Source organism: Pleurodeles waltl, chromosome 2_2, assembly GCF_031143425.1.
Source record: "Pleurodeles waltl isolate 20211129_DDA chromosome 2_2, aPleWal1.hap1.20221129, whole genome shotgun sequence".
NCBI lineage: Eukaryota > Metazoa > Chordata > Amphibia > Caudata > Salamandridae > Pleurodeles > Pleurodeles waltl.
The window spans coordinates 846674711-846746799 of record NC_090439.1 but is presented as its reverse complement, the minus strand read 5'-3'; the positions used below and the strand labels follow the sequence as shown (position 1 = coordinate 846746799).

At 46.1% G+C, this 72089-nt stretch overlaps 1 long non-coding RNA gene across 1 annotated transcript; it reads right to left on the bottom strand.

Moving 5' to 3' along the window:
* Positions 1-31410: 31410 nt before the first annotated feature.
* On the bottom strand, positions 31411-60932 carry LOC138274219 (uncharacterized). Its single transcript, XR_011200368.1, has 3 exons — positions 60897-60932; positions 60274-60334; positions 31411-32051 (listed from the first exon to the last, which is right to left on the bottom strand). It is a non-coding gene; the product is annotated as an uncharacterized lncRNA (long non-coding RNA).
* Between the last annotated feature and the right edge of the window lie 11157 nt (positions 60933-72089).

Below are 72089 nucleotides of genomic sequence, written 5' to 3'. Positions count from 1 at the left end.
AACCCCACTCAAATTGCATAATCAACGAGATTGATACTTTAATTGAAGAGGTGGAACTGATCTTAAACCAAAAAAAAAAGGAATCCGCAGAAAGGGCTGAGGACGGGCACCCTTTTTCTGTTCTTAACCACCGGACCCCTTAACAACAATAGTGGTGCACAACCCAATGTTCGCAGCCAGGTGCCGGCTCCCCAAGGAGCCCCTATGAATGCTAGCCACCCTATATCTCCTGCAATTTATTCTACATCTGAAGCTCCACAAACAGACACGATCATTCATGAAATTCCTTGTTCCAACCGCTTTTCATTATTGGAGACACAGGATCTGGACTATGTCCAAACAAGCCCTACCTTACCATCCCTCCATGCCAGACAAATTCCATCTACATTTACGAGTGCTCCCCTCCAAGAGGATTTAACTCCCCTGGTGATTAGCCTGACGAATGAAGTGGGAGAGCTGAAAACCTTAATGATAGAAATCCTTAACTCTCTCAGAACTATGGCTTTGAGGAAAGACTTTTCTTATCCTCATGAAATCAAGGTAGAGCTCCCCTGAATATCGATCATTTCCAACTTCCAGACCTCTGCCAAGCCCTAAAGACCTCCTGGGCACCAAAAAGCCAGCGCATTATCGTGGAACTCCCGCAACCACTCTTGAAAGTATCACACGCTCTAGAGGGGATTCCTATCCCTGCGTGGAATTGGAATGTGACACAACATCAGCGCATGGCGATCATTTTCATCCTAATAGTGGCCACTACATTTATATGTGCAATGTCCCCCCCTTTACCTCCAAAACATCAGGAAGATAATTCTTCACTTATTAACAAGGCCTCGCACTGGTTACGCCATGTCAGACGTTGTGGCTCAATTATTCATTCGGATATACTATCAGCCGACCGTTTAAGCAGTAAATCTGGCGATTGGGATGTTATAAAACTTAATCTCACCAGTTCTTATCTGGTAAAGGGTTTGTTGCATATGGAAGCATGCAACCAAGCACGGAAGGGAACCGCCATTTTTCTCAGTGACCACTGGCTTGCCACAGGTATTGCGAGGCCGAAAGCGTTGCCCACTTTGGCCCCTATGACGCTGAGCAAGGCCTTGGGGCATCCTGCCTCCAATGTGGAAATTTCTGGCCTAACTTTGATGAAGGACTTGGGTCCTCCCCCCAAAACAAATAATGTATGTGGTCTTGACTCTATGGGGACCACCTCTGACATTGATTGACTACATCCAATGGTGTCTCATAATACCAACGTGTCAGAGTCACCAGATCCTCGGGGTCTGTGCATGTTCCCAACACTTCCACCCCAAGACAGCTCCAATACTCTGATTAGAATTGTCACAGAGTCCAAGTGGGGAAAAGGGGATTAGGAAGGGAACAGCTGGGAAGGAGACCTGTAGGAAGCAAAAAGGTTAAAACACACAATATCAAAATTACATCATATGAATATCAATACTAGGCTATGACTAAGCATTGTCATTCTGAAAACATGGACAACCTAAGCATAGACTTCAAATGATTAGGCTTCAAGATGACTGGATACCTGTGAGGGAATCAAAAAAGGTTAAATGCAATTTTCAAATTCAAGAATTATCATTTACATGAGGATCAGAAAAGAATCTGAATGATTTCTAAACCATCATATGAATCGTGTTTGAGAAACATATTAGGAACACACAACATTACATCTAGAAACCTGGTTCTTTGTTCTCTCAAATTGCTGGAACATGACTTGCGCACATTGCAGATCTTTACATAGGTAGTAAAAATACCATAGGTTGATTGTGCACCATGAATAACACAAATTAGACTTGAGAAATAAATCACGCGACTTGCCAACTCAAAAGCCACCAAGTAAATGCCTTAAAATGGTAGCGCATAATAAACACCGTGATTTTAAGAAGAGGAAATTAATCGCACGTCTTGCCGATTCGAGTACCACCATGTAACTGTCAAGGAATGGTAGCGCACAATGAACATCATGAATCAAGCACGAGAAAATGAATCGCACGTCTTGCCGATTCGAATGCCACCATGTAACTGTCAAAGAATGGTAGCGCACAATGAATATCAAGGGTTAAAGTACAAGAGAACGAATCGCGCTTCTTGACGATTCGAATGCCACCATGTAACTGCCAAGGAATGGTAGCGCACAATGAATAACATGAATTAAGCACGAGGAAAGAATCCTGCGTCTTGCCGATTCGAATGCCACCATGTAATTGTCAAGGAATGGTAGCGTACAATGAATAACATGAATTAAGCACGAGGAAAGAATTGCGCATCTTGCCGATTCGAATGCTACCTTTGTAAATGCCATAAAGTGGTAGCGCACAATGAATATCAAGAGTTAACACACAAGAAAACGAATTGCGCGTCTTGCCGATTCGAATGTCAGCATGCAAATGCCACAAAACTACCAAGCGCACATTCACACGCACAAGAGTATTCTAGATTATCATGCAAAGATTAGGCCCAAGAACTCAAGAGTTTTCGATAACTGGGTCGGGGGCCCAGCCCGACTTCCGTCTTACCGCCCTGATCTAGGATCACCGATGAAAGTGAAAAAAGGGCAAGGCCTGGAGGATCAAAGTAGGCCGCCGGAACAGGAGCTCAGGAAGTTGCTGCTGCTCTGCACTGGCCCTCTGAATAGTGAGCACTGGAGCTGGGCTGGCTCCCTTTTTAGCCCAGCCCACCAACCACACCCAGGCATGCTGCAGGGAAAGCTTCTAGAAGGCCCTGGAAAGGGATCACACCCTGACACTGTCTGAAAGCCTGCAGCAGTACATTACATGAGAACAGTATTTATGTGCATGCTGAACATAAGTCCTCAGGATTAAACTCTGCAATGCAAAAGGTTAAACAACATCATATCCGCACAATGCATAAATTATGTTAGCTTGAAATTATTTGGTTTTTGCATTCTAGTTGCCCGTAGAGCTCGCACTGCCCTGATGTTGACACAACGACAGCCTCTTTCCAGTTGCTCCACCATCCTTTGCTAATTTTTCAACCTTAGAAGTTGTTCCTCCATGGAAGTTGAAACTTGTTCCCAATGATATTGCAATAACTACAAACTTTGCTGAGCATTCCAATATACCCGACTTTGCTGCTATTTCCTATGAACACAATTGTTTTACTGACTTCTGAACAGCAAAGTTTTTGCCTTGGAATGTGGCTGGCCTCTGTAGTAAATTAGCCGACACCGACTGGGGGGCATTGGATGATAATTTTAACATCTGCATGTTCCAGGAAATGTGGGCTATTCACAGCTCGTATAGACAGGGGTTTTGTTCCTTTGAGAAAAAAGCTAAACCGTCCCCTGCTGGTAGAGCAGCAGGGGGCCTCACCACTTGGGTAAGAATGACGGAGGTGGATGGAATAAAATAATTATATGTAAACTCCCCCGACATCTTGGCTATAGTTATACAGCCAAAACCTGGCCCTCCGGACCTATGCATAAATATTTACAATAGATCGGATCCTTCTTACCAGCTGTCCCCCACTATTGCACTTTTGAATTCCATTGTATTGGATTACTAATTATTGCACCACATTATCATAGCCGGGGACTTCAATGTGCCAATCGAGCCTAATCTTGTTTTTTCTGAGGCTACGCAGATTGAAGATTCCATATGGAATATTCCTTCCTACTCTTCCCAGATAAATCCCCCTAAAACTAGCAATAGGGCGCTACAGATAATAGATCTTATGATACGGTATTGTCTTTGCCCTGGTAATGGGCGTTTTCCTGCAGATAACCCTGCTAGACCAACTTTCTTTAGGGGGACATACAGTAGCACCTTGGATTTCGTCCTCTTTGACTTGAGGGCTTGGCACCATATAAAAGATGTGAGAGTGGGAAATCAGTACACTAGTGACCATGCTCCTCTTCTAGTAGCATATCATAGACAGTTCTTCTTAGGTGCTGCGCCTACCCCTGACTTTGCATCCACTAAAGTTCTGAAGGTCTCCAGCAGCAAGCGCGTGGTGAGATGGGAATCCTTCCAGAACTCAAACTACGGGGCCAATTATGTGCTTTAGTCTCTAGCAACCAGCTCTTTGTCGACCAATCTTTACTTACTCTGACTGAGGTCATGATCTTGCATTTGGACCTTTTTTCTACCCTGAAAACTCTATTTTTTTAAATCTGTCAGGGAAATAGTTCATTCATCATCTCATCCTAATAATAAGTGGTTCGACAAGAGATGTAGAAAGGCTAAGAACTTCTTAATAGAAGCATAAAGAACTAAAGACAGAGATGAAATAGCTAATGCCAGACAAAATAACGCTTCCATATGTAAGTCTTGCAAAAATTACTGGGAAGAGGCCTTATGGAGAGAATTGGCCCAGGCCGCCAGACTCTCAGGCTCTAAACACTTCTGGTATCTGGCGGCCCAAAAGGACCGAGACCAGGCATCAAAGCCAGAGTGTTATATTCTCTCTGAAGTCTGGCTTATCCACTTCAGGGATTTGTCTGGCTCTCCATCTGATTGCGAACTTGCGACCCATAGGGAAATACCATATTTAGATTTGTCCTCTGCTACCCTGACACCCTTTTTGTTAAAGGAATCAGAGCTTGCCATTATAGCCCAAAAACCAGGGAAGGCACCAGGGCCAGATGGCATTCCCTCCGACATGTATAAATCAGATCTGAACAAATGGGGCCTGTATGTGAACAGGGTCTCAAATGCCGTTTTGGCAAGCAGATCTTATCCCAGGTCATGGAAGGAAGCAACCATCGTGCCCATACATTAAAAAAGGGTAGAGGGGAATTCCAGGGAATTATAGACCTATCAGCCTCCTAGACAACTTGCAAAAAAATGTTTGCCATCAGTTACTAAGCAGGCTAAAAAAAATGGATAGAAGATAACCAAGTGCTTAGCCATCTTCAGGTGGGGTTTAGAGACAAAGTAAGCACAATAGATCAGGCATTTTGCTTTCTTTCCATTAAATGGAAAACAGTTGACGTGGACTCAGGCCGGCTTTTTGTGGCATTTGTAGATTTGAAATCTGCCTTTGACCTTGTTCCGCGCCAAAAGCTATGGGAAGTTATGAGCAAAGTGGAGGTCCCTGGTCCCATGATAAACATAATCAGAGATCTTTATACGGGCAATCACGCCAGAATCCGTTGTGGCCCGAAAGGTGAATTAACATCGGAGATTCACACACATCGTGGTGTGAGGCAGGGATGCATGTTGGCACCCACACTCTTCCTCTTATTTATAAGTGCTTGTATTCCTTATCTCGTGGAATGTTCCAATGACACTCATAGACTGGGAGGGCAAAAGATCCCATGGCTGTTATTTTCAGATGACACCTTGTTAATATCACAAACGGCCATTGGCCTCTCCAATCTGCTCATGATGTTTGTGGCATTTTGTAAAGACCATGGCCTAGAAATTAATTCAACCAAAAATAAGTATATGATATTTGGGGACTCAAGGTATAAAATGAGGAGACATATTTGTTTGGAGGGTGTTACACTGGAAAGAGTGGGTACTTTTGACTACCTAGGGTTAAAATTGGAAGATTCCCACAAATGGCATGCCCATCTGCAGAAATCATCGATATGCCTGAAACAAAGGGCAGGTGGCATCGTGAGATTTGCAGCTAGGTCCCCCAATTTTGCCATCACCCCCGCCATAGAAATATACAAATCTCAAGCAAGGGGCTTATATGGAGCTTAATTATGGGGCCATTGCAATTTGGAGGCCTTAGAAAAAGTGGAAAGCTCCTTCTTAAAGATGTTGCTAAGGGTTCCCACTAGCACTCCGACCCTGCCAATCCGAATGGATTTAAATCTCTTCTCTATTATCCATATTGCCACCCAAAGGCCACTTCTGTATTGGATTCGGATCTGGTTATCAGATTCCCTTATTCCTTACAGAATTGGGTTGAGCAACTTGGCGAGCACCAACTCTACTATCAAAATCAAGTGGTGTAGCAATGTGGAGCGGACTTTTTCCACCCCCGGGGTGGGGAACTATTGGACAGACCCTCTTTCCATCCCGAAAAATGTCACTCAGATCTTGAAGGATGCTTACTGGCTAAATGTCCAAACATCGCACCTAGATGAAGCGTCCCCCTCTACCATGAGCGGCACTTTCTTCCATTGTAAATGCCATTATGAATTTGAGCACTACATGGACACAATACTTTCTCCACTCGCACGTGCTTTGTATATTAGATTTAGAATAGGATCCCTCCCGTTGTGTACGTTAACCTATAAATGTTCCAATTCAGTTAAAAAGTCCAAGTTATGCCCAATGGATTGCGGGAAAGAAGAATCCACCATGCATGTTCTTTTCCAATGCCTCGCATATTCTACCCAGAGAGCTCGCTGGATTATCCCTCTATACAAAGCTATGGGCTTTAGGAACTGTTTACCAGCTTTGAGGATACTTAAATCGGACCCATCTGTGCCACTGGCATGTCCTTTGGCGAACTTCTTCGAATCCATTTGTCATTTTCAACTCGGAATTTTAAATGGCAAATTTCAGTTTTAGATATTGTGAGTGGGCAATGCAATTTTATAATTTGTCTGATATAATGTGTGATTAATAATATATTTCAGACAATGTATCATTGTATAGTAATTATCGCAAGTTCCTGAAGATATTTGTATATTTATTTAAATTAACTTGCACCCTGTTTTGTTTAAAAAAATGTTATTGTATTGTAATGCTTTATTTCTGACGGATACACCTACCTGTGGATTCCTCACCGAAAGAATTCTCCCCTCGCGCCAGCCTCGACGAAAATTTCTTCTAGCTCTGCACATCGACGATGATGTCACAATCGCCCGACTCCACGCGACGCCGTGTGAAGTCATCCAGGCAATAAGAAGCCCTCGTCGACGTGCAGACGTCAGTTCCCTTTTTTTCCGTGCCTCCGAGTAACGGTTTTTTCTTCAAGGCTCACAGGGAGCTACAGTTTCGAACGGCTGTTACAATGTCGCAGCCAAGGAAATCCAGCTTTAAACCATGTAACCAGTGCGGGGGTCGGATGTCTGTTACCGATCCCCATGAGAATTGCCTCTGGTGCCTTAGCTCCGACCATGAGGTCGAGTCATGCGGCTCTTGCCAGCGCATGAACCCTAAGGCACTCAAAGAGAGGGAGGCAAAATTGTTCTTGGCCCGGTCCAAGAAAAAGAAGGAGAGGCGTCAACGGAGGGAGTCCTCTTTAAGATCTTCGAGATCTCATCATCACCATGGTGACTCTCAGCGGCGTCAGGGTTCTCGGTGCCGATCGAGCAAGGGACGGTCCAGATCGAGATCGGCTTCTCCGTCAGCTCGGCGCCGTCTGACGTGGGAGATTAGCCCGACCATTACCCCTCCACCTCCTACGGCACCGACGTCACCCGGGTCGGTCTTCGAGGTCGAGCCTCCCCTGAGGCCAGAGGGTTCTCCTAGCCAGGAGTTACCTGGCCCCTCTTCGGCGTCTATGCCGGCACCGGTGCAGCAACAATACCCGGCTTTCCCAACTCCGGGAACGGATCCTGCGGCGTTCTTGAATGCCATGTTTAACATTTTTACTTCCATGACGCTGAGTGGAAGTCAAGCAGGTCCGTCTGGCCCTTTGGCTTTAATTTGGGCGTTCCGGTATCTAACAAATCTACGCCTTTCACTCCATTTTTGCCTGCTGCACCTGAAGCTGCGCCGATGCCCTTGACGTCACTGAGGAGACCTGCTACACCTGCTACGGCGCAGTTGGATTCGCCTCAGATCCAATCCACAGTCAAGGTTCCTGTGGAGCCGGAGGGTCCGGCATCGGATGGATCCGAGGTTCGGCGCCAACGGAGATCTTCGGCGTCGGCCGATGCCTTATCGACGCCGGGTCTGGAGTCAAGGCTTCGATCCAGACGTCTGGCTCTGCGACTGTTGGAGGAGGAAGAATATTCAAGGCAGCACCTGGAAGAGGGTGAGGTTTTGGAGCCTTCTGGTGACTTCCAGGGTCTTGATACAGCGAGTGGCATAGATACCTCCCCGGAGTGGGATCTAGCTTCCCCTGGAGAGTTCACCGAGGAAGCAGCATCTTTCCACGCTGTTATTCGGAAGGCTGCGGACTTTTTAGACCTTCCCCTTCCAGCTGCGGAAGTTAAGAGAAATCTATTGACGGAGGTTTTGCACCCAACTTCTGTATCTGCAGAACCTCTCTTACCCTTTAATGAGGCACTACTGGATCCTATTAAGGACATCTGGAGGAAACCTGTGTCTACCGCTGCTGTCAATAGGGCGGTGGCTCGTCGCTATCGGGCGGCACCAGGTGATCCTGTGTTTCTCTCCAAACACCCAACTCCGGAGAGTTTAGTGGTTCAGGCCTCTTGTTCATCCAGATCCTCTCCTGGCTCGTTTCCCGGAACACCTGTGGACAGGGAATCGAAGAAGATGGACCATACTGCTAAAAAGGCCTTTTCTTCTTGTAGCATGGCCTTAAAGTCTTCCAACGCGACCTGCATATTGGGACGTTACATACATGCCATTATGGAGGAAGCGAAAGACCACCCGAACTTGTCCCAGGAAATGTTGCAACTGCTGGCGGACGCCCAGGGGGCAGCCACTCAGGTGATCCAGTCGGGATTGGACACTTCAGACTCAGTGGCTAGAGCTATGGGCACGACCATAGTTTCTAGGCGGCAATCTTGGCTACGTTCATCTGGCTTCTCGTCTGACGTGCAGGCGACTCTTCTCGATCTACCCTTTGATGGCGAGAAGCTCTTTGGAACAAAGGCGGATTCTGCTCTGGAACGTTTTAAGGAGAGCAGAGCTACTGCAAGATCACTGGGGCTTCAGTCATCTGCCTCATCCTCCTTTAGAGGTTACAGGAGGTTTAGGGGATTTGGACGTGGCTCCTCCTTTCGTGGCAGATTTCAAGGACCACAACAAACTGCATCCACCCTGCCATACAGATCTTTCAGGGGCAGGGGCAGAGTCCGAACAAGAGGAGCCACCCAGCAGCACTCTGCCTCTTCCTCGGGAGGGGTGCAGCAAGGAAAGCAGCTGTAGTCCTCCTCCACTCCCTGTCCACTTGTCTCTGGTAGGGGGGAGACTTGCCCATTTTCTTCCGATGTGGGAGGTTATAACATCGGACTCCTGGGTCATCGACATTGTGAAGAAGGGGTACGCTCTTCCCTTTCGGGAATTCCCTCCTCCCTTCCCTCCCCGCCCATCCTTCTTTTCGGAAGAACATCTTCTCCTATTACAACAGGAAGTATTCTCCCTTTTGGCAAAAGGCACAATAGAGTTGGTTCCCGAGCAGGAGAGGGGTCAGGGCTGTTATTCAAGATACTTCCTGATCCCCAAAAAGGATGGTCGGTTGAGACCGATTTTGGACTTGAGGGTTTTGAATTGGTTCCTCAAACAGGAAAAGTTCAAAATGCTGACCCTTTCACAGGTTCTTTTGGCGTTGAACGAAGGAGACTGGATGGTGTCGGTCGATTTGCAGGACGCATATTTTCATATTCCGATCCTCAAATCGCACAGGAAGTATCTCCGGTTTGTAGTGGGATCGCAACATTATCAGTTTGCGGTCCTTCCGTTTGGTCTTACTTCAGCACCTCGAGTCTTCACAAAGGTGATGGCTGTGGTAGCAGCAGAGCTCAGAAGAAAGGGGATAGCGGTGTTTCCCTATCTGGACGATTGGTTGATCAAAGCCAAGACTCCGGAGCTCGTGCGGCGACATCTCCAATCGACAACTCAGTTGTTGTTCGATCTGGGTTTTTCAGTCAATGTACCCAAATCTCACCTGGAGCCCTCTCAACGCCTCCTGTTCATAGGGGCAGTATTGGATACGACATTGAATCAAGCCTTTCCTCCGCCCCAGCGGGTCCAGGACATTCAGGCGTTGGTTCCAATGTTTCGAAATGGAGCAGTAGTTCCAGTCCTCAAGGTCCTTCGTCTGCTCGCTTCTTGCATTCTGTTGGTCACTCATGCACGCTCGCACATGAGGGCTCTTCAGTGGTGCGTCCGCAGGCAGTGGTTTCAGCACAAAGGGGATCTCAGGGAGTCGATAAAGATCTCCAGAAACGCTGCAGTGGATCTTCAATGGTGGGCAGCGGTCGACAACCTGTTACAAGGAAGGCCGTTCTTGCTGCCGCCACCAGTGGCCACAGTAGTAAAGGATGCTTCCACTCTAGGGTGGGGAGCTCATCTGGGGGACCTGGCGGTCAAAGGCCTTTGGTCTCCGGTAGAACAGAGATTTCACATCAATCTGTTGGAATTGCGGGCAGTACGTCTGGCTCTCAAGGCCTTCCTCCCTTCCATTTGCGGTCAGTCAGTCCAGATTCTAACGGACAACACTACCACGATGTGGTATATAAACAAACAGGGAGGTGTGGGGTCGTATCTTCTCTGCAGAGAAGCTCTTCGACTCCGGTCCTGGCTTCAGGACCGCAGGATTTGCTTGGTAGCACATCATTTGGCTGGAGTCCTCAACGTGCGTGCGGCTGTTCTCAGTCGATGCAGCTCGGTCGACCACGAGTGGCGACTTCATCCAGATTTGGTTCTGTATATCTTCCTGATGTGGGAATATCCACAAATAGATCTGTTTGCAACTCAAGAGAATGCGCAGTGCCCGCTGTTTTGCAGCCTCCAGTATCCGGTGCAAGGAGCTTTGGGGGATGCGTTTCAGATGTCCTGGCAGGGTCAGTTGCTTTACGAGTTTCCCCCCATACCCTTGATTCCTCGAGTTCTGAGGAAGATCCGCCAAGACCGAGCCCAAGTCATCTTAATAGATCCAGATTGGTCAAGAAGGGTGTGGTATTCAGACCTTCTCCAACTCTCTTGGTGCCTGCCGCTCCGTCTCCCTTGCGGGGTGGACCTCCTCTCGCAGTCGCAGGGGCAGATTCTACACCCCCACCTCCAGAGCCTGCACCTTCATGCCTGGAGATTGAACGGGGCAATCGGAGTTCCTTTTCTCTCCCACCAGAAGTGGTGGATGTTAATTTATCGGCCAGGCGACACTCCACCAAATCAATCTATGCTAGTCGTTGGGCTAAATTTGCATGCTGGTGTGGAGAGAACAGAATCGATCCCTTAAAAGCTGGTTTATCTGACATTTTGTCATTTGCTCTTTGTCTGGCACAGAAGGGTTGTGCGTTTGCCACAGTCAAAGGTTATTTATCTGCGCTATCCGCTTTTCTGTGCCTTCCTGATCAGCCATCCTTCTTTAAATCTCCTATTGTTTTAAGGTTTCTAAAGGGACTCACTAACAAATTTCCACCAATACCATTCGTTATGCCTCAGTGGGACCTTAATTTAGTTTTAGCGTTTCTAATGGGGTCCCCTTTTGAACCAATGCATTCTTGCTCTTTACGGTTGCTAGTTTTCAAGACTGTTTTCCTGGTGGCCATAACATCTGCCCAGTAGGGTTAGTGAGCTTCAGGCTCTTAGTGTAGAACCCCCATATCTTTCTTTCTTTAAGGACAAAGTGGTGTTAAGGACCAAGGCGGCTTTCCTACCGAAGGTTGTTACTCCCTTTCACCTGGGGCAGTCGATTACTCTCTCTTCCTTTTACCCTCCACCTCACCCATCCAAGGAGGAAGAGAGGCTCCACCGGCTGGATCCACAGAGAGCGCTGAGCTTCTACGTCGCCAGGACGAGAGAGTTCAGACAAGATGATCAGCTCTTCATTGGATACGTGGGGTAGAGCGGTCCACAAGAGAACGCTATCCAGGTGGGTCATTCTATGTATTAAGATTTGTTATTCTTTGGTGAAGAAAGAACCACCTGTAGGGCTTTGTGCCCATTCCACCAGGGCTAAAGCAGCTTCATCGGCTTTGGCTAGAGGTGTTCCTGTGGCTGACATCTGCAGGGTAGCGACCTGGGCGTCCATCCATACTTTTGTCAAACATTACTGTTTGGATTCTGAGGTTAGGAGGGATGGCCATTTTGCTCGCTCGGTGCTGCAGGATTTCTTGGTTTGACCATTCGGGCACCCACCTCCGGAGGTGGTACTGCTTTGGGACTCTATTCTTTTGGTGAGGAATCCACAGTAGGTGTATCCATCAGAAGAATAAGTTACTTACCTTCGGTAACGCTTTTTCTGGTGGATAGAGTAACTACCTGTGGATTCCTCACGGTCCCACCCACCTCCCCGTTGCCTGACTGGTCAAATCGAGAAATCCTTGGGTGAGCATCCTTGGTCTTGTATATATGTATATAACTGATTCATGTATAAAGTGGTGATATCTGTATTTACATTTCCTTTGCAAATTAAGATAGTTCAGAGAAGGCATGTTTGGACTTGACATATATATATATATATTTCTCTCTTGTATTGAGCATTCATTACTGTTATTTATGATATGTTATTATAATAAATGTTCTATTTTCATTCATTCAAGATGAATATATACTCTTTAGGGTCAACCTGTTCGCCTCTATGGCACGTAAAAAATGGTGATAACGGACATCAGCACGTCGACGAGGGCTTCTTATTGCCTGGATGACATCATACGGCGTTGCGTGGAGTCGGGCAATTGTGACGTCATCGTAAACGTGCAGAGCTAGAAGAAATTTCCGTCGAGGCTGGCGCGAGGGGAGAATTCTTTCCGTGAGGAATCCACAGGTAGTTACTGTATCCACCAGAAAAAGCGTTACCGAAGGTAACTAACTTATTCTTTAAAGCTAATGATTTTGGGGGTCATTACAACATTGGCGGTAAAAGGCGCTTACCGCCGTGCAGAAGATCGCCAATAAACCGCCACGGCAGCGGAATTCCACCACAGCTATTATGACCCACAAAACGGAATCCTCTGAAATTCAGACACCCACACAAGTCCGCCACACCAAAGGTCAGTGATAAACTGGCGAAAAAAAACCTCCACCATCACGCCAACAGAAACAGGCCCATGCTATCACGACCCACGGATGCACGCGGCGGTCTTTCAACCGCGGTATTCCATTGGCGGTACACACCGCTGCGCTCAAAATACACACACATCTCCAAAACACTGCCACATTGGACAATTAAAATTTACACACCTCTGATACACATACAAACAACACTCCCACACACCCAACACAATATAAAACACTCACCCACAAACCCCTACGACCAAAAACTGAAGACGAAGGCGACAGACAGAGATTACAGCAATAGACAACCCCACCACACAGAGGCACACAACACCATCACCCATACAGCATCCACGCTCAAAACACCCCACACCACCACACATTACCACACTCATCAATACATACACCACGCCACACATCACCTACACCACCCCATGTCACGCCAAAGACACCCCAGGTTTTCGAAGGAGGAGCTCAGGGTCATGGTGGAGGAAATCCTACGGGTAGAGCCACAGCTATTTGGAGCACAGGTGCAGCACACCTCCATAGCCAGGAAGATGGAGCTATGGCGAAGAATCGTCGACAGGGTCAACGCTGTGGGACAGCAGCCAATAAATCGGGAAGACATCAGGAAGAGGTGGAACGACCTATGAGGGAAGGTGCGTTCAGTGGTCTCCAGGCACAACATTGCGATTTAGCGGACTGGCGGCAGACCCCCACCTCCTCCGCCACAACTAACAAAATGGGAGGAGCAGGTCTTGACCATCATGCATCCAGAGGGCCTCGGAGGAGTCGGTGGAGGAATGGACACTGGTAAGTCAAATCTTAACTATCATATCCCCCACCCTACCTGCATGCTATCACACCCCCTCCCCTATCACTCCAACTCCTCACTAATGTACTAATAACACAAACCACACATCCCAACACCAAGCCCTGCATGACACAACTAAGCATGGACACCCAGCACTAAAGCATGCTTACTGCACATACCCATTACAACCCCCAACCATCATCATACAAGCCCCCACACAGGAATGCTTGCACTGGGGTACACCACACCCACCCATTGCACACCATGACACACACACATGCAATAATCTTGCTCTTATGTCCCTGCAGGACCACTACGTAACGTCACCACAAAGGAGGGTCCAGACATCTCCACTCCACCCACAGAAGAGGCCCACAGTGACGACAGCAGCTCTGGCCAACTGGATCCAGATGACCAGCCCGGACCATCGTGGGCCTCGTGACAGTCGGTTCCCCTTGCACAGGCACAGCCCAACACTGACCTTCCACCCTCTGGTAACACCAGCACAGCACCCACCCAGCGGGCCCATACCTCCGTACCCAGGACACGTCAATCAGCGGTGTGTCCACCACTACAGGGAACCCAGGGTAACCCACCACCCCAACAATAACAGGGACCTGGGGGCAGTGGTAGTGGGCACACGGTCCAGGGGACAGAGGCACAGGAACACAGGGGACCTGGGAGAGCTGCTGTGCGACAGGGGGTGGACAGGCCAAGGGAACCCACCCTCCACAAGGCCCTCTCCTCCATCATGGGAGCATACTACCACTCCCAGGAGACGATGGCTACGGTACTGGCCAAGTTTCAGGAGATACAGCGCCTGCAGGACGAACAGTATTTGGGGTTCAGGGAGGAGCTCAGAACCATCAGCTCCGCCCTGGGCACCATCGTAGGGGTGCTGAAGGACATACAAAAGACCATGAGGGACACCGTGGCACTCCAAGGGGCCCCTGATACCAGCATGGACGATGAACTGCCCACCAACTCCGCCGGCGCTAGTGGACAGGACGCCCCGCCACAGGACCACCACACCAGCACCCCACCCCCTGCAGACGGACAACCACCCCGCAAGTGGTCCCTGAGATCCAGGAACAGGACAGAGCAAGATGGCAAGACCCCCACCAGGAAATGAGACCACCCTGATTGTCCTCCCACTGTCTCACTTTGTTACCCTGTCCAGATTGGAACTGCCCCAGCTCCACTTCCTATGCCCATATGGCCAGTGCACCTGTGTGACTAATAGACTGGACTCTGCCATGGACATTCCTCCCCCATCACCCATCACCATTTTGCCACCCCCTCCAATAATTAGCACTTCAATAAACACCCTTGAACCACAAAACAATCTGGAGTCAGTCTGTGATTTTGAAAATGTGCATTAGCAATGACAGTGACAAAATGCGTTTTCAAATGTAATGCCAACATACCTATGTCACACATCACAAGTCCATGAAGGATGCAAGCAGATGACACGCTGGTAACCACACCTGTGAAACCGTAATGGAAATGTACAACTCATTTACCAAATACTGCTTCTAATTGACAGACAGGATAGAGGTAGAAGTGTGAAAGTGAATGTAATAGTAAAAACATTGTTCTCACCTGTGTGTCACTGGAAATATTGCTGTATGACTGACTCCCTGTTGTCTGTCTTCTTCCTCAGCTTCCTCCTCATCACTGTCCACAGGCTCCGCAGCTGCCACAACACCGTCATCTGGACCATCCTCCTGCAGAAAAGGCACCTGGCGTCGCAAAGCAAGATTGTGAAGCATCGAGCAGGCGATGATGATCTGGCACACCTTCCTTGGTGAGTAGAATAGGGAACCACCTCTCATATGGAGGCACCTGAACCTGGCCTTCAGGAGGCCGAAGGTGCGTTCGATCACCCTCCTAGTCTGCCTATGGGCCTCATTGTAGCATTCCTCTGCCGTGGTCCTGGGATTCCTCACTGGGGTCAATAGCCATGACAGGTTGGGGTAACCAGAGTCCCCTAATAGCCACACCCAGTGCCTCTGGAGTTGACCCATCACATACGGGATGCTGCTATTCCGCAGGATGTAGGCGTCATGCACAGAGCCAGGGAACATAGCATTTACCTGGGAGATGTACTGGTCTGCCAAACATACCATCTGTACATTCATCGAATGATAACTCTTCCGGTTCCTGTACACCTGTTCACTCCTGCGTGGGGGGACCAGAGCTACATGGGTGCCATCAATAGCACCTATGATGTTGGGGATATGTCCCAGGGCATAGAAGTCACCTTTGACTGTAGCCAAATCCTCCACCCGAGGTTAAACGATGTAGCTCCTTACGTGTTTCAGCAGGGCAAACAACACTCTGGACAACACGTTGGATAACATAGGCTGGGACATCCCTGATGCCATGGCCACAGTTGTTTGGAATGATCCACTTGCAAGGAAATGGAGCACTGATAGCACCTGCACTTCACGGGGTATTCCTATGGGATGGCGGATTGGTGAGATCAGGTCTGGCTCGAACTGGGTACACAGTTCCTGGATTGTGGCACGGTCAAACCTGTAGGTGATGATCAAATGTCGCTCCTCCACTGTTAACAGGTCCACCAGCGGCCGGTACACCGGAGGATTCCGCCATCTCCTCAAATGTCCCAGCTGACGGTGCCTAGGAAGGACAACAGCGACCACAAAGTCAACAAATTCCCAGGTATGTACCCACAGCTACACAGAACACGACACCAAATACAAAACTCTTCCTGTATGTGTGTTGAGTGTAGGCCTAGGTATGCGTGACGCAGTAGTAAATGAAGCCATGTGGGCCCCTGAAATGGTGGCTGCCTGACCTCTAAAGTGGGACAATGGGATGTGAGGTATCTGCGCTGGCGTTGTACACCGTCGCGGTAGGCGGTCGTAGACCGCAGCGCAATGCTACATTGGTTAACATTGGACCCTATGGGTCCCAGGAGCCAATGATGAAGTGCGCCGGCGGTGATGATACGCACCGCAGCGGACGTCACCGCCGCGGACATGACCGCCATTTTCTATCTGTTGAATCACTCGATACCTGATCTTCGACAGGAGAGGACCTACAGTGCAAATGCTGCTGTGACCTTGGTCTGGAAGAGACAATGGCTGCTGCGCCTGTGGAAAGGGCCCCTGCCTTCACTGCTCAGGAGTTGGAGAAGCTAGTCGACGGGGTCCTCCCCCAGTACACGCTACTCTACGGTCCTCCAAACCAACAGGTAAGCACACAGGGAGCACGTTGTATGGGTTATGCTGGGTGGAGAGGGCTGGATGTCAGTAGGAAGGAGGCAGAGTCCAGCGACCATGAAGGACTGTGAATGTATGTGCCACATGGCAAGGGTAGGGATGGGGGCCACTCACTTCGACGGTGCAGTTGGTAATGACTTCTCTTCTTCCCCTATACATGTCATGAAGGTCAGTGCCCACCAGAAGAAGGACATTTGGCGTCCCATCGCCAATGACGTCCGGACCCTGGGGGTCCACCAGAGACGGGGCACCCACTGCCGTAAAAGATGGGAGGACATTCGCCGCTGGAGCAAGAAGACGGCGGAGGCTCAGCTGGGGATGGCCTCCCAACGTGGGAGGGGTGCCCGTCGCACCATGACCCCCCTGATGTTCGGGATCCTGGCGGTGGCCTATCCGGAGTTGGATGGGCGCTTGAGGGCATCACAGCAGACACAAGGGGGTGAGTACACTCTCATTCTGTGGACTTTGCGTGCAGTGGAGGGGTCTGGGTGGGGGAGGAGGGCTGTGGCTTTCCCTAGACCAGGGCGAGTTACGTAGGCTAGGCCCCTTCGTAAGGCATGGCCCTGTGGCCCTCCACCCCACCTCTGTAGAGTGCCAAGTACAGGTATACATGCCCCTGTGTCATCTATGTGGACAGATGACACACATAGCCATGTAGGCCAGAACCCAGGAAATGCATCTGTAGAGGCCAAGAGCACGGCGTAGTGCAGGGGGCTGCTGTGTCTGTATTGTCCGCCAACAATAGCGGTAAGCCATGCACTCAACCTGTCTTTCTTCTGTCGCCCCCCCCCCCCCTTTTTGTGCTCTCCCTTTTCTTTTGTGCATCAGCATCATCAGGCGGAGGTACAGTGGCACCGGAGCACGAGGGAGCTGCATTCCACATGGCCATGGAGGGCCACACCACAGACTCTGAATACACCAGTGGGACGGAGGGGAGCTTCACGTCAGTCACCGGATCAGCAAACAGCGACACAGACTTGTCCGCCGATGGGAGCTCCCTTGTGGTGGCGGCACCATCTGTGCCCCCCACTTCTACAGGTACAGCCGCCACCCCCCCTACCAGCACCGCCCTCCCAGCATCCCCTCAGCCTTCGCTCCGTGCCCGCTCTCCCAGGAGGGTAGGCATCACCTTCGCCCCAGCCACCTCAGCCCCTGCCCCAGTCACCCCTGCTGCCCTCAGTGAGGAGGCCATTGACCTCCTCAGGTCACTCACTGTTGGGCAGTCTACCATTGTGAATGCCATCCAGGGTGTAGAAAGGGAGTTGCAACACAGTAATGCATTCCTGGAGGGCATTCATTCTGGTCAGGCTGCCCATCATCGAACCCTCCAATCTCTGGCCTCAGCACTGATGGCAGCCATTGTCCCTGTGTCTAGCCTCCCCCCTCCAACTTCCTCCACCCAGACCCAGTCCCCTGTACCCCATCCTATCGCAAGCACACCATCAGACAAGCATGCACACACCTCAACACACAAAAGTAGCTCGGGCAAACATAAGCACCACACAACCCACAGGCACTCACACAAGCATCACCCACACACAGACACAGCAACATCCACTGCCTCCACTGTGTCCCCCTCCTAGTCGTCTCCCTCCTCCCTCCCAGTGTCGTCTACACACTCACCTACATGCACTACATCTACAGGCACTAGGACTCGCACCAGAACACCCAGCACCAAACCCTGCTCACCTGCACTCACCACCCCCACTACCATTTACACGTCCCCTGTGTCCACTCCCAGTGTGTCTGGGACGCCCCCTCCCAAAGTACACAAACGCGGGCACCCACACACCCAACATCCATCCACCTCACGACAGCCTCCAGTACCTGCACCCAAATCACCTAAAGTTACACCTCCTACAACCACCTCCTCTTCCTCCACTCCCAGACCCCCTCCAGCTACCCATCCCAGTGTTCGTCAGAAACTCTTCCTCAGCAACGTTGACCTCTTTCCCACCACCCCCACCCCTCCAATTCATTGGTTCCGTAGTAGCACCTCAGCCAAAAAAAGTCCGGTACCAGTGGTGCGTGTTAAAGGTGTGTGGAGTGCACCGGCCACCAGGGCAGCCAGTGTGACACGGAGCCAAAGCACTGCCAGTCCACCCCCTGTAAAGCACCTTAAGTTGGAAAGTGGCCGACAGGAGAGGGTGAAGACTTCTGCCGGCAAAAAAGGCTCACAAGGGTCCCGGGGGGAGTGCCGAGTCAGCTGTGACTCCTCCCAAGGTGGTGAAGCGGCAGAAGAAGTCTCCAAAGTCTGGTAAGTGCAGCACGGCGGAGAAGGGCGCCATCCTCCCCGCCGGCCAGGACGCCACCGCCAGCACTGTCGTCACTGGTCCGGAGACCACCGCCAGAGTCAGTGCCCTGGAGGGCTGCACTGTCGTCACTGGTCCGGAGTCCACCGCCAGAGTCAGTGCCCTGGAGGGCAGCAGTATTGTCACTGGTCAGGAGACCACCGCCAGTCAGTGCCCTGGAGGGCAGCAGTATCGTCACTGGTCCGGAGACCACCGCCAGAGTCAGTGCCCTGGAGGGCAGCAGTATCGTCACTGGTCCGGAGACCACCGCCAGCGTCAGTGACCTGGAGGGCCCCGGCAGCCACAGCCCCGCTGGGCACTGAGGGACCGTAATGCCACACACCGCTGCACAGGTCAAAGACAGCAAAGGCAAGCACCGCTGAACAGGGCAAAGACCGCCATGGTGAAGACCGCTGAACAGGGCAAAGCACAGCTGAACAGGGCAAAGACCGCCATGGCAAAGCACTGCTGAACAGGCCAAAGACCGCCATGGCAAAGCACAGCTGAACAGGTCAGAGACAGCAAAGGCAAGCACCGTTGAACAGGGCAAAGACCGCCATGGCAAAGCACCGCTGAACAGGTCAGAGACAGCAAAGACAAGCACCGCTGAACAGGGCAAAGACCGCCATGGCAAAGGCAAGCACCGCTGAACAGGGCAAAGACCACCATGGTGAAGACCGCTGAACAGGGCAAAGCACTGCTGAACAGGGCAAAGACCGCCATGACAAACACCGCTGAACAGGTCAGAGACAGCAAAGGCAAGCACCGCTGAACAGGTCAGAGACAGCAAAGGCAAGCACCGCTGAACAGGGCAAAGACAGCCATGGCAAAGCGCTGCTGAACAGGTCAGAGACAGCAAAGGCAAGCACCACTGAACAGGGCAAAGACTGCCATGGCAAAGCACCGCTGAACAGGCCAAAGACCGCCATAACAAAGCACCGCTGAACAGGTCAGAGACAGCAAAGGCAAGCACCACTGAACAGGGCAAAGACCGCCATGGTGAAGACCGCTGAACAGGTCAGAGACAGCAAAGGCAAGCACCGCTGAACAGGGCAAAGACCGCCATGGCAAAGCACTGCTGAACAGGTCAGAGACAGCAAAGGCAAGCACTGCTGAACAGGGCAAAGACCGCCATGGTGAAGACCGCTGAACAGGGCAAAGCACCGCTGAACAGGGCAAAGACCGCCATGGCAAAGCATCGCTGAACAGGTCAGAGACAGCAAAGGCAAGCACCGCTGAACAGGGCAAAGACCGCCATGGCAAAGCACCGCTGAACAGGTCAGAGACAGCAAAGGCAAGCACCGCTGAACAGGGCAAAGACCGCCATGGCAAAGCACCGCTGAACAGGTCAGAGACAGCAAAGGCAAGCACCGCTGAACAGGGCAAAGACAGCCATGGCAAAGCACCACTGAACAGGCCAAAGACCGCCATGGCAAAGCACCGCTGAACAGGTCAGAGACAGCAAAGGCAAGCACCGCTGAACAGGGCAAAGACCGCCAAATCAAGCATCGTTAGCCCATGTGCAGCTGGGCCAGTGACGGAACTGGGACCGTCACGGGGAGCGTGATGCACTCTGGGCACCATTCCCCCTCCAGAACCAGTGGAGACCTGCATCCACTCTGTCTGCCCTTCACAGGATGAAGCACTCTGGGCACCAGTCCCCCTCCAGAACTAGTGGAGACCTGCATCCACTTGAGAGCCTGTGGCTTTGCACTCCCCAGGATGGTACAGTGGGCAAACCACCCACTGGAGAGACTTGAGAGACTGTGGCTTTGCACTCCCCAGGATAAAGCAGTGGACAAACCACCCACTGGAGAGACTTGAGAGACTGTGGCTTTGCACTCCCCAGGATGGTACAGTGGGCAAACCACCCACTGTAGAGACTTGAGAGACTGTGGCTTTGCACTCCCCAGGATACATCAATGGGCATGGAGCCCAGTCGTGGATCTGGCGTGGTGCTGTAATCCGGCTGAGGTGCCCCCCCCCCTTCCATTCCCCCTGAGGTGCCTGTTGTATTTCTATCTGATGCCCCTGCAGTGTTCTCTCCGTTTGTGGACAGGTATCTAGTGTGGGACTCGCCCATGCATTTTGGGCCCATTGGTCCACGGACATTGATATGTGCATACCTGCTGGACTACTCGTGATGTATGATTTTCAAATGTTTATATATATATCTGTATATAGTTGGTTACTGTATTTTGATACATTACAATGTTTGAACTGATTTCCTTTTGTCTTTGCATTCTTCCGGGGGGGTTGTGGGTTGTTACTGTGCTGTTTGGAAATGCATTGGTGTGTGTGTTATAGTGGGTGAGGTTCGGGTTGGGGGTGGGGGTGTTGCGTGTGTGTCCCCCTGACTTTTGCCTCCCCCCTCCCCTATGTCATAGGTGCAGTACTCATCGTTGTCTTCGGCTCCTACGTTGCTGGTGATCGTAGAGGAGCAGGAAGACAAGTGCAGGGAGTATTTGTAGTTCGGGCTCCATGTTGGCCTCCTTCCTCGTGGAGTGTGTTAAGGGGAGCGTTTTCCCATTGCAAAAGCTGTTTCCGCCGTGTTTTTATCCACGGTGAATCCACCCCGGAAAAGGTGGCGGATTGGCGGGTTGTGATACTGTGGGCAGTACATTGTCTCCTGCCTGTCTGTTGGCGGTGACCGCCGTGCTGCTTGTCTGTACCGCCGTGGCGGTCGGAGTGTTAAAGTGGCTGTTTATGTTGGCGGTTTCCACCACGGTCATAATTCCCTTTTTTTGTCCGCCGGCCTGTTTGCGGTATTACCGCAGCTTTAACACCGTCCGCCAGGGTTGTAATGACCACCTTTATGTTTTATTCTTTTCTAAACATTTTGCACTGTGCTTTTATGATATATTTTTACCGAAATAAAGCGGATTTGATTTTTGGACAGAGCCCATCCTGCCATTCCCGCTGTGTTTCAGTCAGTTTTGTTTTCTTTATGTAGCTGTTTAGCCCAACCCCATGTTGATGTAGGATCAGAGAAAAAATATATTTGGCTTCAAGTGACTGAGTTTTGTCAGAAATTGAAGGAATATTGGAGGCCCACTTGCAAGTTTACTGGTATGGTACGGCTAAAATATAATCTGGGAATACCAATAGGTTTTGACTTTCGATCGTTACAGTGAAGCAGTTGACCTACTAATGGTTATAGCACTGAGCCAGGAGGTGGCCTGTGACCAGGCACACTGAGTGCTCATTCTAGGGAGGAGGGGGGGACAGTTGATGAAACAGAACCAAACTCTTGACCCATTTTTCTAGGAAGTAAATCATATCCTATCCCTCTGTGCCCTTTGGCAAGCCAACCACATTTGTGTTATTTTGTCAGACATGGCCCTTGGCGTCTTTGCTTCCAGACAGTAGATGCAATCCGTAAAATCTTCCACTTGTTGTTTTAAGTGACTGATTTTTCATTGCAGAAACTGCAAAATTTGTTTGGATTCGACCACTCTTTTTGCATGTTTTTGCTGATCATCACATAGAAGCCTAACATATTGGCACCACATCAATCTTTGTCTCAAGTGAAGAACAGGACTTTTCAATCGCATATAAAATAGGATCAAGTTTATCAGGTAATTCCACCTGTAGTGATGTCCATATTGTCATCCTGCTGCATCACAAGAAACAGTTGTTGGCAGTTGAGAAGGTGTCTTGGCAGATCTGCGTCTGCCCATCATCTGTGTGCCTTGCAATTTGTGACCTCGTCAGCAGTCAGGCACATTTACCATTTCAATGGGCCTTTTTGTTGCAGTTGTGAAACGTTGTGGATGATGTGTGTAAATGCAAAGATTGATAGCCTTGTGTACAGGCCTGATTATTTAGATGTTCACATTGTGAAATAAGTCATACAAGTCTGTTCAGCATGAGCAGCCCAGCCTGCTCCACAAGAACCAGTCAAATGGAGAATCATTCAAAAGTTGAGAGACTGTGCCATTTCATATTAGTTCTTCAGATTTGTTGTAGGGCAGATACACAGGAGTGAAAAGGAAATTAACTGGCAGGGCATTATCCAACTTGTTTGTAGTAGCAGAGACACAGTATCCCCAAATGACTCGTAAAAAAGTAGCAGGTAGGGTGTTGAGGGGCTGCTTATGTTAGGGCCTTACTAATTGCACATTCCTTTGTTGGGCCACAATATGTATCAGGCTCTAGATGGAGAAGTGCTAGCTCAGTTACATAGAGCATCGCATCACACCAACATAATTATCAATTCAAGCAATGTGCAGTATCAGGTAATAGAGTTGGGTAATGTGTTCTTTCATTGTTCTAGATGTCGTAACACACATAGCACCACTAAACCAAAAGGAAGTGCCACAATCGGCATCATCACATGCATTACCAACAAGTGAGGGCATGATGACAAGTGCGGGTATACCTTTCAGCAGTTCTATTGGCTGCTCAATCTCCAACTCAGATCAGTTTAGGCCTGCAAGGGAGGGGGCTGGGGGAGCTGTCAGGGCAAGCACATCAGCTGACAACCAAGTAGAGATCTATCTGTGCAGTGAAACAGGTCAGCGGCCATAGTGCCCGGCAAGACGCAGTGGTTAAATTCACCCTCTGGAGCGGAAAGCTATGGATTCCTCAAGTTGCAGCAGCACATCCTGGTTCGTGTTCCCGTAAAGCAGCACCCACTTAAGTTATTTTAGGCTTCCACTGCCCGTGGCCTTTAGGCGAAGCCTGCACTACCCGATCCAATCGGGGCTAACCCCGAAGGCTGCAGCAGTAGTTGGCAGTCTCTTTGGGTGACTGACACCAATGGGGGCACATAGCCACCACTTTGTAGGGCAGGTGTTGGCAGCAGAACAGTTACAAGCCCGAGGACAAGGCGTTTCCACTTCACTGGGCGTCTCTGAACCAGACACCGGGGAAATCTACTTATATGAGGTCCACACCCAAGGTGCATCGGTGGCACAGATTACAATTTGTAATTCAGTAGTGCCAGGTCCTGATTTTTAGGGCCGGGATAGATGCCTGTCTGTTCCTGACTTGGGAAGCAGGGAGAGGAAAAAGGATGGCGGGCTGCAACAGGTGAAATGCGGGAAGAAGGGCCTCTGAACCCAGAGCCTCACTGACTTGCCCCGGCCATCTTTGGCATCCTGGCCACACCCCAATGTCGACCATCACAATATCGAATTATGCTAACATCGTCAAAAAATATTTTTAAACAAAATATTGTTGCCCTATACTTAAAGAAGAAATACACACATATATTTCTAACAAAAATATCACCATAAAAATGTATAAAATACCATACTATCAAACACAAAAATGTAGAAATAAAATTATCGTCATGCTAATTAATACATAGAAAATAGCTAAAATATTGAAAACAACACTATCGATTACAACGTGGTTTAAATACATTTTAAAAATTAAAATGTAATTTCCATTAATAATTAACTTCAAAAGCCCAAAAATGAACAAAATAATGTGACATATTTTACTTAATTGTCTTGTAATGGCGTACACGCGGTGTACATGTAGTCCCAACACAGCGCACATGCAGTCCAGTGGTGACTCATCCAAGGTTCCTCCACAATGTAAATATGTTCTCGAGATTACTACACCGAAGAATGCTGGAGTCTCAGGTGGCTAAGAGGAAGATTTTAGAAGCTTGTTGAGAAGTTTCCAGTTCTCTTACATTCTATCTTTAGAGAGTCAAGTGACACAACCAATAGAAAAGAAAGATTCCCAAATGGACTCCACGTGACTTCAGCAATGTTAAGGATGCAGTGTTTGAATTTTGGGCCCTAACCATGTACCCTCGCAAACATGATCGTGCCTATTATGCTGTCAAATGTTCCTTGACTTCTGTCTCATTGTTCATGCTCTGATACATGTTAAGCAAAATTATGAACTTCAGCGATGTCATCTAGTTGCAGAATGTGCCCAGCTGTCCACTGATGTCCTTCTGGTTGGACTCTGAGACCAACGACTCACAGTGGTGTCCTGTTTTGTTTGGTTTGTTTTCCATTGTTAGGCTTTTTGACTTTTCAGTGTTTTTTTTGGAAGGAATATAGGGTACTCGGGGCAATGCAGCCCTTTTTCCTAGACGGATTTTCCTGCACTTACCTATGCCAACCCCTTCACATGCATGATGGTGTACGTGCCCTTGCTCCACTTACAGACCCAAGGTCTTTCTCGTTTCACACAACTGCAGGCCTAGAGCCCACAACATTACATGCGGAATGTGGAAGATCGTGGGCAGTGGTTCAGACTCTAGAATGTAACTCCTGGCGCACATAATCTCACAACATTACATAGAACTCACAGAAGGTAGAGTGCAAAATTTGGGGATCTGGCAGGAGAAACAAAGTAGGAGTGGAGACAAATCTCTGTATTCAGGCAGTGTACTTATGACTCTGGTGCGGCTGTAGGAAATAATTGAAACTCTCGCCAGTATGCAAATATGCCATCACATTGTCCTTAGTGTCCCCACCAGAAGCTTCAGATAATTCAATGGAAGAGGATCTAATGGAGTTGTTGGGGACTTTACCCTAGATTGGTACTGTCTTTTTATTTAGAAAGGCATACAGGCTTCCTTCCCTAATACAGACAAAAGGTAGAATCTGAATTGTGGTGATAAAAAATGTATATATTAGAAACAAGAAAGTGATGATGGGTAGCCGTTACCTTTTGTTTTTCTCTGATCAGAACCGGGCATAAAAAGAGAAAGGAAAGGTTGTAGGCAAGGCCAAAATGAAGTCAGTGTCTTTATTCAGTTATGCTGTTTTGAACTTTTTTTGGGGGTGTGTGGACCTTATTTGGGGTTGCTGAATTCGGGAGACCTGCTTTGTCAGGGCGATGGCAAATGAACTGACTAGATCGATGAGGGTATCCATTATGAGAAAGTGTTGCATTTTATTTCTTCTGTTTCTCTGTGCTTCCCCTTCCCCTACCTTGTTGCTCCTTTTGGAGTTGCAGTGGTCCTTTCAGTGATGATTCTAAGTTAATTATCTATTTTGAATTGTCACTCTTGTTCGAATTCAAGATAATCTATATGCAGTTCACTGGAGGTTATTGTGTTACTTTGTGAGTAATGTACTGTTGTGCAATGCATTAACCCCTTAGCTGCTGGGCCTTTTCCCCCCCCAGTGCTGAGCCCTTTTTTGGCTATTTGGGGTAGTTCGCGCTTAGGGCTTCATAACTTTTTGTCCACATAAGCTAACCATGCCAAATTTGCGTCCTTTTTTTCCAACATCCTAGGGATTCTAATGGTACCCAGAGTTTGTGGTTTCCCCTGGAGGAGACCAAGAAAATAGCCAAAATACAGTGAAAATTTAGTTTTTTCCAAAAAAATTGGAAAAAAGGGCTGCCGAAGAAGGCTTGTGGTTTTTTCCCTGAAAATGACATCAACAAAGGGTTTCTGGTGCTGAAATCACTAGCTTCCCACCTTTCAGAAACGGGCAGACTTGAATCAGAAAACCACATTTTTCAACACAAATTTGGCATTTTACTGGGACATACCCCATTTTTACTATATTTGGTGCTTTCAGCCTCCTTCCAGTTAGTGACAGGAATGGGTGTGAAACCAATGCTGGATCCCGGAATGCTAAACATTTTCTGAAAACTAGACAAAATTCTGAATTCAGCAAGGGGTCATTTGTGTAGATCCTACAAGGTTTTCCTACAGAAAATAACAGCTGAAATAACAGCTGAAATAAAAAAATATTGAAATTGAGCTGAAAACAACAGCCATTTTTCTTTATGTTTTACTCTGTAACTTTTTCCTGCGATGTCAGATTTCTGAAAGCAATATACCGTTTTGTCTGCTGGACTCTTCTGGTTGCGGGGATATAAAGGGCTTGTAGGTTCATCAAGAACCCTAGGTACCCAGAGCCAATAAATGAGCTGCACCCTGCAGTTGGTTTTCATTCTATACTGGGTATACAGCAATTGATTTGTTGAAATATGAAGAGTGAAAAAGAGGTATCAAGAAAACCTTTGCATTTCCAAAATGGGATCAAGATAAGGTTTTGAGGAGCAGTGGTTATTTGCACATCGCTGAATTCCGAGGTGCCCATACTAGCATGTGAATTGCAGGGCATTTCTCAAATAGACGTCTTTTTTACACACTCTTATATTTGGAAGGAAAAAACGTAGAGAAAGATAAGGGGCAATAACACTTGTTTTACTATTCTATGTTCCCCCAAGTCTCCCGATAAAAATGATACCTCACTTGTGTGGGTAGGCCTAGTGCCCGCGACAGGAAATGCCCCAAAACACAACATGGACACATCCTATTTTTTTTATAGAAAACAGAGCTGTTTTTTTCAAAGTGCCTACCTGTAGATTTTGGCCTCTAGCTCAGCCGGCACCTAGGGAAACCTACCAAACCTGTGCATTTCTGAAAACTAGAGACCTAGGGGAATCCAAGGAGGGGTGACTTGTGGGGCTCGGACCAGGTTCTGTTACCCAGAATCCTTTGCAAACCTCATAATTTGGCTAAAAAAAACAAGTTTTCCTCACATTTCGGTGACAGAAAGTTCAGTAATCTGAGAGGAGCCACAAATTTCCTTCCACCCAGCGTTCCCCCAAGTCTCCCGATAAAAATGATACCTCACTTGTGTGGGTAGGCCTAGCGCTCGCGACAGGAAACGCCCCAAAGCGCAACGTGGACACATACAAATTTTTTGAAGAAAACAGAGGTGTTTTTTGCAAAGTGCCTACCTGTAGATTTTGGCCTCTAGCTCAGCCGGCACCTAGGGAAACCTAACAAACCTGTGCATTTCTGAAAACTAGAGACCTAGGGGATTCCAAGGAGGGGTGACTTGCGGGGCTCGGACCAGGTTCTGTTACCCAGAATCCTTTGCAAACCTCACAAAGTGGCTAAAAAAACAAGTTTTCCTCACATTTCGGTGACAGAAAGTTCTGGAATCTGAGAGGAGCCACAAATTTCCTTCCACCCAGCGTTCCCCCAAGTCTCCCGATAAAAATGATACCTCACTTGTGTGGGTAGGCCTAGCGCCCGCGACAGGAATGGATCACACAAGGGTCAATGGTAGTCATTGCTTGAGGTCTACTGTTAACCCTGGAGTGATTCATTCCTGAAGCATGCACTAGGCGCAGGCACACAAGCGGGTTTGTGTTTTTATCAGGACAAGTGGGGAAACACTGGGTGGTAGGAATTTTGAGGATCCCTGCAGATCCCTGGACTTCTGCTCATTGAAATGCAAGGAAATGTGTTTTTTAAGCACATAATGTAATTTCAAGGGGATTCTGGGTGAAGGAAAACTGGTGAGAGCCATGCAAGTCCTGCACCCTTGGACTCCCCTGGTACTAGTTTGTTAAAGTTAACCCACCACTCACACTGGTTGGTTTTAGCACCACCAGAAATTATGGTTTCAAAGCATGATTACTTATCAAAGTATCTGAATATTGAAACCAAGCCTTCTGAAGGTGGGCCATAAAGCCGCGTCCAGGCACCAACCTCTTTATGGTCCATTCACACGCCATTCACGCACAACAAACAACCCTTTCATATCGCCAGCCACGGGCCCAATCCAATCAATCACTCCACTCACATTAACTTACCGCTGCCAGACAAGGGCCCATCACATTCACACGCCACAGAACGGAATAAGTTTGACTACATTTTACCACCTGTCAAGTAACTGCCTCCTTCTTCCTTAACATTAAAAAAAATGCATGCGTAACAAACCTTTACTAATGACTCCTGTGACAGCCACCTGAGGCTCAGGAAGACATGTTTTTCATGCGCCTTTAACGCAATCTCTGCGCTAAATCCAACTCCTTCCAGTTTGTGGATGCAAGTTGGGGGTGTCCGAGTATGCCGTACAAAGCGATTCCTCGAACTGAGTGTGCATATCTAACTTTGAAACTAAGGGAGACATGCTGGGGATTTCTCATGCTGTTACCTAAAGAGAAGGTCATAGGCTACCTGCCTCCTTCTTCCTTAACATTACCAAATGCATGCGTAACAAACCTTTACTAATGACTCCTGTGACAGCCACCTGAGGCTCAGGAAGACATGTTTTTCATGCGCCTTTAACGCACTCTCTGTGCTAAATCCAACTCCTTCCAGTTTGTGGATGCAAGTTGGGGGTGTCCGAGTATGCCGTACAAAGCGATTCCTCGAACTGAGTGAGCATATCTACCTTTGAAACTAAGGGAGACATGCTGGGGATTTCTCATGATGTTCCCTAAAGAGAAGGTCATAGGCTATGGAAAAGGGTAGTGTTTGGTACATAGGGGAGTCCATGAGAACGTAGCATATGTCCCAGCCAACATTATGTGCAGTGATGTGACTATAATGCACTTATACAGCAAACTGAACATCTACTAAGTTCTGATGGAGGATGAACATGAAAAGCAGGTCAAACACTGACCTATACAAGTCATTCTCCTTCACTGCTGGGATGGCACCAATGGGTTTGAATCCATAGGTGTAGATGATGTACATCTGTACTACCTTTACTATCTGCCTTCTACCTGTGCAATAACCCTGTGAAGGCACTCCTACCATAAGCTTTCCTTACCCATCCATGTCTCTGTTCTCATCAGAGTCCTGTCTAATCCTGTATAATAGCCAAGTGAACCTATACTAGTTTGTGGAAGCAAGTTGGGGGCTTCCAAGTATGCCCTACAAAGTGATTCCTCGAACTGAGAGAGCATATCTACTGTTGAAAGTAAGGTAGACATGCAGGTGAAGAAAGGGTACTCCATGGCAATGTGGCATATGTTCTGTCCACTAGTATATGCAGTAGGGAGAAGAAAATGCATGTTAATTGAACAGAACACCGACCACGTCAAAAGGAAGTCCATGATGAAGTAAAATTCTGTGGCTCCTTGCCTAACAAAGCCGTGGCCCATGGACGTTCGGTATCCATGCACTGCCACTGAAAGGATTACCCAACAGCAGCTCAACCTCAGTCGATTTCCCAGAACTTTGCTTTAGTATGATACAACGTAAAGCAAGTAGGGATACAGAGGCCTGGTTGTGATGGACACTGGGGACAGTAATACCGACTCTCCTGCCGCTTTCCATGCTTTGAGCACACTTTACAGCGACGACATGGACGATCCTTTTTGGGTGTTTTAGGTATGCGATCAGCAAAGTGTCGCTCCTGCAGCCTTGCCACATCCTCCAGAACATATGAGGTGGAGGCTGCTGCTTCTTCTGTAACAGCAGTGAGGCTTTCAATTACAGACAACTGGAAGTCAAGGAAAGTCATGAGTCTTCCTGTTGTTGTCTGACGGTAAACAACATACGCATTATATGTTGCCATCTGAATCAGGTGGGTGAACAGTTTCTTGTACCAAGTGCGAGTTTTACGACACGCATTGTATGGTTGAAGAACCTGGTCGTTCTTGTCCACTCCACCCATGTACTTATTGTAATCGAGTATACAGATGGGCTTGTGGACTTCGGCCATCTGACCCCAAACCGTGATGGGAGAAGTGCTCTCATCATGAATTGTAGTGAGCACGTATACATCACGTCTATCTAGGAACTTGACTGCGAGCAGTTCGTTAGAACGCAATGCAGTACTCTGTGATTTCTGGAGCTTCTTGCAAACAAGCTCCCGCGGGAATCCTTTGCGGTTACAACGAACTGTGCCGCAGGCCACAGTGCCAGCTTTGTAGAGCTCACTGAACAGCTCTACTCCTGTATAGAAATTGTCCACATAAAGGTTATAACCTTTGTGAAGAAGTGGCTGGACAAGTTCCCATACAATCTTACCTGTGACCCCTAACACAGGAGGGCAACCTACAGGGTTTAGGGTAGAATCCTTCCCTGCATACACTCTCAGGCTGTACACATAGCCAGTAGAGCTCTCACACAGCATGTACAGCTTTATGCCATAGCGAGCTCTTTTGCTCGCAATGTACTTTCTGAAAAGCAGCCGTCCTTTGTACAGGATCAAGGACTCATCGACTGCTATATTCTTTCCAGGAGTATATATCTCTGGAAACCTGGCAGACAAATGTTCCACGACAGGCCGAATTTTGAACAACCCGTCATGATCTGGATGGTCCCGGGGCAATGCAGCAGAATTGTCATTGAAATGCAGCATGCGCTGCAGTAGCAAAAAACGATCTCTGCTCATGTATGGTGCGAAGATGGGAGTTACCCAAACCGTGCGAGTCGTCCAGTAGGACTGCAAGGTGGGTTTCTGTACTAACCCCATTTTGAGCGTAAGGCCCAAAAATATCTTCAACTCCGCCAGCGAAGTGGGAGTCCACTGGCGTGCCATAGAACGGGGCCCTAGAGTGCCTCCGCGCTCCCTCAGAAATTGGTCTGCACGCAAATTTGTTTGCTGCACAACTTTCTGAAGAAAGTCAACATCCAAAAACAGATAGATGTAGTCGACTGGCAAAAAGTTAGCTGTATCGACTTTACATCCAGCGTCACCAGTAAAAGGTGGAATTTGGGGCTGAACCAAACAGGGGGGCTGCCAAGAGAGCACTCTCTCTGTGCTTGTGGCAGCAAGCACGTGCTCTCTGGGTTCGGCTAACCCAATGTGGTCCCGCTGCCCCGAATGTGCTTGCGAAGGGACAGCACGGATGTGGTCATTGTCTCCTTCAGACTCACTGGAAGAGGTGTCGTCAGATGGGACTCCGCCGACTGAAAAATCACTCCCAGAATCTGCCCCATTGTCCTCTCCCTCAGATGCTGTCTCAGTGTCGGCTGTCTCAGTCTCTGAGCCTACATCAGAACTGTCCTCCATAACCCGAGCTAGGGCTTGATCAGCAGTCATCCAACAAGACGCCATCTCTGCAACTGGCTAAACTGTCCCTCTAAATTACTAGCCTACGTAGAAGGCAGATAGTCACAAAATTGCGTGTGGGTATGTTTGTTGTGTACAACAGGAAATGTTGTCACCTTACCTTCTTCTCCAATTCTGCAGATTTTCTGAAAACACTGAAAAAAACAAAAAAAGAATGTATTACTTCACCTTACCACACACCCTGTGCAACAGTCATTTTTGGTGCTCTGCCTCCCATTACCTCCAATTCTAATTCCCACAGTACTACCCAGCAAAAGTGCCACTCATATCTCCATAGTCCCCCTGGCATTACATTAGTTTTAAAGCGCAGGTAACGCTTGCCTTTACTAATCCACTCAGCTACTTTATGGCAACTGCCACTACAGAAAAGACATGCATGCATGCATGTATGTATAATATATATATATATATATTTTGTGTGAACAAGATTCTCACCCCACTACACGAGGTTCAAATTGACATCTTTTATTGCAAGCAACAGCCACGTACGCGTTTCGACTCTCAAGGATTCTTGATCTCAGTAAATGAGTCCCTCTTTTCTTTCATTGTTTATACTTGCGATAAAACATGTCAATTTGAACCTCGTGGAGTGCGGTGAGATTCTTGTTCACAAAATATTTGAGGTTGCTCTCCTCCATCACTGAGCACCGGCAGTGGAGTGCACTGCGCAACAGTCTTTTTAACCAATTTGTGTTGCATATATATATATATATATATATATATATATGTTTAGAAACAAAGTGGTTGAAGGGTTGCTGGGCGGCACACTCCACTGCCGGTGCCCAGTGACAGAGAAGACCAATCTAGAAATTATCTAATGCCGAAAAATTTCACCGCACTCCACGAAGTACAAATAAAAGTGTATTTTATTGCAGTCAATAACCACCAACGTGTTTCAACTCACCAAGGAGTCTTGATCACGGTCCTCGTGGAGTGCGGTGAAATTGTTCACCATTATAAAACAACACACACAAGAATAACAAGCATTTACAATGTAATGGGTCTCGCATCTGCTCGAGTTAGAGCTATTAGCGTAATAAACTCCTAACCCAACTTTTCTTGCCATATAAATTGATTATTGAAAGTTAAACTCTTTCACATAAGAGAGCCGATTCACAGCGCCACGGCCACCATGAGCATCATGTGAAGAGTTACACAAAAGGAAAAGAAGTTCGCTCGCAGTTAAACGTAACTGCAAAAGTGCACTTAGCCTTGTACCAGGGGCGATGGCCAAGGCGGTAACAAAACCTCCCCAAGGAGGGACAAAGGTAAATCATTTTCCAATGTCATCAAAGGATTTTTGAAGGGCAAGCCCACGAACGAGTGGTAGTGATGGGGCGTGAGGTGGGCGTTGTTAGAAGCCCAGATACACACCAACAAGTCAGAAAAGCAGCACATGGACGCTGCAATGCTTGTCCTGAAAATATATATATATGTGTGTGTGTATATATATATATATATCTATATATGTATACATATATATGAGAGAGAGAGAGAGAAAGAAAGAAAACACGACACTCATGTCACAAACCTTTTTTTTTTTTTATACATGTGTGCTTGCCCTTGCCAAAGCACACATGTATAAAAAAAAAATTGGCCCCATTGATGGTCACCCTAAGGGCTGACCAACAATTATTTTTTTTTTTTCTTTTTTACCCTGGGGGGGGGGGGGCGATTGCGCGCCCCCCCCCCCCCCCCAGGCAAAACTACATGTTTATTTCCCCCCCCCTGGGGTCGGCCCGTGTTCCAAGGGCCGACCCCGCCATTTTTTTTTCTTTTTTTATTTTATTTTGGGGGGCGCGATCGCCCCCCAAAACTGTGTACTATATTAAATATTGCCCCCCCCGGGGGGGGAGAGGGGGGTGGCCCGTTTATGAGGGGGCCGACCCCCCCAAAGAAGATCCCTGGTGCCTAGGGGCGTTTCCTGGCCGTGGATCGCAGCCGCGCTGCGATCCACGGCCAGGAAACGGTGCCAGGGAGGCATCGATGGAAAGGGGAGAGCCTCCCCTTTCCATCGATGCCTCCCTGGCATCTGGGGAGGCCGTTTTGGCCTTTTTTTCCCCACCGGAAAAAAAGAGAGAACGCTTACCTGCTTCTCTCCTTCTCCGGTGGGGAAAAACTGTGACGTCATAAGGGGGCGGGATGGAGACGCGGAAGCTCTTCCGCGTCTCCTAACGTAAAAAAAATAATAAAAAATAAATAAATTAAAAAAAAATCCTCCGGTGCATTGCACCGGAGGATTTTTAACCCCCTCCCTGGTGTCGGCCACTGGTCGTGACCCGCACCAGGGAGGGTGTGTGGGCGTCGGCCAGTGGCCGACGCCCGCACCAAAGGGGTTAATAAAAATGGTGCAGTTCATTGGAAGATAGTTTATTGTGTTACTTTACGTGTAATGCACAGTTGTGCATTGCATTGATAAAAAGGGTTTATACCTAGACATGTTTGACTTTATATATGGTTGTATTTTGTTCCCCAGGGCCATTCTGAGCATATTCCATTCATTGCCATCCAAATGTGGTTTTACCTCAGGGGTGAAAAGCTATTAGTGATGACGTCCATTTACTGTAAAGAATTAGGTATCCACTGATCTACTTAAGACGCATTGGCAATGACAGGAGGTGTGGCTTATGAATGAAACTGCCTTTGTGTCACTGATGGATTTAGGTACTTAATAAGTCATCATAAATGTACTCAGAGTCACATCGTTGCACTCATGCATCCATTCATCCCTTCAATGATACACTGTTGCATTCTCCCACTGACACAACCACAATAAAACACACACAAACTCAACAACATATGCATGTTAAATTAAAAGAATATAAGTAACAAAAGAAATATATGGTGCCATCTAAACACAGTGAGATATTGTTACGACTCTGTCGTCCCATTTCTAGGGGGCGCTGTAAGGGGACTGTCAGAAGCTTGGGAATCACCTTAAACACTTATCTAGAGTCCCTTGCTGACTCCTGTTTGTTTCTCTTTTTTCCATGGTACACTTGTGTAGTACTACATTTGCTTCCTGGGACTGCAAATCCCATAATGCACAGCCTGGTAGTCAGGAAAACCCGGATTCTGTTTCCCATTGTTTTCTATGGGAGAAGTCCAGTTGCTCCTTTTCACTGGATCCTCTCCTCCAGGACTTGCAAGTGTCTGAAACTACACACACCTGAGACCTCTCCTGTGCAGCCCGGCTTGGAACTGCTTATAAGCAGCCATTTCCTCAAGATCCCCGTCGTGCATTGGAGTTCGATTCCTTTGTGTTACAGACCCTTTGTCGGATGGTGTTCCAGTTTTGTTCCTGTTCTGTTTCAGCTTGATCCTGTTTCCGGTTTCTCTGCCCTGCTCGTTCCAGCCAGAGTCTGCTCCCTATCTCTTAACCTTGTACCGGTTTGTTTCTTCCAGAGCCTGCTCCCTGTTTCTCTGCCCTGCTCCTGCCTTGTTTCAGCCTGAACCTTCTCTCTGTTTCCCAGTCCTGTTTACTGCTCATTTCCTACTCCCTGTATTCCAGCCCTGTCCTTGCCTGTTCCAGCCAGAGCCCTCTCTCAGTTTCCCAGTCCTGTCTCTGTTTGTCCCAGCCAGAAGTTTGCGCCCTGTTTTCAAGTCCTGGTCCTGCCTTTGCTTCAGCCTGAGTCTGTTCCTAGTTCTTGCCTCTGCCTCTTAGTTTGTTCCCTTCTGTTTCTGTTTCTTCTTGGTTCTTTGTGTCTGGTAAGTGTTCTATCAGTCTTCACCAGTGTACAGTATAAGTGTCCTCCTTTGTACTGGGGTTGGCTCCTGGTTTCCAGGAGGCAATTCCAGCCCCCATCCTTGTCTAGTGTTATACGTGGTCTTTCGTGCCTAACAGTGACAGTGTGCTATTGCGGTTTTCTCAGGAATCGCCACTGTGTTTCCAGCTGGACCCATAAGAGCGTGTCCTGTGTATGTCAGTACTATCCTTGTTTGTGCTCTAGGGTCCAGAGACAGAATCACTTCTGCTGCCTCCTTTCTATGGGGCTGGCAGGGTGACTATCTGTAAGAGCAAACTGCACAGAGGCATTGAGATTCCCTGTCACTGTGGGAGGTTCTGCGCCTTACTTTGTGTACAAACCCAACGTGTTTGTCCACTAGTAATCCGTTTCCTATTTGTTCACACAAGGGTTGCTCTGCTTTTACTTTCCTGTGTCTGTCCATAGCTGTCCTTTCCGTGTATGCCTTTAGCTGCTCTTCTGCCCCAGTGCACTACCTCTTTAGGATATTCAGTGACCTCAAGGGGTGTCCCAACCAGAGTCCTGATCAGACCCGCCCAAAACCGTGACAGATATGCTTGCAATATTTACACTTTTCAGAGCTATTGTAAATAGTCTGTCATTGTTTTAAAGTTCCAGCATGGCCACCATATTTAGAACCAACATGCTAGCCAACTTCTAGTGGGAAATACAACTATACAGTATGGACAACAACATTCCATATCGGTCTCCAGATTTAGGGGAAGTGGCCATGCAGGATATGGAGCACTGCAGATGAAATGAGCAGCAAACAAGTGACCCGTTAGTACTGCCCGGAAGAATGTGGTATTGTCTTATAAAATATTAAAATGAAAAGAGAAGAAGCAAATAAACAAAAGGGTGGCTATGAAAGGAGAAGATTGAAATCTAAATGGCCAACCAGCATGACACTGAAACTTACTCAATTTTAGGTGGATGTACACAGTTGATCAGAAAATACCGCCATTTACAGGGCAAAAAAAGCCAATGACTGATGTGGACTGAACTATTACCCATGCAGTACACTGTCAATGATGAAAGCAGAGTGTAAATGACAATGATGAAAGCAGAGTGTAAATGACAATCAAAAAGACCAGTGGCAGAACAGAGCTGAACGAAATGCGCTATATATATGTGTATATCCTACTGGCAGTCACTAGTAGGTAGTTACAATTAGGACCCAGTTCCAGTAGAAAAAGCGTTTTTTGATTTGCCTATAACTTTGGCTGTTTGACGAATCTTCACGAAATTTACCAAATAATTTGCCCTGCTGTATCTTATTGTGCATGGTAAGTTTCAGGGTGATTCGGCAAGCTGGAGACGAGAAAAAGGGGTAGGGTCAAAAAAGTGTACCATGTTAATTCCTATAGGGATTTTGATCCCAACTGCAGCCCAGACCACTGGACAGACTTACACTAAATTCGGGAGAAAGGTAGGTCTTGGTCCAGAAAGTGACCCTTTTGTTATTTGGTGTAAATCCGTTCAGTAGTTTGAGATATTAAAGGAAAAATACATTTGTATATCTGGCAGTTGATGCTCGGATATGCTTTGATTGGCCAATTTAAAGGAGACTAGTCAATCCTGATTGGATGGTGACAACCTGGACAATGTGTTTTGGCAGCCATTACAAGGCTCAGGGACTTGGACCCTTTGTCCTGAAAATGAATTAAAAAAATATGTAAGTGGGCATGGTGAGCACACCCAGACCCAAAAGAGAATATATGCAAAGAGCATATATGGGGGTCCCAAATGGACCCCCCCACCCCCTTTATTATCTGGCTACATGGACAACATGTTGTGGCATCATTTACAGTACTCTGGGGCATGGTCCCCATTGAAATTCATTGTAGTGAATGGCAGGTTTTGAGGACCACTAAAAGGAGAACGTAGAAAGGGTGATAACAGATGTTAGTTAGTTACAATATAAATGATTTGTTGATGGTACCATACTAATTTTAGGAATTGTGGTGTTCTCCAATGTGATTTTACCATATGAAAAAGCCTTCTGCTGGGATTTCATCAATCACGTTTGACCAAAAACTGTATTCTCATGATTTTCCCTTAGAGGTTATGAAATGTGCTCCAGAAGCTAAAATGAGAGCATATTTTCTGTAAATTCAGACTACCTTTCTCAGCCATATGAGAATGAAGTCTGACATTCTCAGTAAAACATGTACTTCCAACAGGATCAGCCTAACAGTTGCTTCCATTGTGTTCTAAGGCATCTTCCCAGAGTGTTCTAAAGAACAACTAGAGCGCTAACAGCCTTACTTATGACAAAAGTGTGGCACACCTGAAGCCACCTTGATTGATTCAAACTAGCTAAGCTTAATACATTTAATTTAGAAAGGAACAAAATGAGGGGGTTCATTTTGTCATAGAAATGATACTTAGTGCTGTAGAAAGAAAAATTAGAACACATTTTAAGTGAGTTCTCAAATATCTTCCTCTTCTATTTCACTCCCTGGTGATCAACAGTTTACTACAGTGTTCTAGTGAGAAACTAGAGTGCTAATAGTCTGAATTTATGCCATAAGAGTGGCACATCTGAACGCCATCTTGATGGAATCGAAGTGGAAAACTGAAAGCATTTTTTACTTGCAGTGAATAAGGAGATTCATACCAAATAGGTCTTGCATGATGGGCACCAGAGGGGAAAAAAGATCCCAAATGTTGCACAAATATCACCCAAATGGAGCCCAAGTATAGGCCAATGACAGAAGTGTGCAAAACACTTATTTTTTTTGTTTTGTTTGTTAAAAGTGCTTAGTCGCTATTTGAAAACTCAGAAAATATGTCCTCATTTTAGATTTTTAGAGCACTAACCATAATTTCTATGGGACTAAGACCCTCTCATTTTTATAATTTCTAAAGGAAATGCTTTAGGTATTATGGTTTTGATTACATCAAGATGACGTCAGGCGTGTCACACTTTTGTAGTAAATATATAACATAGAATGTTAGCAATCTAGTTGTTCATTAGAATACTGTGGGGAGGCAGGGGTCAGGGGCAGTCACTCGGATAATTGAGGGCAGGGAGGAGGGTGCAAAGGCAACAAGTTGACCAAGCACGGCAGGCAGGAGGGGCAATGGCAGGGGCAGGACAATGGGCCATGGAGGGCAGGGAAATGAGGGGTAGGGGCAACAAACCAACCATGCAGGACAGGCAAGAGAGGCTGCGGCAATAACACAGACCATTGAGGGAAGAAGGAAGAGGCAGTGGCAGTACAACTGATGTAGTTGAGGTTTTAGTAGTGATGACGCGGAAATGAAGGTTTTACATTTATTAGCGCATAAACGTAGTGCTGCAATAATCAAGTGTGACTTTAACCAAACTAATAAAGATTGTACGGGGACAAAATGTGCCCTCAGAGTAGTTCGCCAACATTTATAAGCGTACTTTATATATCGTGATGTATTAGAATTGTATTAATCTGACATAACCGTAAACGAGTGCCATGATTTGCTTGTTTGAAATGTTTTAGCTTAGCATAACTTTAGTGGAGGCTTCGGCCTAGTTGCCTTGTCTCACGGTTTAGATGCTCGTGTTTTTCTAATGTGCTAATAAACGTGTATTTCTGCTTGAAGCTGTACTTTTCCAGTGAGATCGGTTCACATGCTTATCTTTAAGGTTTCGTGCCAGCCTGGCATCTTCTTCTTTGCTCCAAGGTCAATCTGCAGGTGCGGACAATGGAAGCTCTGAAAGTGAGTTAATTGGTAAAATATGTTGCAACTTACGTTCCCGACTCCAAGGATAATGTATGCCTAGGTAGAAGCTTGAGAACTGTTGTTTTTGATTGGACAATTTGAAGCCAACCTATGAACCCTCCAATGGAAGACCCTACTGGATTTGAACTGTTGTTTATTTAAACCCGGTGCACGAGAAGAAAGCAGCCATTACCCATCGGACATTACAGCCATTAGCCATTGCAGCCATTTTTAGCCCGATACCCGCCATTTTGCAGGACATTGCAGCCATTATGGCCCATCTTGCCGACTTCGTCATTTTGCCATCTTCTACGATGCCAATTGATGTCCGATGCAATATTGAATGAGACTTTGATGCTTTCTCTAATCGAGAGAAAGAGACTTAAGAAATTCTTGCCCTAGAGACTTTAACTTTGAACTGCCCCTTTGCATGAAGTAGTGGTTTATCTTGCCGCCGTGAGGCAATTGCCCCGTCCACCTTGCCCCTTTGCCCAGTCCCATGCTGATCGAGAAACCGGTACCTGTGAGACGAAGACTTCCTTGAATGCTGATTGTAATTGGTAAATATGAAAGGAAAATGTACAATTGCATTGTGTTTCTTTTAGGTAACCAACTGCTGATTTTGATAAGAGCCCTAGCTAGGAGTTTCCTAATTTAATGTTGCTAAATTGTTTTTGCATGAAGTCCCACATGCAGATGCTAATTCGAGGTTAGATGAGGAATCATTGGTGCACGATGCAATTTGAGACCTTGTTATGCTGACTAATGTATTCAATTAGCTCATTACAGATTATAGTTTTAGTGGTTTGCGTTGCTATTATCGAATGCATTGTTATTCAAATACTGCATAGATTGCATCTTTTCCGCCGTTATGGACAGCTATTAATGTTCATTTACATATATCAATTGGTGTTGAGACACATCTATATTGTGCTAGCTTTGTTAATATAGGGAAATAAATTCATTAACTTTGAATAAACTGGTGTGGTTATTCATGGCCGAAAGGTCATGGTTCGCCGAAATGTTTTCTGGATTAATTGTTAAGTGTTATGTTGATCAGGGTATTGCTTATGTTTGTTATTGATTAGATTAAATTGATTGATTGATCTCGGGTGAAGAGAGTCCCACTTAGTCAAAAGATTCATCGACCCGAAGAGCGTCCAAACACAGGTAAATTATTAGGAAGGAACGCTCTATCAGTAGATGGTAGCAGAGGATGGTTCCGACTTTTGAGACCCCACTCGAGAGGTATATGGTGTTGAATTAGATTTTTCTTGGGTAAAGCAGATTGAGAGAATGATGATGCCCTAAGTCCCCCGCGACTTTCCCGGGATCTCGGAGCTTGCGAATGGAGAGAACGGAGGTGTGAAATCGGCGTTGGCGGTACTAGTGACGGTATGAGTGAAGTCAGGGTTTTGCGCTTGCACAGCTTATTGCCGCAGATTGTTTGAAAAGGTTGCGAGGATTTTAGAGAATAGCGGAGGTGCGACTCCGAGGATTTTAGAGAATAGCGGAGGTGTGACTCCGAGTGTGAGAGTAGGGAAGTCGAACTTCATGTGCAGGTGGCGCTTTGTGCAGAAAAAGGTCCACGTGGTTGTTGTTGTTGAGACGGGCCCTGCGAGGTCAAGAGACTCTGGAGTATGTTGAAAAGTGTATGAGACACTTGTTTTATGTTGTGGTCTGGTCGGTTTAGTAGGTTGACCGGGCGTGGTCAACAAGTCGGTACGTGTGTTAAGGGAGTGAAAGAAAACTTCGACTTCGGGCTTTGACAAATTCTAAGTGCACTAGAATAGATCATTGACAAGTTGAGAGCAGAATCTGCGGGTCAGATTTGCTTGCGAAAGTGGGGACTGAGAAAGATGGAATAACTGCCGAGGCTAGTGAAAAATCCCTAAGGTCCTGAAGCGATTGTGTTACCCTTCCTGTAGTAAACCGACAGATCTGTTTTATTATTTTTTTTTGGTTGCTCGCGATACATGCCAGAAGTTGTTACGAGAGGAGCTGAGTGAAGGAGGACAAGCCGCGAGGCTTTGTCAGCCGCAGTGTGTGTGAGTGTGACGTCACTAGGAGCCGCGCTGGGATATGTTGGTTGCAAAGAAGGGTCGCGCACGGATTGGACGCAGTCCGTGGGGCTCGATTGGAAGGGGAAAGGCAAGCGAAGAGTATTCCGGGAATTAAAGTCACTTATTGGTTACAAACTTTGTGAAATAAAAGACGAGAAAATGAAATTTTTTAAAGCATTAAAGAGTGCGATGAAGGGGGAGTCTTACATTAAAGCAAGCGTAGGAGAGGAGACGCCACCCGAAGGTACACCAGCTTACATTGTAATGGAGGAAAAAGGGGTAGCTCCGTGCCTTTGGCTAAAACAATGACACAAGCTGACAGAGAAACATGGGAGCGTAGCGTTCCCGATCCATGGGACATTCAATATAAGGATCCTAGAGAATTTGAGATTTGCAATGTACGACATGAAGGTACCTCCAAGGCCAGCACAGTTTGAGGCTCTAGCGATTTGGGAACTAATGGCTAGACAGCAACAGCAAAATAAGTTCGAGACCAGGATAAGAAAGGTAGAAAAGACACTAGCGGATGCTAGGTGGGATAATGCACAGAAGGTGTGGAGGTCAGATGTATTGCAGGGGATAAAATTATTTCCCGCAATTACTAAGGAAGAGGAGGTGACAGGCAAGAAAGTTACCTGTAAGACAAACAGGAGGTGTTCCAAAGATAGAGAGGACGAGGAAAAGTTAAGGAGAGAAGAGGAGTTAGAGGATGAGGAGTTAATAATGCAATTGCTGAACGACCGTCCACCACCTTATGCAGAGAGTGGATGAGGTCCAAGTACCAGTTCTGCCCCTCAGGCACCGGTACAGAATAATGAAACCCCAAGTTCAGGAACGCCATCGAGATCTAAGGACCCGAGTTTACTGTTCACCCCGCAGATTAGGAGAATATACCCAGATGTGCCTATATTGAAAACAGCAGAAAATTATCAGCCGCAGGTCCCAAGGTACTACAGCAGTGACAACAGTACGGGAATGACCCTAGATCCAACTGTAATGGGAGTACAGAATTGTCGCAACCCAACATTGGCACAAGCTGAATCAACCCAGTTTTTGATGCCTCAAAAGCAGATGCAGGGGGGAACCGCACATGCTCAGACGACGGGGAGTCAGATGGGCATGCCGGCAATGATGCCCCATAGTGTGGGAATGAACATGCCTCAGAACATGGGGAATGGACAAAACGCAGATGCGATATCCCTACCCATTACTGTAGGTCCACCGGTACCTTTGTACATTCAGCCTAATTCAGGTATGAGCGGTCAAGGATCAATGGTGCAGAGTGGGATGGAAAGGAGGTGCATTCAAAACACTCCAGAGACAACTCCGATAGCGGCTCTGCCAACTGGATCTGGGTCCTTGATGGAGTTCAGTCCCATATGTGCTCAGTCAACAGTGGTGAGGTCGAGTCCCCCACTGATGATACCGCTATCATCGAACACTGAAAAGTTGCCGCAACCATCAATGGCAGTCGATGTAAATGCTGCACTGATGGGGTTGAATGCGCAACAGCTGACACAGTGGTTCAACAGTCTGAATTCCACACAAGGCTCAGCCAGTGGGAAGGGAGAAGACTATCTGAATAGGGTCAGGTTGAACATGGAAGCAGAAGAATTGGTGGAAGGGACTATGGGGGTGAATAGGTTAGAGTCCTACTCGGAAGAAGAGCTGAGGTATCTATGTCCCAGGATTACGAGAGAAGTGAACAAGGTACATAGAAGGTTGCAAGAAATAGCTGACAAAAACGGGGTTGAGATAGACAAGACAAAACACTTGAGCAGGAGCTATAGATTGGATTTCGGGACCACAGACTTTGAACACATGAGGTCAGCAGGCATGAAGACACACCTTAGAGAATTGCTGCAGAGTGCACAAGTGTGGAGGTGCTTAGACAAATGGGAAAGCAGATGGGTAAAGAGAAAGGAAAAGAGGAAAGACAGTGTCCCAGAGCACAACGAGAAAAGACCACAGAGTAGTGATGCAATAACCATGTTACCAATGAGGGAGACGGCAGGGGGAAAATTAATACATGTACCGTGGCACAGGAGCGACATTCAGGGCCGGATTCCAACTTTGGAGGACGGTGTTAAACCGTCCCAAAAGTGGCGGATATACCACCTACCGTATTACGAGTCCATTATATCCTATGGAACTCGTAATACAGTAGGTGGTATATCCGCCACTTTTGGGACGGTTTAACACCGTCCTCCAAAGTTGGAATCAGGCCCTCAGTCTTTTACGGATGATTTTCCCAAACTAAGAGAGAAACCGATTGAATGGTATCAACAGACTGATAGGTTTGTGAAGCTTGCAAAATGTCTCTGGGAAGACCTGAACACCCTCTTTGAGATTGTGGTTCCGGCAGATTTGTGGGAGGATTGCAAAAGGGCTGTAGGTTGGCCGACAAGTGAACCAGAGAGAGACAGGGATACGGGTGCACCATCACCTATGGTGATGAGCTTGTACTATAAGGTGATTGAGCATTTGAAGACGAAAGTTGCCTCGAAAAATGTGGATTGGCAGAAGATTGATCGAACTGCCCAAGAGGCTAAAGAGTCGATTCATGGTTACTATGAGAGGTTGTTGAAGGCGTTCAAGAACTACAGTGGCACGGAAACAATAGAGGCGAAGGACATGCTTCATTTTGTGTTTAGATTTGTGGAAGGGCTGAGACCAGAGATAAGTCAGATGATAAAGTCGCATTTGATTTGTTGGCAGTCGAAACCTATTGATGAGGTGTTGAATTATGCGAAATACTGTAGCGATGAAATTGAAGTGAAACAGAAAAGGTTGAAGGAGAAAGTGATGATGATGCAACTTAAAGCAGCTCAGACAGGTCTGCAAGGGTTGCAAGGGTTCCAACAGCAGATACCGCAGCCGCAGGGAAATATGGTGTTTCAGCCACAGGCGAGAGGCAGAGGAGGTTTTGGGAGTAATGGTCCAGATTTGAACACTGTTGTAATTCCGAATGGTGTGCAGGCAATGAAAAGGGTGATGCCGTGTCACGTGTGCGGAATCGTCGGTCATTGGAAACGCGAGTGCCCGATGGTGGTGCAGGAAGGAGCAGGTGTTGGTCAGCAAAACAATGATGTCAATGCATTCCAGACAATGAGGGGACCGAAAATGAGAGGTCCAAACCCAAATTTTCAGACCATAAATCAGCTGCAGGGATTACAGCCCATGCAACCGCAGCAGATGCAGATGCCCCGTATGCAGATGACGCAAATGCAGCCAATGCAACAGCAGTTTCCCATGGTACCTAATCAGCAAATGCAAATACCTTTGGCACCAGTGAGTCAGCAGCAAGTGATGGTTCCTCCACAGGTCTCGGGTCAGGTAATGAGTACAAATGGCACCGTACAACAGTTCCCATTACACAGTGAGAATGGAATAAACAATGTATGGGAGAGTGAAAGTTCAGATGAGGAGGGAAATTGTGTGCTTGCAGCATCCTTGGAAGTTGATCAAAAGGGTCCATATGTGGAGGGAAGAGTTATGGGTCATAGCGTTTCATTCTTGGTCGACACAGGAGCCACACGTTCAACTGTTAGGAGTATTGAAGTACCAAATTTGCCACTCTCAGGGAGAACAGTCCAAGTGGTGGGAGTAGCAAACAGGCACCTGACGAACCCAATCACAGATCCAGTACCAGTCACAATTGGTAACTATCAAGGGTCACATAAATTTGTGGTATGTGACTCAAGCCCGATAGCACTGTTAGGGAGAGACCTATTGTGCAAATTGGGATGTTCGATTATGTGTTCGAACGATGGAATTAGAATTCAGACGAGCAGTGATGGGGAAGAAGAGGACAGTGTAGAAGGGGATGAGATGGAAACTGTCGATGAAAAATATCCTCTGATTAACCTTTTTCCAATGATAACTGAAGAAGATATTCCAGCTGAATTACGAGAAACAGTCGGAAAGGAAGTGTGGGATATGACAGGAAAAGAGGTGGGATTGATGAAAGGAGTAGAACCAGTGAAAGTGACTGTAAAACCCAATGTAATCTTTCCCCAGACCCCACAATACCACATGGCACAAGACACCCTCATGAAAGTCGCCCAACTCATGGACGAGTTTGTAAAACAGGGAGTACTGAAAGAAGTGTTAAGCAGTCCATGTAATTCACCAATCATGGGATTAATAAAGCCGAGTGGAAAAGTCCGAATAGTGCAGGACTTGAGGAAAATAAATGACATCATAATTAAATGCTGCCCTGTCGTACCAAATCCAGCTGTGATAATGTTTCAAGTCCCTTGCGATGCCGAGTGGTTCTCAGTCATTGACTGGTCACAAGCATTCTTTTCGGTGCCTCTTCATGAGGACAGCCAATTTCTCTTTTGTTTCAAATTCTTAGACAGAGTTTACAGTTGGTGTCGAATTCCTCAAGGGTTTTCGGAGTCACCGTCAATTTTCAATCAGATTCTAAAGAAAGACTTGGAAGCATTAGAATTGCCATTCGAGTCAACCCTAGTACAGTACATCGATGACTTACTGATTGCATCTAAGACAGAAAGTGGCTGCACAGCCGACACCATTGCCCTACTGAACCATTTGGGAAGGAATGGACACAAGGTGTCTCCTTCAAAGTTGCAGTTCTGTCAGAAGAAAGTAAAATACTTGGGTCATCAAATAGAGAAAGGGTCACGGAGAATAATGAAGGAAAGAACAACAAGTGTACTTCAAATGAGTCCACCAAAGACGAGGAGGGAGGTGAGGAAGTTTTTGGGAATGGTGAGCTACTGTCGCCAGTGGATCCCCAACTTTTCAACTCTAGCAAAGCCTTTACTGAAACTGACCCAGAAGGATGCCTTGGATCAAATTGAGCTGAAAGGAGATGAGATGGATGCTTTTATTGAATTAAAAGAACGCATGTGCAGGGCTCCAGCTTTAGGTATGCCTGATTACACAAAGCCTTTCACATTGTTTTGTCATGAACGCGATGCATGTTCTTTGTCTGTCTTGACCCAAGCCCATGGTGGCATAAACAGACCAGTAGCGTATTTTTCAGCTACTTTGGATCCGGTCGCAGCAGCACTGCCAGGGTGTTTGCGCGCCGTAGCAGCAGTTGGTATCAGCCTCACTCAGAGTGAAGGAATAGTGATGGGACACCCATTAACAGTCATGGTCCCTCACTCAGTTGAGATACTTTTGACCCGCTCCCGAACGCAACACATGACTGGAGCAAGACTCACAAGGTATGAAACAATAATTTTGGGCTCACCGAATGTGCAGCTGAAAAGGTGCACTACGTTGAATCCAGCAACCTTGCTTCCCGGTGAAAATGCTGAAATTGAGAACGCTGAAGACGTCGAGCACGAATGTCTTCAGGTGACTGAATTTTGCACAAAACCTCAACCTGACATGAAGGATACTAAGCTTGATGAAAATGACCAAATTGTTTTCGTTGATGGGTCATGTTTAAGAGATGCATTGGGAATATTGAAAGCAGGATATGCTGTATGTACTGTAACAGGTGTCTTGGAAGCGTCCTGGCTTCAAGGAGTCTATTCCGCACAAGTAGCAGAGCTTGTAGCCCTTACAAGAGCATGCCAACTGTCTACATTGATGAAGGTTACCATTTACACTGATAGTCAGTACGGGTTTGGAATTGTGCACGACTTTGGGCAACTATGGTCACAGAGAGGTTTCCTGACCTCTTCAGGGTCCCCAGTGAAAAACGGGGAGAGAATAAGGGAATTGTTACACGCCATTCAGATGCCAGCCGAAATTGCAGTGGTAAAGTGTAGTGCTCATACAAAAGGACAGGACTAGGTTTCTCTGGGAAATGCATATGCGGATCAAGTCGCAAGATTTTGTGCCTTGAACTGTATATTGCTCAGGGATGAATGGAATTTAATAAGTGAACCAGAACTCGAACCAGCTGAAGCATTTGCCTTGAAGGTCGTAGATACAATGGATGAACTAAAAGCATTACAGAATAGCGTCAGGGAGGATGAAAGAGTTTCCTGGATTAAGTCACAATGTACAAAGAGACCAGATGAGTTATGGGTTTCAAATGAGGGAAAATTTGTTTTACCAAATAGTCTCTTATCGCAGCTAGCGCGGTTCTATCATGGGCAGGCTCACCTAGGGAGAGATGCCATGATAAGATTGTTCAAAACTGATTGGTTTAACCCCAGATTCCGTCAAGTTGCAGAAGCAATTTGCCATCGATGTGTCATTTGCCAGCAGATGAACCCAGGAAAGGGAACGGTTGTGAACATGAGCCACATTGGCAGGGCGAGTGGCCCGTTCAGCAGAATGCAGATGGACTTTATTGAGATGCCTGTGCATGGAGGTCTGAAGTATGTGTTGGTGATTGTGTGCATTTTTAGTCACTGGATTGAAGCATACCCCACACGTAGAAATGACAGCCTTACAGTTGCAAAACTATTGTTGAGGGAGTTGATACCACGTTTCGGATTCCCGATCTCTTTAGAATCAGATAGAGGAAGTCACTTCAATAACGAGGTGATAAAGTTACTTTGCGCAGCGCTGAACATTGAGCAAAAACTGCATTGTAGCTATCGCCCTGAAGCCTCAGGACTGGTGGAGCAGATGAAGGGTACACTGAAATCAAGAATGGCAAAAATATGTGCATCGACAAATTTGAAATGGCCTGACGCATTGCCTTTGGTGTTAATGTCAATGAGAAACACCCCTGACAGAAAGACTGGATTGTCCCCGCACGAAATTCTCATGGGCAGGGCCATGAGACTTCCTGCAGTTCCCGCAAACGCGCTTTTGAATATTACAGATGATATGGTGTTAGACTACTGCAAAGGTCTGGCTGACGTGGTTCGCTCTTTCTCTCACCAGGTGGAAGCAACCACCTTGCCACCGATCCAAGGTCCAGGACACACACTGAAAGCAGGTGACTGGGTCGTGATAAAGAAGCACGTGAGGAAGTCGTGTCTGGAACCCCGTTGGAAAGGCCCTTTCCAAGTGATCCTGACGACCACCACCGCTGTGAAGTGTGCGGGAGTTCCCAACTGGATTCACGCCAGTCACACAAAGAAGGTGTTGTGTCCCACAGATGAGGAAGTTGAAGCGCTGAAACTGCCAGTAACTGATAACACAGTGCCGAGCGCTGAGACAGAGCAAAACAGAACTAGAAGCGAACAGGCAGAAACAGGAGAGAGAGAAATATTCTCTGAGGACGAAACAGATTCGCTTGGGGAAGACCAAGGAGAAACCTCAGACAGCGACGAAGCAGCTGAAGGTGACAAAGAGCCTGAAGCAGCTGAAAGTGATAAAGAGCCTGAAGAAAGTAACGGTGACGAAGGGCTCGAAAGAGGTGAAAAAGCAGGAGAGCCTGATCAGAGGAGGGCTTTCCCAGAAGCAGACGGTACAGAAAAAGAAAAGAAAAACCTTATTGACTCCCCAGAAGGAGGGGACAAGGTAAAACAGGACGAAACTGTTCAAAGTTCCTCAGAAGAGATCGCAGGTCCATCAAGTGGACACAGTGCAAAGAAAAGACCAAGTATATCACCAGTAAAATTAAGAACTAGAGAAAAGTTGAATGACAATGAAAGGCCAAGAGTGAAAGAGAAAAGAAAAGAAGTCTCTGTCGTGGTACCAACCTCAAGTGAAGAAAAAGACTTGGCCAAAGAGGAAAGTACCAGTGAGGCAGAATCGAAGAGAGATGCAAAATTGAAAAGGAAAAGGATACCAAACAGGAGATATTCCGGTCCAGAATGGGCATATGCAATCAATGACGATTGGACTGACGAATTTGTATCTCTTAGCCTCGAGAACGAAGAAGAAGAGATACCAATAGAAAAGAAAAGTTTTATGGACACTGTTGATTGAAAGGGTGATAAATGACATTGCTTGCTATAATCTAACGCGATACAACCAGCTGAGACATTGCTAAACCGGATGAGACATTTGCTAACTTGATAAGACTTTGATAACCTGATTGACTCTTAAACTCGATTTGAGACAACGTTGCTAACTTGAAAAAAAAAAAAAGGCTGAGTTATTGCCGAATTGAGACAAACGCTGCTAACCGATAAGTGACTGGGCTCCTGAAGAAAACTGTGTGAACATTGCGCTCGTTCAGCTTTGTAACCAATTGCTAAATCGTTTTCTTTATAAGTGCTTCCAGCTCTCTGATTCTATACAGATCATGGCTACACAAAACAGTAGAGTGAAATATTGTAAATATGCGTGTATAGGCTTGATAACTGCATGTGTACTAATAATAATGGCAATAGTGCTTGCAACACGTGGAAAGGGTGAGAATGAGAAAATTGATGCTTCTACTTTTGCTCCTGTTACTGTCACTGAACTAACTGCATTGAAAAGACTAGAATTAGATGAGAGACACTTGCATGATAAGAAGGAACTTTCGTATAATGTTTTCTATCGCCTACTAACAGAATATGTTGAGACTATGGATGCGAAAGATTGTTATGTGTGCACACAGATACCGACATCGGTAAAGGAAGGGGTGACTTATCACCACATGCCTCTTACATATGGGATTACATGTAGTATAGTAACTTCTAGATTTTATGGTCAAACTAACATACAGTATTTTTACTCAAATTATGATGTTACCTTTGCATATGTTTCTATAATAACGCAGCTAAGCCAGATTGCTAAAGATTGGGATGCTAAGTTAATGAGGGAATTTTTCGAGCCAATGCAACCTTTTGAAACAGCTCACGCACATAGGGAAAACCTTACATGCTCACTCACTGCAGTAGAAATAAGCTTTTTAGATCGCACAGATGATAGAAGGGCACAAATGAATGCGAAATTAGAAAAAGAGCTAAGTAAGAGGACTTCAGTAGACAATTATGCTTTTGCCGCAATAAAAACACAAGGGAGAATAGCATTAGATGCTTGGCATGTAGGGAAATTTTGTATATATCGTGGTGAATCTTATTATGATAACATTTTTGTGGGAGCGAGTGAATGTAAACATACGTTTATCTTTAAGGCCAAATGGACATTCATGCTGAACGGACTTGACCCTGTCATACCTGGGGTATATTACATTTGTGGGCATAATGCCTATTATCGTCTTCCAAAAGGGTGGTGGGGGAGATGTTATTTGGGTATAGTGTTCCCAAAGGTTTATCAACTGGATGACCTATCGATGATTCCAAAGACGTCTGGATCTCATCGTATCCAGAAAAGAGAGACCGCAGCTGCTGTGGTAGGAGATATATTTGGAGCCAGGATTCCTTCATTGGGAGTTGTGTTGAATTCCATCAAAATAAGAAAGTTGTCTACTATAGTGGATAACATGTTGACAAAGTTTTCAGGTGCTATGATCCTGATGGATGCTGAACTTGCAGCAGAAAGAGCTATGACTCTTCAAAACAGGCTTGCCTTAGACATTCTTTTAGCAAAGGATGGCGGCGTTTGCAAAATGCTTGGTGCGCGTCACTGTTGCACGTATATACCTGACAACAGTGTAAAGATTAAAACAATGCTGGCTAATCTAACAAAAGAGAGTGCAGACTTGAAGGAATTGAAAGAACCAGGAGTTTGGGAGAAGGTTGGAAAAGGAATTGCTTCAGTGGGAAATTGGCTTGGTGGCATTTGGAATGGAATATTACTCAAAATAATACAGGGAATACTAATAGTACTAATTTGCATCTTTGGGATTTGGGGAATAAAAAGGGGAATAATAATGATAATGGAAAGAATTAAGAGAAGGAAGGAAGAGAAAATGATGAAAAGAATGGCAGAAGAATACAAAGAAAGAACAAGGGGAACTAAAAGGAAAAGAGAACTGACAGAATTTTAGTGGAATAAAATTTGTGGGAATAGTTTTGTGTGATGACAAGTAGTCATCAGAGGAGGGATTGATGACGCGGAAATGAAGGTTTTACATTTATTAGTGCATAAACGTAGTGCTGCAATAATCAAGTGTGACTTTAACCGAACTAATAAAGATTGTACGGGGACAAAATGTGCCCTCAGAGTAGTTCGCCAACATTTATAAGCGTGCTTTATATATCGTGATGTATTAGAATTGTATTAATCTGACATAACCGTAAACGAGTGCCATGATTTGCTTGTTTGAAATGTTTTAGCTTAGCATAACTTTAGTGGAGGCTTCGGCCTAGTTGCCTTGTCTCACGGTTTAGATGCTCGTGTTTTTCTAATGTGCTAATAAACGTGTATTTCTGCTTGAAGCTGTACTTTTCCAGTGAGATCGGTTCACATGCTTATCTTTAAGGTTTCGTGCCAGCCTGGCATCTTCTTCTTTGCTCCAAGGTCAATCTGCAGGTGCGGACAATGGAAGCTCTGAAAGTGAGTTAATTGGTAAAATATGTTGCAACTTACGTTCCCGACTCCAAGGATAATGTATGCCTAGGTAGAAGCTTGAGAACTGTTGTTTTTGATTGGACAATTTGAAGCCAACCTATGAACCCTCCAATGGAAGACCCTACTGGATTTGAACTGTTGTTTATTTAAACCCGGTGCACGAGAAGAAAGCAGCCATTACCCATCGGACATTACAGCCATTAGCCATTGCAGCCATTTTTAGCCCGATACCCGCCATTTTGCAGGACATTGCAGCCATTATGGCCCATCTTGCCGACTTCGTCATTTTGCCATCTTCTACGATGCCAATTGATGTCCGATGCAATATTGAATGAGACTTTGATGCTTTCTCTAATCGAGAGAAAGAGACTTAAGAAATTCTTGCCCTAGAGACTAACTTTGAACTGCCCCTTTGCATGAAGTAGTGGTTTATCTTGCCGCCGTGAGGCAATTGCCCCGTCCACCTTGCCCCTTTGCCCCGTCCCATGCTGATCGAGAAACCGGTACCTGTGAGACGAAGACTTCCTTGAATGCTGATTGTAATTGGTAAATATGTAAGGAAAATGTACAATTGCATTGTGTTTCTTTTAGGTAACCAACTGCTGATTTTGATAAGATCCCTAGCTAGGAGTTTTCTAAATTAATGTTGCTAAATTGTTTTTGCATGAAGTCCCACATGCAGATGCTAATTCGAGGTTAGATGAGGAATCATTGGTGCACAATGCAATTTGAGACCTTGTTATGCTGACTAATGTATTCAATTAGCTCATTACAGATTATAGTTTTAGTGGTTTGCGTTGCTATTATCGAATGCATTGTTATTCAAATACTGCATAGATTGCATCTTTTCCGCCGTTATGGACAGCTATTAATGTTCATTTACATATATCAATTGGTGTTGAGACACATCTATATTGTGCTAGCTTTGTTAATATAGGGAAATAAATTCATTAACTTTGAATAAACTGGTGTGGTTATTCATGGCCGAAAGGTCATGGTTCGCCGAAATGTTTTCTGGATTAATTGTTAAGTGTTATGTTGATCAGGGTATTGCTTATGTTCGTTATTGATTAGATTAAATTGATTGATCTCGGGTGAAGAGAGTCCCACTTAGTCAAAAGATTCATCGACCCGAAGAGCTTCCAAACACAGGTAAATTATTAGGAAGGAACGCTCTATCAGTAGTCAACCTCATGCCGCGAAAGTCATCAATATGTGACAGTTTATGCCCAAAGTTAGTAATTGTTTAAACGTAGAAATTGCTTTGAACCATCTTTATTAATGTGTGTTATTTTACACTGAAGAGTTCAACATAGGTGGTGTTTGAATTAAATCACACGTTTGCAAGATTTAAATGATATGATGGTATAATTTAGGCCATAGATTAACAGAATGCATTGAAACAGTATTGAATTTCGAATGATTTGAAAATGCGTGCAAAAATGAAAGATAAGTACATCTAATGAACTGCATTAACTAAGTACTTTTTTTTAATTTAAAGTGAATGTAACATGCATAATAATGAAGCATTATTAATGGTGAATTCATACGTTTGCATAGTAGAGTATGATAACTAAAATGCATTAATTAAATATATTGCTTTAATTCACTTGTGTTAGCATAAGTGAGGGCTGTTAAGTTTGTAAGTCATGACTGTGCAGGAAATGCGGATTCATTTTTCATAACGTGAACTTTATTTCAGACTTTGTTCCAATGAGAAGACTAGCTTTAGTAAACGGCCCTATTGTTTAGACAGACATCGAGAGAAAGTGTAACAATGTCCTTGGAATCAGAGCATCCTGAATAGATGGACTAATAAATTATACAAATGTTTCAATCCTATGTGGAGCTACATGGATGGATGAGGTTCCCATGACCAGACATGGAAATGGAAGCAGATGTTGCAACCTGAAGTCAAGTGATCAATTACTATTGGGTGATGCCACTTCTACGTAATATAGACTGCTTTTCAGAGCAAATAAAATTGCTTTATCAACTTTAATATACTGGTGACCTGCTGGACCTGGGTCAGAGATGCTTTGCAGATTTCCTGATGCCCTGTGTTCCTGAACTTTTGCCGATGAAGAACCCTGCATGCTGAGCCCCCTAAAGAGGTATCTTCCCCTCTGCTTAGCTCTTTCAGACGACCCACGGAGACTTAAGAATTTTTCCCTAACCTTGTTCAGAAGACTCTTGATCAAGCTTATGAAATGCTGACGCTTTCTCTTTTTAGCTATCTTTTGCCCACCTTAGTTCGTATCTTTAGTATCCTTTTGCCCGAGATTTCCTTTTTCCAAATTCTTTATGCCCTTTATCTTTTGTCTTTTTCCTGCATGTGTTTCACCCCACACATGCTAATCCTTAATTTGGCCATGGTAAGGTTTTCCTTTGCTCAGCTGGAAACTGTAACTTTAATGATTTGAAACTGGCTGATGCTTGCTAAGCCTGAACAAATTTCATAACTTCAGTTGATATTATTATTGTTTTGTATTTTTCTTATTGAATCCTTAGTTGTATTAGTGTTAGTTTGCCTGAATCTATTTTGTCAACTTGGACAACCCTTGGCTATACTGTATCTTTATAATTTTGTGCTGAGAGCAATATATATGACTTTGAGTTTGTAATAAACTGTTTAACATTATTTTTGACTGGAGTTTTCCTGTACGGCCAAATGGGTCATTCTGTCTAATTTAATTGGTCTGTATTGAAATTGGATTGAATAGTCTTACCACTCCCTGTCGCATGGACCAAAGGTCTGTCAGCCTCAATGCGGATTTATTCTTATGAAAGACGAAAATGCTTCAGCACAACCATATATTCCAAACGACCTGATTCAGGCACGAGACTCCCAAAGTTTTCAAGCCCAAAAGGACTTTATTTTATCTCTCTCCTGCCTAACATTTCCTCTTTTTCAATGTAAGTCAATGGGGAAAATTAATTCCCCAGGTTTGTTTTTCAAAATCTCCCTCTTCCCAAGTTCAAAATGTTGGCAAGTATGGTACATTGGATCACAGAGGGCAGGAGGAATGGAGAAGGGATGTGGAAAACAGAGGGCAGGAGGGATGTGGACAGGGACACCAAACTGACCTTAGAGGGGAGGCATCAGGGGTTGTGGCAGCACAATACACCAGACAAGGCAAGAGGGACAGCAGTGCAGAACAACAGACCATGGAAAGCAATAGGCAGGGGACAAGGCCATGCACATGGACAACAGAGAGCAGAGGGGAAAGAGGCAAGGGCAGCAATCAGACAATACCAGAAAGACAGGAGGGACAGTAGCAGCATAACGAACCATGAAGGACAGGCGGTAGGGGGCAGGGACATGACAATGGACCATACAAGTCAGGAGGGAGGGGATAGGGGCCTTCACATGGAAAACAGAGGGCAAGGGGCCAGGGCAGGAGCAGCAAGCTGACCATGGAGGACAAGCGGAATGGGCCCTGGAAGCACATCACACAGTGGAGGGCAACAGTGAGACCATAATGGCATAAACACAGACAACAGAGGGAGGGTGGCAGGGGCTCTGGGGCAGCAAGCTGATCACACAGTCCTGGTGAAAGGGGCTGTGGCAGCACAGAAGACCATGTGGGGCGAGAAGGGCTAGCGGCTGCACAACAGTCATGTTGGGCAAGGTGGAGCGGCCGGGGGCATGCACAAAGGACCCTGGAGGGCAGAAGCGTCGGGTAAGGGCTGGACACAGGCGAGAGGGCAGGGAAGGCAGGAGGAGCAGTTGTAGTACTACAGAGCATGGATGGAAGAAGAGAATAGCAGCAAAATAGACCATGGAGTACAGGAGGGAAGGGGGGATATGGGAATAGAACTCGGACAGGTGGGATGGAGGTGGCAGGGGCAGCCATCTGACCAAGCTAGCCAGGTGGGAGGGGCAGTGGCAGCTCGATAGAACATTCAGAGTAGATAGGACGGGCAGTGGCCAGTCCATGGAAGATGGTAGGCCAACAAAAGGGAGCAGGGGCATGCACACAGACATCAGAGGAGGGTAGGGGGAGCAAACTAAGCACAGATGCTATGCAGGAGGGCAATGATGGGGCATAGAATTGGGCAACAGAGTGCAGGAGGAATTGGCAGGGACATCAAGCTAATTGGAGGGCAGTGGCAGCACATCAGACTATGCAGGGAAGGAGGGAGAGGGCTTGAGCATGGACTTGGACAACAGACAGTAGTGGGGAAGTGGATGGGGCAGAAAGGAGGGGTAATAGCAGAACAATGGCCACACAGATCTGTAATGAGAGAGCAGAGGCATAGACTTGGACAGTGGATGGCAAGGTGAGAGTGGGCAGAAACAAGCAGCTTGGGTGGGGTCAGAACTATGCCAGGCAGAGGCCCTGGGTCCAAACCCCTCCCCACCGTGCATTGCGAAGGGCATCTTACTTGAGGTTAAACAAAACCCTAGAAATTCACTGAAAAAAACAAAGGTTATAGGGACAATATAGTTAGGAAATAGAATTTAAAAAAAAGGTTACTGGGAGGTAATAGTTAGGTTCAGATTTTACATGCACAAAACCATAGAAATTCAGCTGTTATAGTTAGTTATTTCAAGTGACTATAACTTGTGCCCTTGCCATGCACTGCTAATTACCAGAGATCTTGCATCACTCATGACATCTTCTATGACATAATTGACAATATCACTGTAACATTTGTAGTAAAATTATTGGTGAGAAAACTGTGCATGGTAGCAATACCCACAGGGACACCACAGGGTGTCACTAACTTTTTGCTTCAAAATGGCGGCAGATTTGTGGTAACATTTTTTTAAAGCCCCCTCTCTCCCTGTGCTGCTGCATCGCTCTTGCTCCTGTTTTCACCTTGCTGGTTCCCCTGTTTTTTGAGTGCCTTCTCCTTTGCGTTTGCCTCATTCTCACTGCTTTGACCTTGCTTTTTTGACCATTTTTGTGCACCTTCTCCTTGCTCTTTCCTCTTTTTCACTGCTTTCTCCTTGCTTTTTTCCTGTCCTTAGCGTACCCTCTCCTTGCTTTCCCCTCTTTTTCACAGCATTCTCCATGCTTTTCCCCCATATTTTGTATGCCTTTTCCTTGCTTTTACCTCCTTTTCAATGCTTTCTCCTTCCTTTTTGCCTTCCTGTATTTTGTGTGCCTTCTCCTTGCTTTTCCTTCATATTCACTGCTTTCTCCTTTTCCCCTCATTTTTTTGAGGTTTTAATTTATTTATTTATAAAGTTTTATTAACGCAAACATGGCCCTAAAGGATATCAGAGCGCTTTACAAGTGCTAACATATTCATGGACATTACAAAGTGCAGCAGAAGGAAGAAGGTCAATAGGTAGTTAAAAGCAAGAGAATAAAAAACATGCAAGTAACCATTGAGTCGTCTCGGTCTTCATGGAGAACAGCAAGTGTTCTAGGGTAGAAATGTATTCAACAGAAGCATTTTGACTTAATTTTTAAATGATGCAGTTGATAGGATTAGTCTGATTTCAGGGGACAGGGAGTTCCAGATACTCTAGGCAAATTTCCGAGAAAGCTCAGTTGTAGGTTTTAGTTTTTTGGAATTTCTGTGCTGGTGCTTTTAGCAGATCTACAGCTGCCTGAGAGCTCTAGCTTTTCTGGCAGATACCTTGTTGTGCTGTAGTGACGGGCTTTATAGATCATGCAGGCACCTTTTAGCTGTTTCCTTGCCTCGTATGGGGGCCAGTTTAGGAGTTTCAGATCAGGAGTGATGTGGTTATTTCTTTTGGATCTTGTGAGGAGTCTTGCAGAAGAGTTCAATGAAGGCCTTAAGGGGGGAAGCTTAGAACTAAGGAGGCTGTAAAGGGTTGTGTTTCCATAGTCAAATCTGGAGATCACCAGAGCCATAGCAAGTCACTAAGGAGAAGGAATGGTTTTATTTTTCTTAGAATGCTCATTTGACAATTTGCTCCTTTAGTGGCTGAGTTGATGTGTTCCTGCATGTTTAGATTCTTTTCAAGAATTATTTCCAGTGATCATGGGGAGTCTAAAACTTGTGGAAGGCATTTAGGAGTTGTGAGTTGCTTCAACCATTCTTCGATATTGAGTGATTGCATGGGTTGGGTGATTAAGAGGAATTCCATTTGGGAGCGTTAAGATTGAGGTGGTTGTGGGTTAACCAGTTTTGGGTTTTTGCAGTGTTATGTTGAGAAAGCGGATATCTTCAAGGGAGGACAGTTTTAGGTATAATTGTGTGTCATCTGCATACATGTGATATCGAATGTTGGAAGATTTTAGAATATTTGTTAGAGGTTCCATGAATAGGTTTATAGTGTGGGATAGAGTGCTGACCCCTGAGGGATCCCTAATGTGACCACAACTGAATTGGATTGGGACTGGTTGACCTTAATTCTTTGGGCTCTGTTGTGAAGAAACGAGATGAACCATTGTAGAACTGATCCAGATATCCCAATTCTTTGTTCCAGTAAGGCAAGGATATTGTTATATTTGACACTATTGAAAGCAGAGTTCAGGTCTAGCATTTTTAGCACATCATCAACTGTGTGTGTGTGTGTGTGTGTGTGTGTGTAAGAGCTGATTTTATGGACGGAAGCCAGATTGGAATTGGTCCATGTGGTGCATAGTTGTACATGGACACATTTCTAGAGAAGCTTTGCTAGAGTAGGTATGCTGGAGATTGGACAGACGTTATTGAGGTCAACATGATCTGCTGTGGGTTTTTTCAAAATGGGGTTTACCTGCCCAGATTTTAGGCAGTCTGGAATAGTGCCTTGAAGTAATGAGGCATTTACTATCTTGACCCAGAGTGGACGTATAGACATTTTGATCTCACTGAAGACATTAGGAGGTAGAGGGTCGTAGAAGTGGTTTGAAGGTTTCAATTTTAAGAACATTGCTCTTGTCAAAGGTTTTGAATGTGCTCCACAAAATGGTGTTTTTGAAGGTTTGCCTTGGAAATATGGACGCTCATAGCTCAGACGAGGGTGGGGGTTGAAATGAGGAATGACTGGAAGATATATCATTGTTGTTAGATCACAGTCAATCTTTTTTGTTTAGTCCAGGAGGTAGGAGGCAAATTCCTTGTAGTTTGTTAGTGGTTTCAATTTGATTGTGGAAGGGTTTGTTGAATTGTAGTTTGGTGATTTTGAACAATTGTTTTGGGCGTTTCTTGCTTTGTATAGTTACTTTCTAAAGAAATTAGCTTCAAACCTCTGATGCATTTGTTGTAAATGCTCCTCAATGATCTTAGGTGCTTAAGGTGTTTAACAGATGGGTTGGATCTCCACATATGTGCCACTAGTCTTAACTTGCATCTATCTTCATTTAGTCGATCATAAAACCCTGGATTAGAGTCTTTAGTGGAAGTTCTTTTTAGCCATAGGGGAGCGACCTTGTCTAGAATGCTCATCATGGAGTTGTTGTTGTGGTCTGTAAGGTCGTGAACATCCAAAATGTCTAAAGGGGAAGGTAGGATGTATCTGCTGAGGAATGTCAGTTTGTTACAGTTCATGTTTTGTGTGCTTCTTTTCCAGTGTCTGGGTTTCTTTTTCTGTGTCTTGTGAGCTCTCACCGGTTCAGTGGTGAGGAAGGTGATGCAGTGGTGGTCTGTCCTGTCGCAGGGAACAATAGATTCAAGTTGAGTAAAGCTGGCCTTACCAATGACTAGATCTAAGGTCGAGCGTGGGTTATGTGTACAGCTGTAGGGCTGTCTCAGATTTGGGTCAGGTTGAGGTCTGCTGGGAAGGTTTTAAGGCAGTTAACTACTGGATCACCCAGGACATTCCAGTGAAGGTTGAAATCACTGAGGAGGATCTGGGTGCAATGGTGGTCCAAGTTGGTAGATATGATTTCCATAATTTGTTCAATGAATGAGAGGTTGTCATCTGGAGGGTGATAGATCATGTGCAGTTTACATATTTCTATGTAATGAAATACACTGTTCCAAAGGAGACAAAGAAAGACAGGGAGAACACTAGGAAGTCCTAATTAATAGGAGCAAGAGTCCTCACACACCCTATTGGGTGTCATGCTTAATCATCGGACGGGCTCCTCGTCAGACCGGCGCTGCAATGTCTGACGGGCACCCCCCAAAGGGGGGCTCTTTACCGGAGATCTTTTCTCGATGATGCCACAGAACCCAAATATGGGTCAGAAGAAAAATAGGAGAGATCAACAGAAAATAAAATTGGTTCAAAAACCCTCACCAAGTGTTCATTTATTCGCTGATGATGACATGAGGTCGACATGTTTCGCGTCTCTTTGGTCCAAAAGGATCCTCTGACGCTTCTTCAGGACCTAATACATTTTAAACTTCTCCAACAAAAAAACTAAATATACTCCTGCAATCTGAAACTGACAGTAAAAATGTTACCAGTCACTTACACAAGTCCAATCTGACCCGGACTTGCTGTTCCTATTAGTCACCCTAAAGATGTATAAAAAACAATTAACAATGAATAGCTTATTTACTAGAAGATCATTGTCACAATGAGTGCAAAATAACATCAATCAAACAAAATAAAAGTGACAAACTGTGCAACACAAGGTGGTAATGTTGGTGATAGCAAACCCATGCTAAATGAATGAAGATGGGCTTACCCTCCCAAGTCGGGACCGGGCTTCATGGGATCACGCAGGCCTGTGGCCAGGCTTGCACAAACTATGATCATAAAGTTGACAAAGAAACAAACAAAAAAACACACAGACCTCTATTATAATACACCTAGGGACTCAAGCCACCCTATGGCAGAGTGTGTTTAATATGTTAAATACTCATCTAAAACAGTTCCATTCATCTGCAAAAACATGCTAGCCCACCCTTAATGTTGTCATAACCACTGGTTGTAATCAAAAAGAAACAAGAAACCAGTATAAAACCGGGGTTGCTGTCTCTAATTATTAAAGGAATGTAAGAAACCTCGCTCCAGCCCCACAGAAAGTAATAGGCAGTAAGGCTGGGGATATAAAATAATCATAATGTGCACAGTATGTGCAGAGCAAACAAGCGTGTGTAAAAAATTAGGTAGTTCATTGTTAGTAACAACGGCCTTTAAAGTACCAAAACGGGAGCACACGGTTCGAAATCCGAACCCTTGGTGTCTCCCTTCATGATAACGAGCTAGCGTACATGGGAATGCCGACTCCCGACATCCGGGGGCCTTGGCATTGATTTCACGGGGACACGGCAAAGATTACAAAAAACAAACAACCCTGACACTTACTTGAGCAGTCCTGGTACGGTAAATCCGACCTACCCCTGGCCGCGCTCCGGGTGTACAGGGCACCAAGGGGTATAAATAGTCCTTCTTCCGTATGCGAGAGCAGCTGTTACTGTTCTCGTTGCCAGGAGACGCTAACAAGCGCGGCAAGTCAGGACCATCGCACGTAATGCTAGAAATGGAAAAGGGTATTGCCTCAGATCCCATTTCTTCAGAAATGTATATGGCGGCCATCTTGGAGTGGTGTTCGACCTACTAGATACTCATAGGGGCAATCATCTAATGGGCAAGAATATTCCCCCTGAGTGCCGCAGCATGGAGAATAAACAATAATTATGGTGTGGCTAATAATTCTAACTCTGTCAGTCACACAAATATTGTAAAAATTGCAAATTAACTGCCAAAAAACTCGTAATTAGCACTAACGTAGATAATGCAGGATCAGACTCTATCCATATCATACAAGCAGGAGGTAGACAGTGTCGGTTGATAGTCATTAAACTACTAGAGTGCTTCAAAGGGAAAGATTGATCCAAGGTATATCATCGTTCAACCCTTGGAGATGTGTGTTAAGTTTATGTACCCAGCGTTGCTCAATGTTCGAACTTGATAATTGCAGGTAACTCTGGTAACCCCAGCCTCTCATGGCTACTGACCCCTGTGAGGAATTCCAAGACAAGGGCAGAGGAATGTTACAATGAGGCACATGGGCGAACAAGGAGATTAATTAAGAGGCCATTTGGCCTCCTGAAAGCCAGATTTTGGTGCCTGCATCTAACAGGTGGATCCCTGTGCTACTCACCCAGGAAGTTCTGCTGGATAATCATGGCATGCTGCATGTTGCCATAAGACGCCAGGCGCCTTTTCTGCAGGAGGAGGAGGCTGGAGATGGGCGTGGGGCAGTAGTGGACCCTGGGGACAGTGAAGATGAGGAGGCAGAGGATGAGGACAACAGAACAGCTATTATACGACAGTACTTCAGTGACACACAGGTAAGTCACTGTAACTTCACTTTGCATTGACAGTTTTGTATTTGACATTGTACATGGCAGGTAGATTCTCCCACTTCTATGGCCACTTACTGTACCCTTTGGCATCTCTATTTTCAGATATCTGTGCCCCACTCTGGCACCTGGTGTGTTGACTGTAGCCAACTACAGGTCATTCCTATGTATACATTACTGTATATTTGTATTGCAGTGTATAAAACTTGTTAAACAAATACATAGTTCAATCATTTGACATACTCCATACTTGTATTTTTTCAAAGGGTGTTTATTTAAGTGCTAAGAGGTAGAAGGGGATGTGCAATGGGCTGGGGTGATGATGGAGGAAAGTCGAGGATAGAGTCCAGTCTATTTGTATCACAGGTGCATTGTCCAAGGGGGCATAGAAAGGGGAGCAATGGCAGTTCAAGGTGGACAGGGTGACAGAGTGAGACACAAGGGTGACAATCAGGAGAGTCTTATTTCCTGGTGGGGGTCTTGGCAATGTTCTCTGGCTTCTGCCTGGATCGCAGGGACCGTTTGTGGGGTGGTTCTCTTTCTGCAGGGGGAAGGGTGCTGGTGGCCTTATGTTCCTGTGCCGGGGCCTCCTGTCCACTAGAGGCAGCGGAGGTGGAGGGCTGTTCATCGGTTTGGTTAGTGTCAGGGGCCCGGTGGTGTGCCACTACCTCCCTCATGGTGTTGGCCATGTCAGCCACCACCCCTGCAATGGAGACCAGGGAGGTGTGGATGTTCTTCAGGTCCTCCCGGATCCCCAGGTTTTGTCCCTCCTGCAGCTTCTGGGGCTCCTGCAACTTGTCCAGTGTCTGGCCCATCATCTCCTGGGAATGGTGGTTTGCTTCCAGGATGTTGGTGAGTGCCTCTGACCCCAGGTCCCTGATCGTCCTGTGTTTGTGGGGTTGCCTGGGGTCCTTGTAGTGTTGGACACACTGCTGATTGACGTGTCCAGGGGACAGAGGTATGGATCCTCTCGGTGGGTGCTGTGCAGGTGTTGCCTGAGGGGGAGGCTCTGTGGTGGTATGGGACTGTGTCTGGGTAACAGACTGTCCGGAGATCCCTAATGGGCCAGATTGGTAATCCAGATCCAGGCGTCCAGAGCTGCTGTCATCACTGTGGGCCTCATCTGTGGGGAGACTGGATGTTGCTGGCACCTCCTCTCCAGTGACGTTGGGTGGGGGACCTGTGGGGATGTAAATGCAGTGTTATAGTTTCTGCGTGTGACATCTTGTGCATGGGTGTGTTGCCCTGTATGGTTGTGATTGCCCTGTCAGCTTTGCCTTGTGTGAGTAGTGATTTTGTGGCCTAGGTGATTCTCTCTAATGTGCATGCTTTAGTGATGTGTGTCCATGCAGGTCTGTGATGGCGGTCCATGCATTGGTGTTACATGCAGCACTTGGTATTGGGATGTGTGGGTTGTGATGGTGGGGTATGTGGGAGGTGGTGCCGTGATGGGAGCGAGGGTAGGTAGGGCTGGGAGTTTGTGATGGCATGCAGGTAGTGGGGTTGAAAGTAGTAAAGAGTTGACTTACCAGAGTCCCATCCTCTTGCTACTCCTGCCACACCCTCAGGATGCAGTATTGCCAAGACTTGATCCTCCCATGTTGTTAGTTGTAGGGGAGGAGGTGGGGGTCCGCCGCCAGTCCTCTGTACAGCTATCTGATATCGTGCAACCACGGAATGTACCTTCCCCCATAGGTCGTTTCACCTCTTCTTGATGTCATCCCTTGTTCTGGGGTGCTGTCCCACGGCGTTGACCCAGTCCACGATTCTTCGCCATAGCTCCATCTTCCTGGCAATGAATGTCTGCTGCACCTGTGATCCAAATAGCTGTGGCTCTACCCGGATGATTTCGTCCACCATGATCCTTAGCTCCTCCTCTGAGAACCTGGGGTGTCTTTATGGTGCCAGGGGTGTAGTGTGTGTGGTGTGCATGAGGGTGTGTGGGGTGATGTGTTGGGGTGTGTGCTGTGAGGTGCATGGATGGTGTATGGGTGATGGTGTTCTGTGGCTCTGGTTCTGTGAGTGCTCTTGGTGTGTGTGTGTCTCTTTCTCAGTTGTCAATTATTTTGAGTCGTAATGGGTTGTGGGTAGTGTGTGTGTGTGTTTTATAGTGTTGTGGATGTGGTGTGTATATGTGTGTCAGGTGTGTGTAGTTTTAATTGTCCAATGTGGTGTAGTTTTGAATGTGTGTGTGTATTTTGAGCGCAGCGGTATGTACAAATGGTGTACCGCTGTTGAATGTCCGCTGCAGTGATTTGTGGGTCATAATGCTGTGGGCATAACCGTGTGGGTTTTGCGACTGCCAGTTTATCACTGACCTTTGGTCTGGTGGACTTGTGTGTGTGTCTGTATAGTGACGGATTGCTATGTGTGTGTCATAATATGGGTAGTGGTAAACCACTGCAGAGGCGGTATGTTGGCGGCAGTCGGCATGACTGTAAGCGGTACTTACTGCCAATGTCATAATGAGGGCCATAGAGTCTCAGGCCATGAGACAGTTTTCTGGATGATGCGATCAAAAGTAGTGAGGAAAGTGCTTTCCTCCATTTGGCTCTTCTTTTCGTGTAGAAGATTAGATTGCTTATTAAGGCTTCTTTAGTCGCAAAGAAGTAGGGGTCAATTTATCTGGGTTGGATTTGAGAAGTCTGTGCTTAAAGGACTTGGAGAAGTTTTTTGCTAGGTTAGCAGGGTACTTAATTTTACAGGTGATGCAGCCAGCCGGTTTTTGGGATAGAGGAAGGTTAATGTCTCATGGTTTAATTTACTCATTGTATTTCAACTTTCCTAAGAGGGAGCAGAACCACCTTATAATGGTGCTCACTTTTCATTATAAAACATTGAATTACAGTTAAGCAGTGATGTCCATTTACATGTGAAAGGAAAGTTTCACTCTTGCCATAAGTGAATATGTCAGAAGTCTAAAACACATTGATATAATATGGGCTCTCAAAGCATGAACCTTTAAATATGGCTGATTCAATAGACTACATTTTCCTAAACAGGTTAGTGAACTAGTAGCCCTTCCCTACTTTCTGTGAAGCATACTATGCCTATAGTCCTTCTTCAGTGTCTAAGCTCCGGGTTCCTTACAGGTTGGGGAGCTAGGAGTCCATCCTTACTTTCAATGTAAAACCTATGTCCTGAGTCCTTTGGTGTCTATGGTCCTAAAGGTGAGTTAGTCCTCTATCCCTTTCAGATCGTGTGAAGACTGCCATATTGTGAAGAAGCCAAATAAGCTGGAGGGGCTCTAAAAATGGATGCATACAGCCCTGTAAGACTCCTTTTTTGTCACGAATGAACAAACAATACATATCTGGTGTCCTTGATGTTAAAACGTCCTTAGATAAAGATATATAAAAAAAGAATCCTCAGCTAGTGAGCTACAAGACCCCTACCTTTGAGCTGTGGAGGAACATCACCTTCCCAGACAAGCTCCTCAGACAGCGTGGGTGTGCGTGGGCACGAGTCCCCAAGTAGCTCGAGGAGGTGATTGAAGGCAGGAAGTAACCACAAAAGGAAGCAAGACACCCGGGCTCAAATTTAAGAAAGGTGGCACAGCATCCAATGCAGCTCCACTTTTCTTGCGCCCCTTAGCGCCCCCTAATGCCATGTGTGCCACGGTGCAGGGTAGGGGCAATAGTGGCAACATTTTTTATGATATTGATGTACTGTGCAGGATTAGCGCCAACACTTTGGCACTAATCCTGCAGAGTAAATAGTGTCCCATTGAAAACAATGGTATGTCCCATTTTAGCACCTGCTCTTTGCAGGCATTAAAAATAGCTGCTAAAAATAGGGGTGTGCCCCCACTTACATACATTATGCCTGGCACAAGCATAATGTGGCACAAGGGAATGCAAAGTGGCGCAATGCATGCATTTTGCCACTTTGTAAATATGGCACATTATGCTAACGTGGTGGAAGGAGGTGCTGGGCCCTCTTAAATCTGGTCCTAGATACTGCGTAGGACCAAGCAGATCTAAGCAGTCTTGCGAGATGTGTGTGAGTACACGTGCAACATGGGAGAGCTCGAGCATGGATGTCGGTAAGCGTCTAGTGGGGATAGCTTCTTCAGGATGAGCAGTATGGGGAAAGCTCACTTGTCAACTGAGAGGCAGGCAAGGCAGTATTGGTGGGTTACCCTCCCTAGGTGGGAGCAGAATAAAGCAATCAGCTGGTCTTCGATCTCCCCTTGAGGTCAGCCACCAGACCTAAAGGCAACAGGGTACACCCTGGACTGGCAGAACGGGCACAGGATCGACCTAACAGATCCCAGGACTTCAGTAGGCTACTTGCCTGCTCCAGCAGACTTCACAGTCATTGACGGAGCCACAAAATTCATAAATTTGTCAGCCAGCGAGAGGATGATGTGCTCAAGCAGAGAAAGAAGCATCTAGGAGTGTCAACCAACAGCTTTCAATCACGGGAGAGGAGGGTAACATCCCAACAGTGCAGCGGTCATCATCCCAGGGAAGGCGAGGAATATCATACTGGCAATTGTACGATGTGCATGGTGGGCCACTTAACCTGGAGCGGCAGCACCTCGCATCCCCCAACGATCTGCCGATGGTGAGATAGTATTCGATGCCTCGGCTCAGAAGTGCAGGTGGGATCATCAAATGCCACTCTGGAATGATTGTCATTACGGATTCCAGTGGTGCAGAGAAAACAGGTGGATGGCAGGGCCTAACCAGACATATTTAAGGATGGAGGATCCCAAGCAAGGGAGCTACACCATAGCTCCGCATTGGTGGCCATCTTGTGTTCGTGAGTGCCTTCTCTGTGCTTTTCCCACACTGTTTTTTGTGTGCTGTCTCTTTGTTTTTTTCTCATTTTCACTGCTTTCTCCTTGCTTTTTTCACTGTATTTTGTGTACCCTCTCTTCACTTTTCCTTCATTCTTACTCCTTTTTCAATTATTTTTTGAGTGCTTAAAGCAGACATTAGCCCACCTGCGGCTTTTATCAAATGTTGCTATAAAATGTGTCACGCTCCAAAAGGAAGTTTGGGCAACTTAGTATAGCAAGAAATCAATCTCAAAAGGTCTTCAACACCCTGGCTTGGAACTTCCTGGTGGGGGTCCTGATGCAGATGGGCTTTGGCCTGAAATTCAGGAGTATGATCCACCTATTATATCATAGCCCATCAGCACGGGTGCGGGTGAATGGCATCCTCTCAGATCCCCTCCCGATCAGATGGGGGACATGTCAAGCATGCCCCCTTTCCCCCTTGCTGTTTCCTCTGGCTATCGAGCCGCTGGCCTGCCTCATCCATGGGGACCCACTGACTGATAGCTGGAGGTGGGGGGTTAGCCATGAAGATAGGGTGTCTTTGTATGCAGATGATGTCTTGGTGTTCCTGGGGCAGCCACGGCGTTCTAGCCCCCGCTGCCTTGAGCTCCTGAAACTGTACGGTGAAGCCTCGAGCTGTGCTTAAACCCCAGGAAGTCGCTGCTGGTGGAGGTGTGTGGTGCCGGGGAGGGGGGAGCAAGCTAGTGTCTGAACATCCCGGTAAGGCGCAAAGCCTTCAAATATTTAGGGATTCACCTCTCCCGGCTCTGGCATGGCAATTGAACTTTCAGCCCCTGTCGTGTGTACTAGGGGAGGATCTGGCCCATTGGGCTTGACTGCCCCTGAACCCTCTGGGTTGAAACGCCCTTTTTAAAATGATCTGCCTCCCATACTGTTTGTACGCCCTGACAAACGTTTACTACTTGGTGCCCCGCTCCTGGTCTGGATCCCTCACTTACCAAACTTACCTCCTTCACATGGGGGGTAGGGCACCACCAGGTAGCCTTTTGCTCCGTGCGGAAATCACCCTGTGAGGGTGGAATGGGTGTGCCGGACCTATATGTCTATTACCTGGCAGCTCAGCTGATCCCAATCAATGAGTGGTTTACAGGGTGATGGGATGATCAGACCTACCTCTTGGATCGGAGTTTCCTTCGCTTTGATGGCCTGTTGGGAATGTTGTATGGTGACCCACTCCTGCAGGGGGCCCCCTGACTGCATGTGGGTAACAGTGAAGTGTTGGCAGGTGGCGCTGCAGCTGACAGGTTGGGACTGTCGTCTCACCAAACTGACACTTCTGTGTCAGGGAACATGGTTGCAGCAGGTGTCCCGGTTGAAGGGTTTTCGACAATGGGATGCCATTGGAATCACATATCTGGGGGATGTTTGTACCAGTGATAGAACACTGCTGAGGGAACACTATGCCCTGGCTGGCTCCCAGTTTTATTTTGCTTCCTTCAGATGTGTCACATTTTGCGGGCCCACCTGCCGGCTGAACTCTCTCTCCTGGATCACAGCCTGCTTGAGGTGAAACTGCTTTCGGGGCACTTGGGGAGGGGGGCCATTAGCCAGATCTATTGATCCTTGCTTACTAACGCACCTAAGGGCCTCGTCCGATTGTGGGATAGGTGGGAGGCCTGGGTGGGAGACCTGGACAAGGGCGACTGGAGGCAGGCCTATCTTGCACCAAGTGAATCGGCCATTTCCGCCAGGTTAAGAATGATCCAGAAAAACTACTTGCATATGTTATACCTGTCCCCACGGAGACTCCAACATATCCATCCGGGGACCCCCCGGTTTGTATGAGATGCGGTCAACCAGAGGTGCACCTGTTGCATGTGGCATGAGAGTGTCCAGGGATATGACCTTTTTGGGGAGGGGTGGAGCGGTGGTCCTTGGTTGTCCCATTGAATTGAACGCGAGGGTGGCATTGCTGGGCCTGTTGGTGGAGTTGGGAGGGCTGAGGGCAGATCAAAAATTCATGGGAGTTGCCTGCCTGGTGACTAAGAGAGACACTACACAGCTCTGGAGAGGCTCAGCGGTACCGTCCCTCTCGAAGTGGCGATCCGGAGTGGACTGGTGTTCTCAACTGGAAAAGCCGATCTATGAGGCACGGGGCTGTCCACACAAATCCAAGAAGATTTGGGGAAAGAGGCGGGCTTATAAAGGAGTGCCTGTTTGAAATAAGGTCATCATGCTCTGTTGGAGAAGGGAGGCAGGTTGTCATCTGCGGAAGATATTGCCTTGATTTATTCAGCAGGACTGTCATATACTCACTGAAATATATATGCTTCCTATTGTTTCTCTGTTGTGTCTGCACACATTTAAAAAATAATAAAACTGGTTATAAAAAAAAAAAGAAATCAATCTTGAAAGGGGCAATAACAATTATAAAAAGTATTTGGAAACAGGCATAAATTGTTTGGGCTTAACAGACATATGGGACCAAACGCTCTCTTGTCCAGCTTTTAAGAAAATAGTGAATAAAGCTAGCAAACTTTGTAGTTGGCTAAAAGACAGGGAGTAACTGGCCAAAAGGTCCCACGGTTGGCTGGTCATTAATTCATAAACAACACCTATTGAATCCCCATTGCTGGCTGTTCCATGCTCATCGAAAATCAAACAACAATTTTTAAGGCTAAGAGTGGGCGACCTGCCAACGTTAGACCTTATACCAAAATGGAAGTTGGGGTCACAAAGACGCAACCTCGATTGCCACCTATGTCATCTCACGGTAGAGACTTTGGGGCACGTGGTATGCCTATGCCCATCCCATGCCATTTATAGAAGACAAATGCTAAAGAAGGAATTTAATGCATTAGGAGTTAGAACATGTAGAAAGGCTCTAATTGAGACACTCAGTCCAAGAAATGTAATATTGAACATCAGGTTGGTCCAATTTCTGGAAATTTTTACGTCCCTAACCGCCCCTCCAAAATCTTAGGGATTTTAGTAAGTGAAGACCTATTTAGAGCATAAGTCACGGGTAAGCTGTGCCTATCCAATACCATCCAGCCTATTCTAAGCTATGGGTGGAAGAAAGGTGGCGCTCATCGGTTAGAATTGCTATGTTATGGAGTTTAAAATCCTGTACCAACATTAGGCGCCTTTCATAAACCCCTATAAACCTCAGTAAGTTCAAATAATATTAGGGGAGCTAATACACACACTATCATTGGTTCGACAATCTTTCATTTTTTTAAATGTCTTTAATGAGGTTTATTGGAGCTGAAAGGGGTTATGTTTATCACACTGATTATGAGCTTTTTTACTGACTGCATTTAACAAAGTCTTGATGATGTAACGATGATGGATCATTTTGGTAACTTCAGTAAATTTGAACAACATCAGGAGAGCAAATATATATACTATTATGGATTCAAAAATCTCTCTTTTTTTTTTTTTTTTTTAATGAGGTTCATTGGAGCCGAAAGGGACTTTTAAGTTTTTTGCACTAACCATGAGCTTCTATTTACTGTATTTATTAGGGTTTTATATGATGTAATGATGATGTATCATTTTATGGTTTTTATTAGCTAATAAAATAGTTTGCTTTCAGAGTGCTCTCTCCTTGCTTTCCCTCGTTCTCACTGCTTTCACCTTGCTTTTTCACACACTTTTTGTTTTGTGTACCCTCTCCTTGCTTTTCCCTTGTTCACACTGCTTTCTGCTTGATTCTTCCCCCATATTTTGTCTGCCCTCTCTCTGCTTTCCACCTGGTTTTCACTGCTTTCTCTTTGCTTTTTCACTCCTATTTTGTGTGCCCCCCTCCTTGTTTTAACCTAGTTCGGACTGCTTTCTCCCTGCTTTTTCACCCTTTGAGTGCCGCTCCTTGCTTTTTCCTCGTTTTCACTGCTTTAACCTTGCTTTTTCACCCATTTTTTTGAGTGCCCTCTCCCTGCTTTACCTTGTTCTCATTGCTTTCTCCTCACTTTTGTGCCTGCATTTTGTGTACCCTCTCATTGCTTTTCCCTCGTTCACACTGCTTTCTCCTGCATTTCCTCTGTATTTTGTGCACCTTCTCCTTGTTTTTCTCTTGTTCTCACTGCTTTCTCCTTGCTTTTTCACCTGTATTTTGTGTGCCCTCTCCTTGCTTTTCCTTTCTTTTCACTGCCACGTTTTTTTAGTGCAATCTCCTTGTTTTTCCCTTGTGGCATGAGGATGGAAGCGTGAAAGGGGTTGGCCGCAGGCCATACTCTGCAGCCAACCCCCTGCTGTGTTTAAATAACAATCGAAATTCACTGAAAAAAACAAAGGTTACAGGGATGTTTTGTTAGGAATTAGCATTTAAAAAAACATAGAAATTCACTAAAAAGAGCAAAGGTTACAGGGCCTTTATAGTTAGGATAAGGATTTATGCGCACAAAATCATAGAAATTCAGCAGTTATAGTTATTTATTTCAAGTAATTATAACTTGTGCTTTAAGGTAACTATAACTCACGCCCTCACTATGCACTGATAATCTCACCGCATATTATATCAGTGATTGCATTTTCTATTACATCATTGATAATATCATTGCAGCATTTGCAGTAAAATTATTGATCTGAAAACTGTGCATGGTGGGGGCACAAGTTCTAGTTACTTGAAATAACTATAACTATAACAGCGGAATGTCTCAGTTTTTGCGCTTGTAAATTCAGATCGTAACTATAACGTCCCTTTAACCTTTTTTTTTTTTAGTGCATGTGTGCATATATACACACGTGTATATATATATATATATATATATATATATATATATATATATATATATATATGATTTTATGTGTTACAAGATCCTGACAAGACAGCTAAGAAGAGGTTTCTCCCATTAGGGTTTGTCAGAGGTGGTAACCAGCCCCAAAATCCTTCCCTACAAAGGTAATTCGTGACATTGCAACAAAATTCTTATATGTATGCTTTAATACGGAGAGATAGCAATCTGCATCAAAATACTTATTGACCTTAACGTATGCTTTTTGCAACCAATTTATCAGGCCAAATTAGTTTACCATAACCTTTCTTAATAAACAGTTCAGACTTATAGCATAAGAAATATATTTTTCTAATGAACCAGTCAGGCCTCTAGCTAGAACAGTTATGTTGGTTATAAGCTTTCCCACAAAGTTAACAACAGGTATACTGTAGCAAGGTGTTAGTATTATGTGGTATGACTGGGGAGTCTTACCATGTAATACTAACACGTTACTCAGAAGTGGACCTCAGTTTCACACCAGTAAACCTTAGCTCAGTCCTGGTAGTGCGGCAAAGAGCGGTCAGGCTACTGAGAGGAACATGTGTAAAGCATTTCACAACACTAACATGGACGATAAGTAAATGAAACAACTCAAAAAAATCCAACACCAATTTAGAATAATAAAGCAGATTTTTATCTCAATTTGGACACCAAAACAAACTTA